We start from the raw sequence: 71152 nt of genomic DNA on the forward strand, positions 1-71152 counted from the left end.
TCCCAGGCTATCCCAGCAGGGAAGCTTTGATTGGGGTCTGAGGTGACTTGAGGGGGAGGATACTGTTTGGCAGTGTGTTGGGGTGAGCTCCTTTTCTTGGGTACTATCCACATGGAATATCTATCTGTTTGTAAAAACTTGTGGGGGTGCTGCAGACGTGTCAATCCCAGGATATTGGAGAGACAAGGTGGGGGAGGTAATATCTGTTATTGGACCAGCTTCTGCTGGTGACAGAAACAAACTTTCAAGCAGCATAGAGCTCTTCTTCAGGTCAAGTTTGTAAAGATTGTGAGGCAGCTAGAGCAGTGGTTCTCAAACTTTTGTACTGGTGACCGCTTTCACATCGCAAGTCTCTGAGTGTGACCCCCCCCATAAATTAAACACTTCTATATTTATAGATATCTATCTAACACCATTATAAATGCTGGAGGCAAAGTGGGGTTTGGGGTAGAGGCTGACAGCCTGTGACCCCCCCCATGTAATAACCTCCTGACCCCCTGAGGGGTCCCAACGCCCAGTTTGAGAACCTGAGCTAGACTTTAAGAGAAGCACTCTGAAACTCCCAGCCTTTATGTATAAGGGAACAAGGGGAGTAAAGTGCTATCTCAATTCAACAGGATTTGAACATCCCTTAGGCCCCTGTGACAATCCCAGTCTAAGTAAATAAAGCCAGGGCCTTCTAAGAGTAGCAGCTCCTGTTCTCACACATTCCAGAGGCTCTGATTCCAAGGACTGCTTTTGCTTCTAGAACCACCTGTCACAATTACTTCACGTTTGTGAGCACACGCACCCTGATAGCATGTCTTTCCAAGACCTCTGCCTCAGCTCCAGCTGGTATAGAACTGTGCTGGGTCTTGCACTGATGAAGGTCCAGGGAGAGGAGTCAGCTATTCACAGCTTACGCTGCACTCTTGCTATTCCAGTAGTACCATAATGGAGCCCCTTGTCAGATTAGTCAGTCCATCCCCTGCTAGTGCAGGGCCATTCCCTACAGAGCATTTTCTAGTGCTTGATCTAGGTTAGCTTTACAAGTCCCAAGCAAGAGGGCTTTCCTTTGGAAACTATTCCACAGCCTCATTGACACACTCAATGCCCAGGATTTTTTCCCCCCTATTGGTCTCAATTCTCCTTTTCTTAATATTCTCCTATTGTTTGTAGTCTAGCCACCACCCCAAATAAGAATTTAAATAATTGGAATTAACAACCATCAAGTAATTATAGGCTATTGTCATGCCCTCCCCTTAGTCATTGCTCAGGTGAACTAGTTATATTTATGTCTATTATTCTTTCCACCTGAGTCACTCCCTCCAGTCCCCAATTAGCATTGGTACATTTCTCTGAACTCCCTTCAATTTAGAGAGACAGGATGGGTGAGGTACTGTCTTTTATTGGGCCAACTTCTGATGGTGAGAGAGACACGCTTTTGAGCCACACAGAGCTCTCCTTCGGGGCAGGAAAGGTACTCCCAGCATCACAGCAAAGTGCAAGATGGAACAGATAGTTTAGCATACGTAGTTAGCACACCTCATAAGGGACCATTTAAGATAGTGGCCCGTTAATACCTCTGCAGTCATAGGACAAAAAGGGGGGTTAGTAGATTACAGATTATTGTAATAAGATATAAATCCACTGTGTTTGTTCAGTCCATGATTTTTAGTGTCTAGCAGAGTTATAAATTTACACTCCTGGGCTCATCTTTTGAAAGTGTTGTGCAGGTTTCCTTCGAGGATGAGGACTGCTGGTGAGATAGAGATGGTTTTGTGGAAAGTGTTTACCCACAAGTGATAGGATGGTTTTGTATTATCATTTTTCTGCATGAGTTCATTTGAAAGTTCAGTAATTTTCATCACCCACATTTGTTCTTGGGGCATTTGATGCACTGGCTGAGGTACACCACGTGTTGTGATAGGCATGCGTAGAATCCATGGATCTTGAAAAGTGTGGTGTGGTGGGTGTTGGTCATTGTAGCAGTGGCAGGTATTGCATGTATTGTTCTGGTGCTGCTTTGAGTTGGTGTCTTGGTTTGTGAGGAGCTTGCTTCTGATTATGAGCTTCAAAAGGTTGGAGGGGTGTTTTGAAGGCTAGACGTGGGGGTTATGGGGCTGTAGTTTCAGAATGGGGTCTCCATCGAGTATGGGTTGTAGTTGTTTGATACCCTGTGTGGGTTCCAGTATAGGGTAGTATCTGACAACTAGGGGTGTTTGGTCAGAGGGGATTTTATTTCTGTATTGAAGCAGGTTCTCTCAGGGTATTTGGGTGGCCCATTCTATGATGCAATCTACTTCTCTGGCAGAATGTCCTTGTTTGAAGGTAGTTTTTATTAAGGTATATATCCCGGACTTTCTCCTCAAAGCCTGTTCTGTGGTATGTAAGAGCCTGGCTGTAGATAACTGATTTCTTGTGTTGGGGGTGGTTATGGGATCCATAAAGGTAGATGTAGTGGTCTGTGGGTTTCTAATATATGGTTGTCTGTAGGGTTCCATTGTTGAAGCTGATTTGTGTTGTCCAAGAAGCTGATGCTAGTGTGGGAGTTGTTGAGAGTATAGTAGACAGTGATCATTGTGTGATGCTGGAGAACATGGTGAGAGAGTTTTGCCTTCCAGAGAATGGAGGCTACTGTATCTTAGATTTATCTGTAGCATCAATAAGTGCAGTATCTAAGCGCTGCTGTCCCTGGAATTTTTAGGCCTTAAACTCTGTTTAACAATGAGACACTTTTGGGGAAAGCTGGGGCAAATTCAAAGATCTCTGAGATCTTCCTCTGACTGATCACTGAATAATATAGTATGTTCCTGATGGCTTTCTGCCTTTCTAGTCTGTAGTAAATTAATTAGTTATTAGTATTTACATAGTATTTTTTAATCAATAAAGCACTTTACAGATATGAACTCAGCCTGGCAAAATTACTCCTGTCTGCTTGCCTATGGTCAAATACTTTTAAAACACAAGTAAAATAAAATTTCTGGCCTCTACCACACACTTCCTCAGTGGCCTTAGGCAAGTCACTTAATCTTGTTGTGCCTCAGTTCCCATGTCTAAAATAAGATTTCCTTTGCCTCAAGGGCACAGACTGCATTTACTATGCATTTATACAGCACTGAGCCCAGTAATAACAATTCCATGCGCTTCTCTACCATGAATCTCAAAGTGCTTTACAAACAAGGGTGGTATCATTCTCATTTCTCAGATGGGGAAACTGAGGCACAGGGAGCAGTGAAGTGATTTGTCAAGTCACCCAGCAGGGCAGCAATAGAGCCAGGAATAGAACCAAAGCCCCTATAGGGCTTGTCCAGCTCTATCTATTAGGCAGCACTGCCTTAGCAGGGCTCTGTTCTTGGATGGGGCCTTTAGGAGCTACTTTAATACAAATAATAATTAGGGTTCATTATCCTCAATGAGCATGGCAAAGAATAGATGAGTAGCTATTTTGCCTGCCCTGGCAAATTTTGCAAAGGGGCATTAACTAATCCAAGTCATCTGCTTGTTCAATAATCCTAGCATGTAAGACCTATTTTCTTGTGGTTGTTACTCTTGCTTTCTGTCTGACACTCAGAAGTCTCATAGACTCATAGACTCTAGGACTGGAAGGGACCTCGAGAGGTCATCGAGTCCAGTCCCCTGCCCTCATGGCAAGACCAAATACCGTCTAGACCATCCCTAATAGACATTTATCTAACCTACTCTTAAATATCTCCAGAGATGGAGATTCCACAACTTCCGTAGGCAGTTTATTCCAGTGTTTAACTACCCTGACAGTTAGGAACTTTTTCCTAATGTCCAACCTAAATCTCCCTTGCTGCAGTTTAAGCCCATTGCTTCTAGTTCTATCATTGGAGGCTAAGGTGAACAAGTTTTCTCCCTCCTCCTGATGACACCCTTTTAGATACCTGAAAACTGCTATCATGTCCCCTCTCAGTCTTCTCTTTTCCAAACTAAACAAACCCAATTCCTTCAGCCTTCCTTCATAGGTCATGTTCTCAAGACCTTTAATCATTCTTGTTGCTCTTCTCTGGACCCTCTCCAATTTCTCCACATCTTTCTTGAAATGTGGTGCCCAGAACTGGACACAATACTCCAGTTGAGGACTAACCAGCGCAGAGTAAAGCGGAAGAATGACTTCTCGTGTCTTGTTTACAACACACCTGTTAATGCATCCCAGAATCACGTTTGCTTTTTTTGCAACAGTATCACACTGTTGACTCATATTAAGCTTGTGGTCCACTATGACCCCTAGATCTCTTTCTGCCATACTCCTTCCTAGACAGTCTCTTCCCATTCTGTATGTGTGAAACTGATTGTTCCTTCCTAAGTGGAGCACTTTGCATTTATCTTTATTAAACTTCATCCTGTTTACCTCAGACCATTTCTCCAATTTGTCCAGATCATTTTGAATTTTGACCATGTCCTCCAAAGCAGTTGCAATCCCTCCCAGTTTGGTATCGTCTGCAAACTTAATAAGCGTACTTTCTATGCCAACATCTAAATCGTTGATGAAGATATTGAACAGAGCCAGTCCCAAAACAGACCCCTGCGGAACCCCACTTGTTATACCTTTCCAGCAGGATTGGGAGCCATTAATAACTACTCTCTGAGTACAGTTATCCAGCCAGTTATGCACCCACCTTATAGTAGCCCCATCTAAATTGTACTTTCCTAGTTTATCTATAAGAATATCATGCGAGACCGTATCAAATGCCTTACTAAAGTCTAGGTATATCACATCCACCGCTTCTCCCTTATCCACAAGGCTCGTTATCCTATCAAAGAATGTTATCAGATTAGTTTGACACGATTTGTTCTTTACAAATCCATGCTGGCTATTCCCTATCACCTTACCACCTTCCAAGTGTTTGCAGATGATTTCTTTAATTATCTGCTCCATTATCTTCCCTGGCACAGAAGTTAAACTAACTGGTCTGTAGTTTCCTGGGTTGTTTTTATTTCCCTTTTTATAGATGGGCACTATATTTGCCCCCTTCCAGTCTTCTGGAATCTCCCCCGTCTCCCATGATTTCCCAAAGATAATAGCTAGAGGCTCAGATACCTCCTCTATTAACTCCTTGAGTATTCTAGGATGCATTTCATCAGGCCCTGGTGACTTGCAGGCATCTAACTTTTCTAAGTGATTTTTTACTTGCTCTTTTTTTATTTTATCTTCTAAACCTACCCTCTTCCCGTAAGCATTCACTATACTAGACATTCCTTCAGATTTCTCAGTGAAGACCGAAACAAAGAAGTCATTAAGCATCTCTGCCATTTCCAAGTCTCCCATTACTGTTTCCCCCTCCTCACTGAGCAGTGGGCCTAGCCTGTCCTTGGTCTTCCAAGTCCACAATGTCTGAGTCAGTGTGAAGCGGTGGAAAGAGTTGTAAGCATGGCTGAGAGCTCTGTTTGTTCAGAATAGTACCAGGTTCAGTCATCACTGGGATTCAGTCTGTTACCATCCAGTTTTTAGTTCTTGGCTATTTTGACTTTACGCATTACACCCATACGGTGTACAGTAAGCTACAGTAAGGCCCGTATCTAGAAGAGACCTAGACCGCTGTGTTATCTGGGGTAACTCAACCAATTACCACCATTGTTCTACAGCTAACTTGCATTCAACAGTTTCATTGGTTGAGTGAGGGAGACCGCACAGATGGTGGATTATTTGGCCCAACAGCCACATCTGTGTGCCTAACTGCCATCAGCACAAATCTCCCAGCACACCCCACAACACCACAACAAGCGCACACAATAACTCCAGACACACATACAACCTGTCACTGCAGCACGCATGCCTGATTCGCCACCCGCACAAGTCCACACAACTCTCCCAACTCAACACAAATCAACACAACCCCTCACCACAACACAACCAGCATACGCAATAACCCCAACCTGAAGTCTAGAATGTCTGCTGAGTCAGTGTGAAGCAAACTGCTACAAACATAGTTGAGAGCTCTTTTTGTTCTGAATGTCACTAGGTCCAGTTAGTGCTGGGATTCCTGGTCTGTTACTATTCAGCTTTTAAGAGCTCAGCTATTTTTGGCTTTTTTACACACACAACTTTACAAATTATCCTGTGCAATAGCACAGGCTTTCAACTACTACTGCATGTCAACATAATAAAATTAATCTTTTGGTGTATTGTGATCTGACACTGTGCAGGCACTTAAGAATGAGTAACTTCACTCGTGTGAGGAGCTCCATTGTAGTTTTTACACTGAAGATGCAAAACCATGAATTCTGCTACTTTGAGGCAGTGCAGTAATTTACAGCTTGTTCTGGTGTAAAACAGAGTTGTAAAGAGCAATAGTCCTCAACCAGGAGTCTGGGGCCCCCTTGGGGGCTGCGAGCAGATTTCAGGGGGTCCATCAAGCAGGGGCAGAATTTAGGGTGACCGGACAGCAAATGTGAAAAATCGAGATGGGGTGGGAGGTAATAGGACTGTTGCCGGCACAGGGTGCCCGAGGCAAGCAACAGCGGGGTTCGTTGCCCAGAGTGCGTAGCGCCAATAAACACACCAGGGTGGAGAAGCAAACAACCAAGTTTATTTGAGCTCAAATAAGGTGCAAGGGAGAAATAACAGTCTCAAATCCTGCACACCTAAAACAAGCAGTTTCTTCCTTTTATATCCCAGTTGTTTACTACAAAACTTTTTCTTGCTGACTAGTCGATCTCTCACTCCCCCCTCCTTTCCCATCCAGCTGCAGTATCTTTTCTCATACAGTCTTTTGTCTTCCCCCTTCCTCCCCCCTCTCTGCTGCTGAGACATGTATACTGTATTCAAAAACAACCTTGAGCACACTTCAGCGTGTTACAGCAGAAAACTGACTGTTACAACCAAAAACTAACTGCTAACACTACATTTTTTGCAGCTATTAGTACATTAGGTTACACTAGGTTACACAAAGTGTTTAACATGGAGGAACAATGGTTCATTGAGGCCTGAGCAGGGCTTCATTGGCACTCGTGATCGTCCACCCTCCCGACCTACCTAGATTTATGCCTAGTGACACCAACAGGACTGTTAAGGTTTTTTCCCCACTTTGAACTTTAGAGTACAAGAAGTGGGGACCTGCATGAACACTTCTAAGCTTAGGTCTGGTACGCTGCCACCAGTCAGAATTTAGTGTCTGGCACACTTCCTGTTCCCCCAAAACCTTCCCTGGGGAACCCAGACCCAAACCCCTTGGGTCTTAAAACAAGGAGACATTAACCATCCCCCTCCCTTTCCCCCCAGACTTTCCCCTCCCTGGGTTGCCTTGAGAGGCTTCACACCGATCCAAACTCCTTGGATCTTAAAACAAGGAGGAATTAACCATTCCCCCCTCCTTTCCCCCCACCAATCCCTGGTGAGTTCAGACTCAATCTCTTGAATTTTAAAACAAGGAAAAATCAATCAGGTTCTTAAAAAGAAAGCTTTTAATTAAAGAAAGAAAAGGTAAAAACTATCTCTGTAAAATCAAGATGGAAAATGCTTTACAGGGTATTCAGATTCATATAGACCAGAGGGACCTGTCCGCCAGCCTTAGATTCAAAGTTACAGCAAACAGAGGTAAAAATCCTTCCAGCCAAAAGACACATTTACAAGTTGAGGAAACAAACGTAAGACTAATCCGCCTTGCCTGGCTATTACTTACAATTTTGAAACATGAAAGTCTGATTCAGAAAGATTGGGAAAGCCTGGGTGTAAGTCTGGTCCCTCTTAGCCCCAAGAGCGAACAACGAACAAAACAAAAAGCACAAACAAAGACTTCCCTCCACCAAGATTTGAAAGTATCTTGTCCCCCTATTGATCCTCTGGTCAGGTGTCAGCCAGATTCACTCAGCTTCTTAACCCTTTACAGGTAAAAGAGACATTAACCCTTAACCATCTGTTTATGACAAGGACCTATAAAAGAAAAAGACCCCAAAGTCAGGACTGTCCCTATAAAATCGGGGCATCGGGTCACCCTACCAGCATTACTCACTGGAGCTTAGGGCAGAAACCCATCACTTGGGGCTGAAGCCGAAGCCTGAGTAGTGTAGCTTCATGGGGGGTGCCTGTGGCATGGGGCAAGTGCCCTGCTTGTTACCCCTTAACACTGGACCTGGCTTTTATATGCAGACTTACAGCTGTTGTGACACAGGTGGGCCATAGAGTTTTAATAGGCTGATGGGATGGGGGTGACTCAGAAAGAAAAAGGTTGAGAACTCCTGGTCAAGAGGGTGGGGAAGGCAGGTGGTGACAGATTTGTTTTTAAATGTTTCTTCCAAAAGCTTGTTTATATTTTATGTGGTGCTCTTTGGGTGGGGAAGAAATTTCTGATTTGCCTCTTTTCAGATCTTCTGCCACTTGTGAAGGTGAACAAAATAGTATTTTATTTAGCTGTTCTTCCCCCTGAACTGCTGATAACTTGGGAGCTGTGCGTCAGTCAGAAAATCCATCTGTTTTGTGAACTCTGACCACAGAACAGCAAACTCCAAAAATGCATGCAGCACAGGAGACAAGCTGTCTGGATTATGCTGACTAACCCTTTCAAAGGCCTCAAATCATGTGCTTGGCTCCTCATTTTGCTGAGTCACTGTAGTGTGTGTTTGCCTCTCCAGATTGCTGTGTCAAGTTTCAGTCCAGGGGCTTTTTTTGTTAAGTCATGGCAGGTCAGAGGCCCATGCGAGGCTGTGTATTAATCAAGCAGTTTCCTGTTCTCCGGCCTGAGATTGCAGCTGCTGCAGTTGGCTCCACTCCAGTTTTGGAAACAATCAGACCTCAGAATTGTCTGGAAATACGTCTAAGCCTTAAATCCAGGGAACCCCTAATTACTGCTTCGGGGGAAGGGCAGATGAGCGAAAGATACTCGGAGCTGGAAGAAAATGGGAGCTTTGGTAAAGTGGAACTTGATTTCTAATTCCTGCTGGTTCCCTTAATCTGAGAAAGATACACAACACACCAGACAGATTTACCGGTTTGTGTATGAGGTTTTCAAATGCTGCTGTTCATGCTTAGGCCCCAGTCTTACAAACACTTATGCACATCTTTCACTTAAGACACCTGAGTGTCTTGTTGATTCAAACGGACAACACAGTTAAATGCTAAGGCTTTGCGCTGTGGGATTGGGTAATTATCTTGTTTTTTTGTGGGTTGACTATGTGAGTTTCTGTGTTCTCTCTCTCTCTTCTGTGCCCACCCCCAGCCAGGTGTACCTGTGAAGGTATAGCAGACTGGAGGGCATGTACAGCCAAAAACTACTAATACACAACCCAGGTAGTTGATCAGCGCAGTGCGCATGCTGCACGGTTTATCAGTAATGTGCACTCCCACTCCAGTATGTGCTCCAAAGAGCCTGTCAGTGCTGTACATGCCCTAAGGACTTTAACCGTACTATGTGCTCCCATCAAACTCTCTCCAGCATCTGTTGATACTTTGTACTCCCATTGTGTGCTCTACCAGTATCCTAGAGCTCATTGCATAAAAGCATATGTCCTGGGGAGTTTTTCTGTTTATCCACTCTCGTCACAGCCCCTGGCACAGGTACATGTTCTGTCTGTGCTCAGCAGATCTGCCAGTACTCTGAGCTCTTGGAACATTAGGAACAATTAACTGTACTGTGAACTTCTGTCAGGCTTGGAGCATTAGCCTGGGAATTCACCTGAAGCTTGTCGTTCTGTCACCTCTGGAATGTTTCTTTTAGAATTTCATCTGTGCTATGTTTTCCATGTGATCTTGAAGCAAGTTGTTCTAGAAATTCATCTATAGTATGTGTTGTCATCTTGTTTGGAGCATTTGTCTATGGAGTTTCTGTACTGTGTGAATCCATTACGTGTGTGTGTGTGTGTGTGTGTGTGTGTGTGTGTGTGTGTGTGTGTGTGTAATATAAACAAAATAAACTTAAGATTCATCCATACTGTGTGCGCACCCATCACCTTAGAGGTGTGCATCATAGGAATTCAGCTGTACTGTGTGCACATGCCTGTCACCGCACAGCCCTCATGCTGTGATTTCAGACTTTACATTTGATCTACGCTTGTCGGACTGTTAAATGACTGCCTACAGCTGCACCATACCTGTACTGATTGTAGGTTTGGCCATCCTGCCCCTGGTAAACATCAATGAATCCACAGTGAATAAAATTCTCACCCTGGTAATTGCCAGCTAAGGTGTGGGGTTCGTATAACCCTGGTCTCCAGATGAGTCACATTTCTGGTTTGCTGGGGAATATTTTAGGCTCCATAAAGCTCCTGTCACCTCCATTAAATCTTTTTAACTGAATATTAACTCCTTTCTTTCTGTTACACTACAGGCTACCACCAGGCTGCATTCTGCTGTGTCACAGTGTGGCAAACACAGCTAATTCCCTGTTTATATGGCAGTGGTAACTTTTCCTGAGAAATGTGTTCTCTCCCGAGTCCAGCCTCTGGCATTATTCACTGCTGCCGCAGCAGGGACAGCACATCTCACAGAGAAGTGAAACTTTTTTTAGAATGTGTGATTTCATGTGCTGTAGCTGGCAATATAACTTCTACTTGCAGAATCTGCTGTCAATTCTATACATGGCCAAATGCTCCTTAATTTCTCCTTCCCCATCTCATTTACTGGTCAGTAATTCTTTATCAACTGCTAAACCATCTAACTTCTTGGTGTAATTTGCTCATCCGCTAGGATTCATAGATTTTTATGCTGAAAAACAATCATTGTGAGCATCTAGTCTGACTTTCTACCAGTCTGTAGAATTTTACCAAGTGATCCCTGTATCAACAACAATAACTCGCAATTGAACAAAAGCATATCTCTTAGAAAGAGACTCTATCCTGATTAAAGATTTCAAATGATGGAGAATTCACTATTTCTCTTGCTACATAGCTCTGATGGTTAATTATCCTTGGTATTAAAAAATACAAACAGGAAATGAGGTGCACATTTTTATCTTTTAAAGCTTCAGTGTCCGGGCATTGGAATTGCTTCCTCCTGTGATTCTGACCTTTTTGGATGTTTAACTCAGAATAGGAAGAGAGGCGCCATTCTCAAATCTGTGCCAACACACTGGCACACGCAGTCCCCTGTCCCTTCCATAACATGTCACATTGGCAGCGTGGCAGAAGTGACAGAATCTCTCCCAACAGCAGTGGAGGAGATCAGTGATGCCCAAGTCCTGCCACGGAAAAGACTTAATTTTCAGATAGTTCCCCAAATATCCTGATTGTTCCATCCCCGTTGTACATCATCTTTAGATATCCATAGGCATGCAACCAAACCTCCCCCTCTGCTAGAGTTATAGGTCTGATTTCTTGCATCCTCCATCTCTTATCAGAACTCTTTGAAGGGTCATGTGGAACTTTCAGGTCTCTGAGGACAATGAGAGAGAAATGGTCACTTTAAGGACACCACCTTTCCACCCTCCATTAGGTGGATTTCTGAAGAAGGATCCCATATGTGCTGACCCACATATTAGCGGTCACCCTTCAGGACCTCTATGTCACAAGCATATTTTAGGCCTCATGATGTCAAGTCATGACATGAGGATGCCACATGATTTCACACCTCAGATGTGAGACAGTTATTTTATCCTGCAGGATAAATGCAGAAGAATAGCAGTACCCCAAATGCAATGACACGTGAGGTGTGGGGGAGGAAGGGAACTAGAGACAATGCAGAAATGTTCTCGAGTGTTCCCACTGCTTTAAGAGAAAAAGGGAAGGCAGGAACACCAGTTGAGTCAGCAGTAGAAGTGCTGTGTAATCATTCCTGAACGCTCAGCCTCCTAACTCCAAATATCTGTCTGAGGCGAAAACAACAAATCCTGCCAGCCAGATTCTATAGCACAGTATTGGCGTGGTCCCCAGTCAGTGTTATAAGGCCTGGCCAGAGGTCTGGGGTGAGAGGCTCACACCAGTGCCCTCATCAGGACCTTGGTCCCATTTTTAACTGTACCCTGCCCTGTTTTCTGGTTGAAGGAGAATGTTCTGTTTGCTAAAATTAAAGCCAATCAATGCATTTTCCATCCAGCTCCACCCTAGCAGGCTGAGCTTCTAACCCATCTAAAGCCTGAAGAGAACTCCATTTTGGCCCTGTGAGTTCCTAATTGTTCACCTGTTACGACAGCAGAGGGGCAGCTACCAGCAACTACTGCCGGAAACCAGTCTCTGGACAATCCAGTTGCTCTTTTGCCCCAGACCCAGGTTAGATTAACCGCACTTGAAGGTCTCTGCAGACCTCCACCAGAGTTTCCCATAGCCCAGGCATAGTTCACCATCCTTCAGGTCCAGGAATGTGCACAATAAGCGGCAGTGCACAGAGCTCCTCTGGCCCCAGGGCCGTGCTGGCGAGAGCAAGTGAGCTGCTCCGGCTCTGGGGCTACATCAGGGCAACAGAACATGGCCCCTTCAAAAGCAGTCACATTTTTATTCCTGCCTATACCTTTGTTCGGGTCCTTAGCATGTACCTTCTCTATGCCATGTACCAAGCAGTTACACGGTGGGAACATACTACCCTTGAAGCTGCCAACCATCATTTCCAGTCCCTCCTCCTTGAAGTCTGAGCTCCATGTTATCTGAAAGAGAGTACATGTACAGATGGACTCTGAGGGCTTGTCTACACAGGGAGTTATTCTGAATAGCTAGTCCTGATTTATTCCAGACTATGAGCATTCACACAGGGAATCAGAGTGCCTTATTCTGAATTAGTTAATCCACTTCCAAAAATGGATTAAATTAATTTGGAAAAAGTCACCCTTATTCTGGAATCAGTCTCCACGCAGGGAGTTAATCAGGACTAGACATTGCAACTTTAAATTCACACCCTGCTTTAATCTGAATTTCCTAGTGTGACCCCCTAAGCATTAGTGAATCCTCCCAAGCATCCACACTGGAGCATCTTAGTTCTCAGTGCTACCAGCTGGGCAGAAAAAGGGTTAATGAGCCTGGGCAAGCTGCCCAGCCTAAGGAGAAATCTTTCAACATCCTGTTGTTGAGCTTCATTGTTTAGACTGGGCAGGACACTCCTCCCTCCCAGGAGGGAGGGCGGGCAGTGAGAAAAGTGTGTATGTTGCAACATTTACACCAGGGTCAGCTGTTTGGCTGTTCACGTGATCTGAGCCTAGTATAAAGCAGGATGCAGAAGAAGGGCTGCTTAACTCCGAAGCTTCCCAGAGCCCTGAGAGAAGAGAGGACAAAGCAGGGAAGGTGAGAGGAAGACAACAAAAGAGCAAAAAAGAGAAGGAAGGAAAGAAAAGAGAAATGGAAGGTTCCAAGACACACAGCTCTGAAAGGTGAGAGCGAGGCTACAATTCAAGGGAAATTACCACAGAAAGGCATGGCATTTCTCCCACACACACACACTCTTTGGGTTGGGATTCTGGTTGCTGCTCTCCACCTCTACTTTACTGGGAATGGGAGGATCCTTTTCCCTTCCTCCTCCTTTGTATCTCTTCCCCCCTCTCCCTGCAGAATTTGGGATGCTGATGCTCCTTCTCTTTCCCACTCCCACCCTCACCACCCTGGGATGCTTTCTCTCCACCCCACTTGTTGGGAAAGAGCTAGTTTTCATTTTGGAGGGGGTGGTAGATGCTTCTGACACTGATGTCTTTTCCCCTCTGCTTTCCCAGCATGCCTGGAGACCTATCAGAAGCCCTGAAGGAAGCCACCAAAGAGGTGCATGAGCAGGCAGAGAGCACAGAGTTTATGAAGAATTTCCAGAGGGGGCAGGTGTCACTCCAGGAGTTTAAGGTATGTGCTGCTGGGGTGGAAGGGGAAAACTGGGCTCTAGGGAATGTCCTGTGTCTAATTCAGAGCAGCCAAGTCAGGGCTCCTGAACGGGAAAATCTTTGGGTCATGACAACAGAGCATCATTGTGTCACTCGCTCATGCCAGCATCTAGCCCCAAGTAACTTCAGGGCTCTCTCAATGTCTTGCAAACTTCTGTTGCAGAATGTGGTGCAGAGCTGTGAATTTCTGGGTGGGGAGTGAAGCCACACTTAGTGGGGGTGTGCCTAGCTTTGCTGAAGCTGCATTAAAGGGCTGAAGAAATTGACTTATGAGGGAAAGATTAAAGCAATTCAGTGCCCGTGTGTTTGTTTATAGTCAAATGATGATTGATGGAAATTTAACTGTGTGTACAAGCATATGAAGGGTTTAAAATCACCGAGGGGGAAGAATTATTTAGAATGATCTAAGTAGGTATGCATGGAAGTAGGTATGCATGGAAGTAACAGGGAAAGAGACAAGGAAAATTCAGTTTGGATATTGGAAGTCATTTCCTAAAAGTGAGGTCTGCCAGGCTGTGGAATAGTCTCTGGTCCTGAAGCTTCCTAGTTGTTTCCTCTGTAATATTAGAATTATAATTTTGGTTTAGCACTGGACCTGAGGATACAACTATGCAGTTCATGGATCTGAGCAAACAGTGTCTCTCTCAAATACGCAGGAGCTAATCATGTTCTAGTTGAATGGATAAATGCTAATTACCTTGTGGAGCCCTTTTTGCTCCACTCCAGCAGGACCAGTTGCATGTCACTCTGTGACTTCTATGATTATACACCTAGATATTGTAACTCTGGAGAGATAATGAGGTTCCCGACAGTTGAATCACGTAATAAACAAAGCCATAAGGAAAAACAGGAGAGCCCAGTGAGCTAGAAATTCCTGAGGGCCTTGAGGATGTGACACATGGATTGTCATGCCACAGCTGTTAATTTGATCTAGTATGAGTCAATCATCCACCAATTTCTGAAACTAACTGCAGTGCTCAACTCCTGCAAATGGGGATGTGGCATTAGATAAGCTAGGAAAGTACAATTTAGATGGGGCTACTATAAGGTGGGTGCATAACTGGCTGGATAACCGTACTCAGAGAGTAGTTGTTAATGGCTCCCAATCCTGCTGGAAAGGTATAACAAGTGGGGTTCCGCAGGGGTCTGTTTTGGGACCGGTTCTGTTCAATATCTTCATCAACGATTTAGATGTTGGCATAGAAAGTACGCTTATTAAGTTTGCGGACGATACCAAACTGGGAGGGATTGCAACTGCGCTGGAGGACAGGGTCAAAATTCAAAATGATCTGGACAAATTGGAGAAATGGTCTGAGGTAAACAGGATGAAGTTCAATAAAGATAAATGCAAAGTGCTCCACTTAGGAAGGAACAATCAGTTTCACACATACAGAATGGGAAGAGACTGTCTAGGAAGGAGTATGGCAGAAAGAGATCTAGGGGTCATAGTGGACCACAAGCTTAATATGAGTGAACAGTGTGATACTGTTGCAAAAAAAGCAAACGTGATTCTGGGATGCATTAACAGGTGTGTTGTAAACAAGACACGAGAAGTCATTCTTCCGCTTTACTCTGCGCTGGTTAGGCCTCAACTGGAGTATTGTGTCCAGTTCTGGGCACCGCATTTCAAGAAAGATGTGGAGAAATTGGAGAGGGTCCAGAGAAGAGCAACAAGAATGATTAAAGGTCTTGAGAACATGACCTATGAAGGAAGGCTGAAGGAATTGGGTTTGTTTAGTTTGGAAAAGAGAAGACTGAGAGGGGACCTGATAGCAGTTTTCAGGTATCTAAAAGGTGTCATCAGGAGGAAGGAGAAAACTTGTTCACCTTGGCCTCCAATGGTAGAACAAGAAGCAATGGACTTAAACTGCAGCAAGGGAGATTTAGGTTGGACATTAGGAAAAAGTTCCTAACTGTCAGGGTAGTTAAACACTGGAATAGATTGCCTAGGGAAGTTGTGGAATCTCCATCGCTGGAGATATTTAAAAGTAGGTTAGATAAATGTCTATCAGGGATAGTCTAGACAGTATTTGGTCCTGCCATGAGGGCAGGGGACTGGACTCGATGACCTCTCGAGGTCCCTTCCAGTCCTAGAGTCTATGAGTCTGAGTCTATTAGCTAGGCAATGAATTTCAAAGGGGGGTAGCAGTAACACGCCCCTTCCCTCGCAAGTCATTTCTGAGACCAAGGGACTCAGGCTAGTTTATGAGAGGATCGTGATCTGTTGTCAGGGAGATTCAGAAGTGACTATGGGTTCCAAAAGGTAATGCTGACTGGCTGAGACTTTCAAAATCAACTGGAGGATTTAGCCATACAACTTCCACTAAAGCCTCTAGTTAGCTTTGAAAATTTCAACTATTCTAGTCAAGTTTTCTTAACTTGTCACGCAATTTTCCTCTATTTTGTAACCAAGCTTCCTTAGGTTGTTACCAGACCTCTCCAGGAATTTGGCTAATGGGGTCTATGTTTAAAATCCTTTTTATTTCTGTTGCTAACTTCCCTGTAATACAGATGACAGGTTTCAAAACATCTTGAGCAATTAGTAACTGTTAGACAAATTGCATTTAGTATAAGATATAAGAATAAAACTAACTGTATAGATGTACATTTTTAAATAATAAAATTTCAGTTAAACTAAAAAAAAAAAAATACAGATGACTATGTAGAAATAGCTGCTGACTGTAGTGGCAAATGTAGGAATGATTACTTTTTATTGCAGTCAGCCCTGTAGAAAAAACACAGAATGTGAACTGGTTGCTTTTTTGGTTTTTGTATCCACAACAGAATTTTTAACCAAGCCTGAGCCATCTGTATCACATTGCCTTCAGATTCTGTCCGCAGTTATCCCTGAGCACCCTGATTGTAAAGACAATGGGATTGAACATATGTTAACAAAGGCAGCATTTGAGCAGCAGAATCTTCTGGTGATCATGCACAAGAAGGAAAGAGCCCAGTTTAACTGTCAAACCCCAGTTTGAAGGGCTGGCAGTTAGAAAAAGCATCTTGTAAGAGGAGAAAATGTGCTATGGCAATAGAGAACCAACAAACACACGACCTCCCAATGATCTTTTCACGAAGTCCCTTTTCAGGGCTTGTCAGCTCTTACATTTTATAGCACTATAATTTGCTGGCTCAGGGGTGGGAAAAATCACCCCCTGAATGTAGCAAGTTTGAGCGCTTTAAAGTGCTAGTGTGGACAGGCTCCAAGCACTTGGAGCTATTCCCCTTGTGGAGGTGGATTACCAGGAGCGCTGGGAGAGCTCTCTCCCAGTACTCGTGCATGACCACACACACTTCAAAATGCTGCTGCAGGGGCACTCCTGCTGCAGTGATTTTAAAGTTTCTAGTGTAGATGTAGCCTGACTGTGCTTCCTGTCCTCTTTTATGCCAGCAGAGCCCTTGGCTGCCACGGTTGGTGGGTGTTTTCAGAGACATTCAGCTAGTAATCCTCAAAAAGAGATTTCTATCTAGTCTCCTTGAGGCAGCCAAAGTGAAAGGAAAGTGGCCACCCTACTTACTGATCTTGAAGGGACAGGGGCTGCAGTGCCAACATCTGTGGTGTCTGAGTAGAGGACTGCCCACTGGATGAACAGATCATAAAGTAAAAGGTTCTGTTGCAGTCTGTCAAGGCCTGGGAAAGGGGTAGGATCCCCAATCTCTTGAGACAGTCAGAACTGAACAGTGCACTGGAGAATGTGCCTTTTTAGGAATCATTCCTGTATGGGGAGTGGTGTATGTGTGTGGGAATAGACTAGATGTGACCTAATGGGATTCTTCACACTCTAACTTCTGTGATCCCGAGTCTTGGTGAAGGTGAAATTGGGGATATGGTACAACACATACAGTGTATATATGCAGATATGTTGTATTAACGTGAAGTGCACATGAAGCTGGAAGGCGAGACCCTGTTGCTGACTTATTCCTTCCCTTTTACTGCAGATGGTTATGGCTTCTCTGTACTACATCTACTCTGCTCTGGAGGAGGAGATTGAGCGTAACAAGGATCACCCGGCCTATATCCCTGTTTACTTCCCAGCTGAACTGCACCGTAGGACTTCCCTGCAAGAAGACTTGGAGTATTTCTATGGCCCATTGTGGAGGGAAGAGATCTCGTGTCCCGAGTCCACTCAGAAATACGTGAATAGGCTCCACTACGTGGGCCAGCATGAACCAGAGCTCCTGGTGGCCCATGCCTACACTCGGTACCTGGGAGACCTATCTGGCGGGCAGGTGTTGAAGAAGATTGCCCAGAAAGCTCTCCACCTACCCAGTACTGGAGAAGGACTGGAGTTCTTCACCTTTGAAGGGGTGTCCAATGCCACAAAGTTCAAGCAGCTGTACCGCTCCCGGATGAACTCCATCGAGATGGACCCAGCCACCAAGAAGAGAGTCGTGGAGGAAGCCAAGCAGGCATTCTTGCTGAATATACAGGTGAGTAACTAGCCTGCATTCCCCACTGCCTCTCCCACCTAAGGTACATCTGCTATCTCAACATAGGCAAGGTGGCGTTTGTACTGATGAGCTGAAGGAAAGCTGTGGGCTGTCAGGAGTAGTGAGAGCTGTACTGAACTTTTCCTATGTGAAAGTTGCTTTTACGAGCCTCCCAATAGACTGGATACTAGAAAACTTCTTTTGCCTTTGGGCAATGGATCCTCTCCAGGATTTGAATGTAGGTTATTCCTTTGCTGCTCTTGTTTGAACACAAGGGTTTATTTTGGGAGCAGAAATCAGTCCACATATCCCTTTATCCTAGTATCTCCACATATCCCCTCCTTCCCCTACAACTCTCTTCTATACGAACACACACACACACACAACCTGCTTTCCCTCTGATCTGGAAGATGAGCATTGGGGCACAGCTCCCTATTGAACTGCTCTGGGAAAGCATTTCACACACTTCAAACTATTAAACAAGCAAGGAGTATAGAGGAGTTCAAGAGAGACCCTTAGGTAGACTCCTTTCTGGAGAAGGAAAGACGCACAGGATTAGTGGTTGGGCAGATATCTATCTTTAGTTCCCAAAATCTCTTATGGAGTAAGAAGGGGCTCAGGGAGGAGAGAAGACTGCATTCCAGGTAATGCAGTAATTGTGTGTGTTTCGTGTTCTCAAGGTGTTTGAGGAACTGCAGAAATTGGTGTCCCAGTTGCATGAGAACAGTCACCATGCACAACAGAAGCCAGAGCTTCGCACAAGAGGCACCAGCGGAGCACATGAGCATGGTAAGAACCTTCCTAAAGCCAATTTTTAGCGTTTCCGTTGGTTGGTTGGTTTTTTTTTTTTTAATTCCCTTTGCCTTTCCTTCCTGAGTGGTGAGAGAGAGGAGTTGGCTCCAGCTGTCCTTTGAGTGTCTCTACTTCCACTCCATTAGTGTTGGCTAGTGTAGCAGAAGTGTGCATGAAAAACTCCTGCAGAGAGCTTCAAAGGAGGCTGGAAACCTGTGGGATCTTCTGAGCGCTGCAGAAATAAAAATATGCTGTTTTTATACAGCGCTTTTCACTAGTAGGTCTCAAAGTGCTATCATCATCCCCCTTTCACACATGGGGAAACTGACTGTTAGGAAGGTTTACAATTAATGGGCCTGATTCTCCTGTTCCTCTCACTGGCTTTATACCAGTATAACTCCATTGGCTTCACTGGAGATATACCAGTGTAAGCAATAAGAGAATTCGGCCCAACTGAGATTACTTGCATGAGTGAAGGCTGCAGGATTGGGTGCAGTGTAGCACGGTAATGATTGATGCTACAGTCCTGACTGAGGAGGCACTTGCATTATAAGCCCCTTGACATGAAGACCTACCCAAACTCCTGTCTCTTTGGACTGAAACTTTCTGTGCTTGTTGTCAGTGAATATTTCTGAAAAGCAAGAAAATTCTTTTTCTCCTGAGTGTTGGGATAGTGTAACTATGTGGTCCCCGCTGCATTTCCGTACTACGAAATATAGCAAAGTCAGAACTACTTGTATCACCCTAGGGCTTGAGATCTTGCAGCTGCAGTGTCCGAGGGCAGCTACTTTCCCAATCAGAATTCTAGTCTAACTTTAGAGCTGAAATGGCTCCATCTACTGACAAGATGCTGCCATTGCAGGAATGACCTGGTGAGGTTCAAAGATCTCTCCAGCCATTGCAAACCATGGTGTTATGGTGGGGTTAGAGTAACTATTCCATAGCAAAGGTTGCTTCCAGACTTCTTCTGGAGAAAGTGACTTATCTGAGAGTTCTCCTTGTAACCTAAGAATTTTGAAACAAGCAAGCAACATTTTCATATGGTATTCAGTTGGGCCACCTTCATTTCAGCATAAGGAACATTACTCTCAATTTCATTCTTTTGTGTGTAGGTCTCTCTACACATTCAAGGAGGGGTAATTTTCACAGAAATGGCATGAAACATTTTTAATGCATCTTTTGTCATTATGGAATTTTATCATCCTCTTCGCGATTGAGCGTGGCACTCTCCAAAAGCGCTCAGTGTTGGCCTTTTAAAAGTCCCACCCTAAAGTGGCTGGGTTTTTTAAAAATGTTTTTAAGAGCTTACCTGCATTCTGCAACTGCCCAGAGTTGGAGGGGCCTATGTGGGAGTATTGAACTGGGAGGGTAGGGAGGTGCTGGCAGCCAGGAAGAGAGGGAGGCTCCATTACTTTCATGCAGGCTCTTTTGACAGCTGGCAGAGCTGCTAAGATCTGACAGAGGAGCCCTGCTTCAGCAAACCTTGTATAGTCCTATATATAGTTTGCCCTCATGCAGACCCCAGAGGGAAGAGTGGACTAGGGCAGGATACGGAGGGAGCAAGGGCTGGTTTGAGTCAGAGCCAAAATTGGGCCATGAAGTAGGGCTGGAACCAGGGAATGAAGACTGGCTGGGGAAAACAAGGCTGGAGACTGTCTGAAAGGCTTCGGCCCTGGGCTTTCCAGGATGCAAGGCCAGGGAGGAGATGAAATAATCTTAGGTGCTCCAGGAAAATCTTTTCACCAAAAAGCTTTAACCAACACCCGGCTTTCGCTACACAGTGCACTGAGCTGCTCCTAGGAGGTAGCGGGAGCCTGGTATTGTGGTAAACTTGAGATTTACCAAAAGCAAAAGGAACCAAAACACATTGTTACCGCAGTAGGAGGCTACCCTGCGCATCTGGCCTGGAGGAAACAGATTGAGTGCACTTGTAGGGCAGTGAGTTATTAGACTGTACCACACACCTGGGTGCGATGTGAGGATTTACACCACAAACTCTACCCCTCTGAACTGATTGAAGGTACTTGACTACTGACCTTGTGTCTCACTAGTCCACCCACGTGTGGTTACATCTGGTATATCCCTCCACCATTATCCTGTGTGATTGCTCGCTTTGGTCACAATTTAGTGTGCCAGGGATAACATCAGTGCATCTTTGGACACTGATATAAAACTAACAGAAGCAAACCCTTTCTAGCCTGATTCCTGCTCTTACAAATTTGATTTCTGTTGATTTAGGACCAGTTCCTGTGAAAGAAGGTGAAAAGACATTGATGAAGCACACAGACATGTTGCCTAGCACTCCACTGGTACGGTGGATTCTTGCTCTCAGCTTCCTAGTGACAACAGTTGCTGTGGGCTTGTTTGCGATGTGAACAGAAGAGACTCTAGGCCTTGCCCTCCTGCTGCTCCCTCATCAAACTAATACACCTAATGCCATCCATCCTGCCCTCTACCTGGACACTCTGATCTTGGCTGTGCCACTAACACTTTTCCAGTGGATTCATAGGACTCTGCAGGCTTCGTGTGAATTCTCAGCACAGATCAGAGAGAGCATTTCTGAACTCACAGACTGAACTTGGCCAAAAAGCTGAGGCAGAATCAGAAAGGTCATGAAAGGCATTGCTGGGACCTGGCACCGCTTCAGACAGTTGCTGCAAAGAGCCCCAGATGTAAAGCACAGGTCTGGTAGCTTCCCTGCTGCCTGGGGAAAAAAGCCTTACTGGTGCTTTGTTCACTCAGTGTTCTGTACAGCTGACTGATGCAGCAACCATTGCTTCTGGGGAGTTATGAGGCTCCCCTCAGATTGTAGACTGTTTTATTTGACACTATTAGCCTGTTTTTCTAGCATATTTTCCCACTGATGACTCTGATCAATTATGTTTTGAGACAGCAGAATGCAGTTGTGGAAAATAGTGTTGTCCTTGTGTCCTGTCTGTATAATTTATACACTAACAATAAACCTCAATGTAAGATGACTGCGTATTTCCTGGGGTTAGTGCCTTATCTGGTCTAGGGGAAGAAGGAGGTGCCTTTTGCTGGTTCTGTTAATGCTTTGGGAGGGGCTGGTTGCATGCTCAGAAAACTGACACAATGAGGCACAGAATGGGGAGTTAGCACATCAGGGCTCTATTCCCAGCTTTGACACCAATTCAATGTGTGACCTTGGGAAAGTCTCTTAACCTGTCTATGCCATGTAGATATAACTACACTTACCCATATGCATAAAGCACTTTGAGACTGATGGATGAAAAGCTCTGTGTAAGAGTGAGGTACTGTTAATTTTATAAATGTCTCTGACATTGTTGGTGAGCCAAAGTCCCTTCACATTTCCTAGGCCTGAGCCTCAGCTGTTGTCAATTGAGCTGCACCAACTGATTTCAGTGGACCAGTGCTGACTTTCACCATTCATGAGGGCCTGGTCCATCATGAATCCATTCAGTGCCTGGCTGAGAACTTCACCGTGGATTAGAAAAGCAGGTATATTTTAAAACTAAAGTTAAATTCCTGATGATAATACCAGACTGGCTTTTAATTATACAGAGCAGAGCTAAAAGACTGCAAGCATATAACCGCACAACCCAGCATAGCTAACAACCAAGGCAACACCAATTATTAGTCACCAGATCTGACTTTTTCAGTGAGGTGATAAAGACAGCACCATAACCAGTATTGCTACAGCAACCATAATGCAAAGGATTCTCTTTCCCCTTCCACTGACTGAAATCTGGCTAGCAGCTATTATAGTTGCAGGCTATATCACTTCACGTTGTCATCTTATTATAAACAAGCACTTGCAGAAGATGCTGTCTTTCAGGTGTGACATAAAACAGAGCTGTTGACAACCTTTGGTCATCCCTTTTCCACTGCAGGTCCCTGCCCTCTTCCTACCTGCCAGTCCCTACTGTCCACCTGCTGCTGCCTGCTCTGGTTCCCTTTCTGATCACATGGCAGTGTACTCCTAGGTGACCTGTCTGCTAATTGCCAGATCCTGGTCAAATAGCAGTCAGAAGGCAGGTTTTGTGGGGAATAAAAATTGGAGAGGGCCTCCTGAGAAAGAGGGACCCACTTCAAACTAAAGTTTCAATCTACAAAACCCTCTTGAATACATTTACCAAATTCCAGTATTTATTCATTCACACTGGTTGCATGTTCCACTGATCAGGTTCCTGTAAGTATAAAATAATTATAATTGCACCATTAATTCAAAAATGTTAAACAGAACATATGCACAAGCTTCAGACAACATACTCCACCCCAATATCTCTCCCATTTCCAACTCATCCCTCCATCCAAGGACAAGCATGGGGAAACAGGTAAGTCTTTGATTTTGCCCATGAAGTCACTAAATTGGAGTTCAGCTAGACATGGAGAAGGCTGTGCCATAAGCCCTTTCTATTAGTGTCAGGAGAAGGCTTGTGTTTCAAATGATCACAACCACTGTGGTATTGCACCAAGAGAGGTCATCCTTCAGGTAGCTTGAACCCAAATCATTTAAGGTGTTGATTTTGACCTTTTAGAGGCCTAAACTTTATCCATGAAGATCAGATGAGCAATTTACATTCTGCCTCCACCCCCAATTCCTCTGCAGTTCCACTGGGTATTCCACCCATTCTGTCCTGTGCTGTTAAATTGCCTCCTTCCACCCAAGCAACATCTCCACTTCAGTGATGGGCAAATTCATTTGAAAACCAGTTTGCAGTGAACGTCTAAAGAAAAACATCTATCTTGATGTCAATCATAATTTAGTTGTGTATATTACTTGTCACTTACACAAGTGATGGGATAAAAGACATTTAAGAGAGTGTTGTCCTAAGCCAGAGCTGAATGCAAATTGTACAGTAGTCAAATAGTTTAATTAATTATGGAACTTAACACTTTACATTGAATAAGTGCTGTACAAACTGTAACTAACTAAAGCTCACAATAGCCTTGCTAAATAGGGCTGTATTAGCCTTTTTATAGACATAAGGCAGCAGGGTTGCCAACCCTCCAGAATTGCCTTGGAGTCTCCAGGCATTAAAGATAAATCTTTAATTAAAGATTATGTTATGTAATGAAACTCCCAGGAATATGTCCAACCAAAACTGGCAACCCTAATAAAGCCTGATCCAAAATTCAGTGAAGTAAATGGAAAGACTGCTACTGATTTAATGGGGTTTGGATTAGGTCCATAGAGGGGATAAGTGACTTGATTAAAGTTGCACGATAAGTCAATATCAGAGCCACTTCTAGGGTTGCCAACTTTTGAATCGCACAAAACCAACTGCCCTTGCCCTGCTCCCTGCCCCACCCCGCTCACTCCATTACCCTTCCCTCCATTGCTCGCTCTGCCCCATCCTCAGTCGTTCATTTTCACTGGACTGGAGCAGGAGGTTGGGGTGTGGTTTCCAGCTATGGGTGCAGCCAAAAATGTGGGGTTCAGGGTGTGGGAGGGGGCTCCAGGATGGGGGAGGGGGCTGGGGTGATGGAGGGGGTGAGGGCTCTGTCAGAGGGTGCATGCTCTGGGATGGGACCAGAGATATAGGGCTTAGGGTATGGGAAGGGGCTCTGGGCTGGGGCTGGGGTGAGGGCTCTGACTGGGGGGTGCATGCTCTGGGGTGTAGCCAGAGATGAGGGGCTTGGGGTGCAGGAGGGGACTCGGGGCTGGGACCAAGGAGTTTGGAGTGCAGAGGCAGGGGATTGAGGTGCAGAAGAGGGTTCGAGGTGTGGGCTCCAGGCAGCGGTTACCTCAGGCGGCTCCTGGGAAGTGGCTGGCATGTCCCTCCAGCTCCTAGGCAGAGGCACGGCTGGGCAGCTCTGAGTGGTGCCCCTGCCCAGAGGCACCGTTCCCGCAGCTTCCATTGGCTGCAGTTCCCAGCCAATAGAAGCTGTGGAGTTGGTGCTTGGGGCAGGGGCAGCATGTGGCGTGCACAGGGCTGCCGCTAATCCTAGGAGACAGAGGCACATACCAGCCACTTCCTGGGAGCTGCATGGAGCGGGGTAGGGAGCCTACAGCCTCACGCCAACTGGACTTTTTCCTGCTGACTAGACCCGCCAGAGTCCCTTTTCCACCAGATGTTCTAGTCAAAAACTGGACATCTGGCAACCCTAGCCACTTTGAAGTCAGAAGTTCCTGGTTTCCAGGCTAATATTTAATCCATTAGACCATGCTACTTCTAAGTGTTTATGCAACTCTTAACTTGTCTAATATAATCAAGTTGGCTAAAGTCGTGACAGATATTAGAGAAAATAAACTATTAGTATATCTTGGGTGTTGACCTTCAGGGCACACACTGAGGTCGATCTATATAGTCAAAGTTCTGGGGGGAGAGATTCACAATAATGAAGACTGATTGGGGAGAAGAGGGTATTGGTTGGATCTGATTTATTGCAGCTGGTTATTTTTTGTTTTGGCAGTGAGGTGTGGAGGTGATCTGTTTTGTATGACTATTCTAATTTTTGGCAAAGAGAGCTAGGGCTCTGGATAGGCACTTTTAAAATATATTCTAATTTGAAATACACAGGTGCTGTAACATTATGGGGAAGAGTTCCACAGAAATACCTATTAATTACTTACGCAGAGTGTATGTGTTGGCGTTCCACTTTCTTTTCTAACTTTTTAAAAGTGAATTAAATTCTGGTAAAAGGCCTCAGACCGATAGCCTTAGAGACCACTGTAAATCGACAGAAGAGATTACAGCACAGACACCAGACCTACATTTACCTTATAATCACACACAAAGCCAACTGATCTGGAAGGAGCACTAGAACAGTCAATATAGACACAGACTAAGAAGTACAGCAAGTGCCTAACAACCAAGCAAATATTTTGCATGTGTATGAAAAAAGAAAACACAGGAAAACTTACTGTAGAGGGTCATCTCCCATCCATGTATTATTCATGGTACAAGAACTTGTGCACACTGTACAATTTAGGGTTGCTAATCTTGATTGGATGTATTCCGTGAGGTTTCATCACATGATATGTTCTTTAATTAAAGATGAGTCTTTAATTCCTGGAGACTCCAGAACAATCCTGAGGGTTGGCAACCCTACTACTGCTCTCTTCATGAGTGCTTGTAAACTTGTTATATAACCAGATGCTTTTCAATAGCAGCCTTCTTGGAAGTATCTTCTGCTCCCTGGAGACCCTTAAGGTGATCTGCTGCCAGGAGCCTTAGCAGAGCCCAACAGTCAAAGGCTATACTGCTCTGGGGCCAGAACACACTTTTATTTTTTAAACTGAATGCAAAAAAAGAAAAACTACTTTAAAAGCTAGTGCTATTGTAATGCTGACAGACCCTGGTCATCGGCAGGTGGGACTGAACAGGGACCTCTGGAGCTTAAAGAATGAGCCTCTACTGTATGAGCTAAAGCCAACTGCCTCTTAGCTAAGGCTGTAGAGCAGACTCATTTTCTCTCTTTCTCTCTAAGTGGTCTCAGCGCCACTAGATGGGACAGCCCACCACACCCAGAAGGTGTGTGGGTTACACTATGTTACAGCAGCACTGGTGCCTGGCAGGATGGGTTCTCTTGGTGCAGTATGGACCAGGGGATGGTTAACAAGGAGCCAGCCTGCTGGAGTGCTGGAACAATTTTTATAGTGGGGATGCTGATGATGGAACCATGTATTTGGTGTATGTTATTATTACTTCAAGCTAGGGGTTGCAGCAGCACCTCTAGTTCCAGTACCACGACTAGCCTGGGTCACTATAGTTCTGGCAGCTGGCAGGAACGGACAGGCCACATCAGAGCAGTATGAACCAGGAAATAGGTTCTGAGAGGCCAGTTAGTGTTACTACAGCACTCGGCAGTATCGGTGCTATAAAGACCAAGGGATAGTTATTGGGGGCCAGCTTGTGTTACTGTGGCACTGGGGCCCAACGCAACAGGCCATATCAGTGCACTATAGACCAGGGAACAGTTATCAAGAAGACAATTTATGTTACTGCAGCACTGGGGTCCAGCAGAATGACCCATATTGGATCAGTATGGACTAAGCCCTAGGGGATAGTTATCTAGGGGCCAGATTGTATTACTGTGGCACTGGATCCCAGCAGGACAGGCTATATTGGAGTAGTATGAACCAGAGGCAATTTACTGAGCGGCCAGTCTGTGTTATTATGGCACTGGGGCCCAACAGGACAGGCCATATCAGTGTATGGACTAGGGGACAGTTATCCGAGGCAGTCTTGTGTTACTATGGCCCTGGGGCCCAGCAGGACAGGCTGTATCGGTGTATGGACCAAGGGACAGTTATACATGGGCAGTCTGTGTTACTGTGGTCCTGGGGCCCAGCAGGACAGGCTGTATCGGTGTATGGACCAAGGGACAGTTATACATAGGCAGTCTGTGTTACTGTGGTCCTGGGGCCCAGCAGCACAGGCCGTATTGGTGTATGGCCCAGGTGACAGTTATCTGGCGCAATCTGTGTTACTAGGGCACTGGGGCCCAGCAGAACAGGCCATCTCGGCACAGTATGGACCAGGTGACAGTGATGGAGGGCCCAGGTTACTGCAGCTGATTGGCACTGACTGCACCCTGCAGCTGCCCTTTGACTCCCAGGCCCCCTGGAGCGATGGGCGCCTACCCTGCGCCCCGGACCCCAGAGGGCTGATAGCTCCGCCCACCCATCACTGGTCGCAAAGACAGAGCCACGAGCAGCCGTAGGAGCGCCCGCCTCGCTCCCCCGCGTCCGGCCCAGAATGGCTCGGCCCAGCCGCCATCTTACTCCCTCCCCTTCATTTGTCACTTCCCTCCAATCGGGTTTTCGCGCCAAACTGCGCCTGACCACGGGAGGGCGGGGAGGGGGCGGGGGCGGGGCTTCAGCTCCTCCGCCAATCCTCTTCCGTCTCCATGGCGACTTCCCGCTCGTTTCCGGATCAGGCTGGACAAGACGGAACTTCGCTGGGCCAATCACCGGCGTCAAGCTCCAGATTGGCCAATAAGGGCGCGCGTCTCCTACCTCGGTGGAACGTTTCTTAGTACCCCGCCCACGGTATTCCCAGTTTTGCCGCGAAAACCGGCTGGTCCGCGCGTGTCTGGTACTGGGGCGATACGAGGTGAGTGAGCCAGGGGGTAGCGAGTTATCAGGGGATCTGGCAGGCGGCAGAGGTGGGGGCGGATGGGGGAGTGGGGGGTTGGATGGGGGATCCCCGGGGGTCGGATGGGAAGTGGGGCGGTAGATAGGGGTTATTGCACGGGCGTGTCAGACGGGAGCGCTCTCTGCGGAGAGAGCTGGGCTAATCGTATCCCCTTCTCCGCGGCTTGCCCAGGGCGGTGGAGCAGTCTTCGCCATGTCCGGCTTTGACGATCCCGGCATTTACTACAGCGACAGCTTTGGGGGCGACCCGGTGGCAGATGAGGGCCAGGTCCGGAAATCCCAGCTGCAGAGGCGGTTCAAGGAGTTCCTGAGGCAGTACCGGGTGGGCACGGACCGGTCTGGCTTCACCTTCAAATACAGGTGCTGCTGAGACAGAGAAGGAATCCCTCCAGCCAGCTCTGTCTTCGGCTATCTACCGTCTCTTCTCTCTTTGAAGGGGCAGCTGTTAACTTTCCTTCTAGTGTGTGTCCAATCTAAATAATCGTTAGGGCTTACATAGCACTTTCACCTTTAGCTTCCGAACAGCGTTCACTGGATGGTCAGTGTCATCATCGCTGTTTGTGCAGGTGGGGAAACTGAGGCACCGAGCGGTGTGGTGATTTCCCTGGGACCACACAGCATGCCAGTGACAGAGCAGAGCTTGAAACCTGGTTCTCTAGACTCCCTGTCCAGTGTCCCATTCACTGGATTATGCTGCCCTCTATGGCCTGCACTGCAAAGTGGCTCTACTCGGAATTTCAAGTCCCCAGTTTCATGTTTTAGGGTGTTTAAATCTGGGGTTTAGTTTGGGTTTCTCTTTAGTGTAAGTCAATAACGGGTTTTCATCCCATGTGTTTTGAGGTCTGTGAGAAATCACTCGGTGGATTAAATGTATTTCTACTTCATGTATTTTTAAACTGCAAGGTCCGTGTTCCTTTGTTTATAAAATAAGTGCTGAATGATCCGCAGGATGCAGGGAAATAAAGAATGGGCACAGATCACCCAAGAGACTGAGAAATAACCAACCATCCATCTTTTATTTCCCTGCATCTTGATTTTGAAGGTGAACATCAACAATTCTTATTACATCATGCATTTTAAAATCCATAATTTGAGTGCGACAGACTTTAGCATTTGTGCTTGAAGTACATATGTGCACATTGGCACTAAGTGTTACACATACCATCTGGGCCAGGTCTGGTTTCATTTGAACACAATTTTAGAAAGTGGATTTGAATGCCCTGTGAAAAATCTGCCCAGTAGTCTGTCTCCATTTCGTTTGTATCCCTTATGGCACTCTTGTCACTTTCCTGGATCACCTTCCTTGCCAAGAAACCTACAAAATCTATCCATTCTGCTTCCAACTGAACCAGAGGCTCACTTTGAACAATTTATAGGGTGGTGGCTGGGTCCCTTCTGTGGCTTTTCCTTGCCCCTAGGCTTGCTGACTACATGCATTTGCTAAGATTTGCCTGATGCTTTCTGCCTCAAGTCTTACTCTTGTCACCTCGCAGGGATGAGCTTAAACGGCATTACAACCTCAGCCAGTACTGGATCGAGGTGGAGATGGAGGACCTGGCCAGCTTTGATGAGGACCTGGCAGATTACCTGTACAAGCAGCCTGCAGAGCACCTGCAACTGGTAAGGATGGGGGATACCATGGAAAGGAGGACATGGAGGACTACTGTAAGAGCAGTCTTAGAACTGGCATACTGCCAGCGAATCATAGACAGTCAGGTAACCACAATAGCCCCAGGGATTCTTCTTGGTGTGAATGGCAACTTGAGCTGTGTTATTCCCTCCCCAGCTGGAGGAGGCGGCAAAGGAAGTAGCAGATGAGGTCACCCGTCCTCGCCCAGCAGGGGAGGAGACACTTCAAGAAATCCAGGTCATGCTGAGGTCGGATGCCAATGCAGCCAATATCCGGAGTCTGAAGGTGAGCTGAATCCACTCATGATATGGAGCAGTGGGAACAGGAATTGTCCACTGGTGGATTTGACTGTGACGAGCGCTACTAGAACCTGATGACTTGCTCCAGGCTTAGCTGTGGTGAGAGGGGTTGGGTTGGATAAATGGTTTGGGTTTTGACCCCCTCTGCTGTTTATAAGAATAACACTGTACCAGATGACATGTATTTGACTTACTACACTTGATGGGACTCATTAGTCTTAGGGCTGCTTTACACAGTTGCTGTAATGCTTGAACATTGGTTTGAGCCAGTACAGTGAAAGCAGTACATTCCCTTAGTGTAGCTACATTAATGCCAGTATAAACATGCTTATGCTGCTATAGCTTATTCCCATAAATTTAGGAAAATAAGCTATACCAATGCAAGGCACCTTTATGCAGATATATCCATATCCATGCTAGAGGGTGTAGCAGTGTAACTACTTCAGTAAAATATCCCCCTCCCCCCAATTGAAGTAGTTAAATTGATACCAAAACTGTGTGTATACCAGGTCTTTATAGCTCTGGTACCTGTTTTGGGGGCAAAGTGTCAGTGGATGGGTATTCTGATCTGTCCATTAGATGGTGAGAATTATTTCTGCGTCTCTGAGAGTCTTTCTGGGGAACACTGCTTTCTTCACCACAAACTTCTCCCTGATCAATACAATGCAAAATGCAGCTGGAAGAAACATGACTTATTAAAAAAGCACAGCCCCTTCCCTCTGTTCTGTGGCTGTGTAGTGCCACTTGCTTTGTCTGTGTGGGGGGAATGGTTGCTTCCCTGAGATGCACCCCACAGCTTTGAGCCCTACTGAGTTACAGGAGAAGGGCTTGGAAAGTGAGCAGGCCCGGGCGGGGGTTCAGCAGAGCACTGTTAAGTATGTGCTATGAGCGTCATCTTAAGTCCAGCTATTTCATATTTAATTTGCATATGAAACCAAGGAGAATAACTGACCTGGTAGGCTTTTGTATGGATCCAAACTACTGACCTAAAATATTCTGTGGGGAGGGGGGTGTGTGTGTGTGTGTGGAGGGGAGAGATGGTCGTGTTAATTCCACACCCACCTTCTTGATTCCCTGTATGGGCAGCTTTCCCCATGTTTCCCACAAAGCATCATACTCATGATTCTGGCTGCTTTGTGTGTGAACGCTGCTGTGTCGTGTCTCTCTCTTCTCCTCCCCCCCCGCCCCCCGCCCCCCACAGTTCTCTGCCATGTTGGGGTTTCCCTTCTCCCTGTGTGAGATGTTTTCTTACCACCTCCACCTCTCCTTCCTCAGTCTGACCAGATGTCCCATCTGGTGAAGATCCCCGGGATCATAATTGCTGCTACTGCTGTGAGAGCCAAAGCCACCAAGATTGCCATCCAGTGCCGCAGCTGCCGTAACACCATCAGCAACATCACCGTGCGCCCCGGCCTGGAGGGTTATGCCCTGCCCAGGAAGTGTAATACGTAAGCAGTGGGAGTCCTTTCAGGGATCCTGGGTAGGATGGGGAGACCCAGGGAGACTGAGTAGAAATTTGAAGTCCCCCTGGCAGTGGATGCTGCATGAGTAGGTCTCACCTGGTCCTGGGATCTAGGGGACTGCCAACCAGCCCTTTGCTGGATGGAGAGTCCTCTGTACTCATAAATAAGTCAGTGGTGACTAAGTTAGTTGAGCTGTGAATTAAAGGCCTTGCCAGGTCTGCATGTGTTGGGGGTTAGGGTGCATCTGACAAAGTGGGTATTCACCCACGAAAGCTCATGCTCCAATACCTCTGTTAGTCTATAAGGTGCCACAGGACTCTATCACTTTTTACAGATCCAGACTAACACGGCTACCCCTCTGATAAAAGTCCTTAAGTACTTCCTGAGTACCAGTGGGCTGCTCACCTGGTCTGAGCTTTAAAAATAGATGGTCCTTGTCTCCAAAAGCTTCCAGTCAAAAACGAAGTATTAGTAAAAAGGCAGTCTGATTGCTCAGTCACCAGACAAGGCATGCCGTTTGGGGCCATGTGTGTGTAAAGATAAATGAAATGCCCTGCTAGGTCATCTGATCCCATTTAATTAATTACCCTCCCCTGTCCCCAGTGAGTGAATTGTTCCTTACAATGAGTCAGATTGTGAGGCACTTTCTCGCACTGAGGCTATGGCTACACTACAGTTTGTCGGCAGAACATATAAATCACCCCCTGAGCGACGTAAGTTACACGGACATAAGCGCCAGTGTGGACAGCACTATATTGGCAGGAGAGCTTCTCTCACTGACATAGCTTCTGCCACTAGTGGAGGTGGTTTTATTATGCCGACGGAAGAGCTCTCTCCTGCTGGCATAGAGCAGCTTCACCAGATGCGCTGCAGTGCTGTATGTGTAGACATGCCCTGAGTAATACCTTACTCCACAGTATCCCCATTGAATTCAGTAGGGCTATTTATGGTGTAATGTAGCATTCAGCATGAATAAGGATATCCTGAAATGGCTCTATGCACTTAGGATGGGCTTCCCCAAGCTGCTCTTCCAAGGGATTTGGATGCCCAATTTCCATTAGACATGCACAGGAGTCGTGTGTGCCAATCTCTAGGCAGACATGCCAAACCTGTGAAAAAAAATGCAGAAATTGGGCTTGTTTTTGGCTTAATTGGCTTGTGAGTTGCTTGTTTAGCTTTTGGCTTGTAGCTTGTTGCATCTTTTTTTTGATTGGCTCCCAGCAGGCAGGGACAAGGGAGAGAGAGAGTCAGGGGTGCACGGTGGGCCCACCACAGTCCCAGCATGCAGTCTGGGGGGATCTAGTCACCTAGAGTGTTGAGGTTCTTAGGGATTGGCTTGGCTTAACCTTGTTTTGAAATGGGCTGAGCTTGATTTTTGGTTTATTGTGAAAGTCAAGGTGCTTATTTACCACATGAAAGTTGGCAGCTGTGTCTCTAGGTGCCTTTGGAAATCTCAGCTTTTGTTGAAAATGACTTCAGCGTCCCTTGGGGAACCATAGACCACGCTAATAAATATCAGTATCAGGATGTTGTTCAGCCTACACTTTCCCTTTTATAGTGTATCCCACTAACCCGAACTAAACCTTCTGGTACAACTGTAAATAGCTCTTTGCTTCCTTTGTGTTATAGCCTCATAGGCTTTTGTCCCCATTTAGTTGTTACTTACCAAGCTAAGCATATTTAAACCTCTAAAATCTTGCCCCATCAGTTCATCTCTTTCCTGTTAGTTTATTTTTTTTCTGAGCTTTCTATTCTGCCTCCCTTTGTCTGTCTAGCTCTCTGGGGCAGGGACTGGCTCTTACAGTGTCTCTAAACAACACCCAGCCCAGTGGAGCCCTGATCTCAGTTGGGGCCTGTAGCATTTCTCTTGTGCAAATAGCCTTCTCCAGTGTGTCACTATCTTATCAGAATTCAGCATCACAGTCTAAAGTAAGATGGCTTTTTACTTACCAAATCTGCCCACTTTGGGAGCTTCCATGGGGAGACTCTTCTGGGCTTAAAGGCAGGGGATCCCAGCATGCCTTGCTGCCTGCTTCACTTACAGATCACTGGGCAATGCTAAATAAAGGCAAAATTCAGCCTGTGTATTTACAGGGCACTATTCTCCATCACATCACTGGATGCAAATAGAGCTTCCGGTGGTCTCTCCTGAGTCCTAATGCCACTGACTAGCTTTGTAATGATCTGTTTCTTTAACATTCCTCCTTTGCTCAGGGAACAGGCCGGCCGCCCAAAGTGCCCCCTGGATCCATACTTCATCATGCCGGACAAGTGCAAGTGTGTGGACTTCCAGACCCTGAAGCTCCAGGAGTCTCCAGATGCTGTGCCACATGGGGAGATGCCCCGGCACATGCAGCTGTACTGCGACAGGTAATGCCAGTTTCCCTTGCTTCCTGTCCTGAGGGTTGTTTCAAGGAGAGTCAATGGCAGATCCAGCCATTTGCTGGATGAGGTGATCATCTGGGTTTGGACGTATGTTGGGGGTGTGCTTGTCTCCCCAGCTTTTTGCTGGGGGAGAGGATTGGTGGGAAATGGATATAAACAAGGTTTTGGAATCTTAGTTGATTCATATTTACATACCTACCTCGCAACAATTCCATGGGGCTTAATGGTTTGCAAAGTGCTTTGACATCCTTGGATCGTGTGTGCAAAGTTGCTCAGTTTGCCTCTCCTTTCATGATGATAACTGGAGCAGAAGAGGCTTTTCTTCTTTTGTTGGGCTTGAGGTGAAGATGGTGACTTTTGGTGTGAGGTTCCGTTGTCTTGAGCAGCAACTTCCATGGTTCTCCACTGCTAGGAATCTAAACACCTTGTCTAAGTTCGGATGGGGAAGAGATGAAGAGGGTTTTCCCATCTTCAGTAGCCTCCCATCCCATGCAGAGCTAACACTCCTCTTCCCTTCCTCCTCTCAGGTATCTGTGTGACAAAGTCGTCCCTGGAAACAGAGTTACTATCATGGGCATCTATTCCATCAAGAAATCTGGCCAGACCAAGAGCAAAGGCCGGGACAACGTGGGAGTGGGAATCCGAAGCTCTTATATCCGTGTGGTGGGGATCCAGGTGGACACAGATGGCTCAGGCAGGACCTTACTCTGGTTTCCTCTCTGGCTGAGGTTATAACATGGAGTTAGACAATCCTCCATTCTGAACAGCGTTTACCTGTGACCTCCAGCTAGTGATGCCATGGACAAGAACTGCTTTTCCGTACAAAACTGCAGCACACTTCTGCAAATTCCAGTCATGTAGCAAAGGTCAGACAGGATGTAGCATTAGTCTCAGGTTCCCTGTGTATATGCACTTCTGCTTTCTTACACAGCTCTGTGCTGCTTGTGCTTGGTTAAATTTTAACAGGGAATCTCATCAGCTTTAAAAATCCAGCTCATATTTCAAAAGCACGCTCATTTTTTGTTCTGCTCTCGATTCTCCACCCACCCCCAAAACATCAGGCATAGCTTCCTCCTCCAGATCCTCATTTTCCTCCTCCTAGCATCAAGCAGGCCTCTTGAGCCTGCTCCCTACATCAGGCAGTGATCCACGTCACTCTCCTCTTTGTCTGTTGCATCTTTCCAAGGTTGGTTGCCATCAGCTGAACCAAATGTAAGTCTTGCCTCTGCATTGCAGAACAAAATTAATGCTTTAAGGTCCTTTACTCAAGGCTGCACTCTCAGGTTTCAATAGCAAACTCTGGTCCATGCTGTGTATCGTTAACTCCGCCACAGTTTCCTTGCGAACTCGTAACGGTGTTGGTAAAGTAGTGCCCAGACCCGAAGCTGTGCCAGACAGGTAGATTCTGGAGAAAACTCTGGTGGCCAGCCAGGCTTGATCTAGGTTCATCTCTGATGATGACAGGTGCTCATTCACAGTTTACTTCCCTCCACCCTTTCTAGGCCGCAGCTTTGCCGGCTCTGTGACTCCACAGGAAGAGGAGGAATTTCGTCGTCTCACTTCCATGCCCAACATCTACGAGACTGTCGCCAAGAGCATCGCGCCCTCTATCTATGGCAGCACTGACATCAAGAAAGCCATTGCCTGTCTGCTGTTCGGAGGCTCCCGCAAAAGGTCAGGGAAACGAATCCGACTGGGCACAGTGGGAAGGGAGCAGGGGCAGAGATGCAACACAAGGCATAAAACCCTTCTGGGATCCTTTTGTGTTTCATAGAAGCAGAAAGTTTTTCATGTCAGTGATGTTTTTGCTTGTGCATTGTCTAATCAGAATGCCCTTCACCTCCCCCTGCTGCCTTTCTCTGCAGACTTCCGGATGGATTAACCCGCAGAGGGGACATTAACCTGCTGATGCTGGGAGACCCTGGCACAGCCAAGTCCCAGCTCTTGAAGTTTGTAGAGAAGTGTTCACCCATTGGGGTAAGTGTCCTAGGTAACCCAGGTTACTTCTTTACCATAAGGCGGAGACTTTGTATCAAGGCGAGTCGGTTTCTTTTTGCTTCATGTGTCATTGAGACTCGGAGCCAGTAGATGATTCTATTGATGGTTCATGGGGCAGAACAGAAGCCAGAGTGTGCTCTGCAGGGCTGATGAGCTCGTGGGCCTATTGATCACAGTAAACAGCAGAGAAATGTGCATAAGGTGTGGGCAAATATGGGTCAGAACCAGAGAGCCCTTCTCACAGGGTCACTTTCTGAACGCAGCCATAGTTTATTGGAATATTTAACTGGGCATATTTTCCCAGCCTGTTGTCCAAGCTGGCTGAGCTGCATATAACAAACTGAACTAACAGGGAGGTTGGAAGGTCAGATGAAATAATTTTGATTGACTGCATCTGTCAGACACCGAGGTCCAAGCTGAGACTGTGGAATTTTATTTGCATCCATGCTTTCCTGCTTTCTTCATCGACACTTGTATCTGGGCACTTTTCTTCCTCTTCAGTGGGCTGCAGAATTGTTTCACTCAAGTGACCAAATAAACTACTTTCTGTATTTAATAGCTGCATCATCTGCCTAGGAGCCCTCTAATTCTTTTAGCCCAAAACCTGGCTAAGTAAAGGCCCCTTACTCTGTGCTTTGAAGGCTGCCTCTCCAGGGCTCAGAATCTCATCTCGCAGCTGCTGTTCTGGCCTGTGGCTATTATGAGGCCGAGGTCACAACCCTGCGCTTGGTTTATTTCATTCCCTGGCTGAGTGAGGCAGATTCAGGATGGCCATGGTGCCTGACCTGCTGTCCTTTTTGTGGCCATTCCCTCAGGTGTACACGTCGGGGAAAGGCAGCAGTGCAGCTGGCTTGACAGCCTCGGTGATCCGAGACCCTGCTACGCGGAGCTTCTTCATGGAGGGAGGAGCCATGGTCCTGGCGGATGGGGGAGTGGTCTGCATTGATGAATTTGACAAGGTACAAACATAGCATGGAGAGGAAGAGGCTGTGCAATGTTTTCTGAGGGTGGTGTGAAGGGAGGGGCCTTGGACGGAACTGCTGCCTGGAGAGAACTATATGTGCTGCTACAGGAAGGGAAGGGCATTCCCTTGGAGGGCAATGTTTTGTGCTGCAGTGTGGAAGGGCAGGGGTTGTTTGCAGTGAATGGAGACCTGTGCCCTATAGGGAAGGGCAGGAAAAGGAGCTGGCATCAAGAGGCAATTGCAAGAGAACTCTCAATTTGTGTGCATTAAAAATATGTGAAACTTGAGTGTGCTGGAGGAGGAAACAGTGCTGGCTGCATGAGGCTGTCCAGTGAGCCAAGGCCTCAGAAAGGGCTATTCAGCTGAAATTAAATGGATATGAACTATTTTATTTTTCCCTCTCCACCTACTAATAAGATGCGGGAAGATGACCGAGTGGCCATCCATGAGGCTATGGAACAGCAGACCATCTCCATCGCCAAGGTGAGCTGCCAGCAAACAGCACTGGCCTCCAGCCTGCATCTAGCCCTCTGTGAAACTGCAGAGCTGCTGCTGAGACTGGGGGAATGTAGGGGGAGAAGGGGGTAGGGAAGACTGTATGGAAAGGCCTCTGAATCCAGCTCAGGGCTTCTTGCAGAGCAGAGTGACCAGCTCTCATGGACCCAGGGGCCCTTGCCAGAATGTGGCTGAGCCTCAAGCATTGCCATGGGTTCCCTGCTAATCACTGGTTTGACAGATTGTATGTTCTTTAGAGTTTGGAGCTACCGACTGCTCTGGTCTGGGAGCAGCAGGCCCAGTTCTGGGCGAAGTCTCTGTCCGAGAGAGCATAAAGAAAATCCTTCTTCAGCTCAGCATGAGTGGAACCAAACTCCCTGTCTTCCCTCCCAGCCACCCTTCCTGCTGGCAACTCTGCCATGCCCCTTGCCACTCAGGCTCATGCCTCAGTGTAACTTCTGACTCCTCTCTCTTTCTCCTGCTGCCCTAAACTTGTGGATTCTGCTCTCGCCAAATCAAACCACTTGTCCCTCTCCATTTCCATCGTTAAACTTGGGATGGGATGACTCCCTTGAGCACATCTGGGGTGCGCCCCACGGCCTTGTCACCTCTCTATAGCGCACCGCTCATAATGTTGGCGTTCTGTATTAAACGTGGCTTCCACTGATGGGTGACTTGAGTTTAGGGAGGTCGTCCTCAAATGAGGTTTATGTGCCTGTGCAGTCCCAACCCCCTGTGCTTATCCTGCCAGCCTCCACCAGTGGGGACGCTTCCCTGGCCAACTGGATGCCACTTATGAAGCCTTATTTAAATGCTGGTGTGTGTGAGGTTTCCTCAGGGCTTTGAGAACCAGAGGCAGAGGAAATGTTTAAATAGCTTTCCCCACCCCTTGCCTCCCGGGATGCTTCTGTGTGATCCTGACGTTGTACCCTGCATTAGGAGCTGTATTAAGAGCCAACAACATGGTTATTGTGTTGTGGGGCTTGACCTCCACTCTATTTCCCATGCAGGCTGGTATCACAACCACTCTGAACTCCCGCTGCTCTGTCCTGGCTGCTGCCAACTCTGTCTTCGGGCGCTGGGATGAAACCAAAGGCGAGGAGAACATAGACTTCATGCCCACAATCCTGTCTCGGTTTGACATGATCTTCATTGTCAAGGATGAGCACAATGAGGAGCGAGATGTGGTGAGGGCAGGCAGCACGCTAGGTGTTGTGACTTGCCTGGGGTGGGTAGGACACATGCAGGAGGATTAGCTGGGAGCAGTGTTGGGGCAGAGGATTTGTGGAAGGAAGCAGTGGAGGATAGTGTCTACCCAGCTCACCTCCCACGTGTGTCCAATGCCAAGTGGATTATTTGTTTTTGAAGTACCTTGCAATGGATCTGCTACCTGTTGCCTTTCTTTAGCAGGGCTGAATACAGCACAGCCGCTTTGGGTCTAGGGAAGGGAAAAGAAATTTGTCAGGGACTGAAAGACAGAATTAAAGGTGTCTCCTGTGGTCCCAAACTCTGTGCACTTAGGTGCTGTCAGGTCAGAGCTTTAGAACAAAGTGCAAGGCCTGTCTGTTCTTCTGGCTTGCCCCAGATGAGAAGGGTGGAGTTGGCTTGTTCTCTTTTGCCCTGGCACCTTCTGTCTGTAGCATTTGAAGGGCGGAAGGAATTCTGTTATCCACCTCTTCTCTGCACTGTTTCTAGACGCTGGCCAAACACGTGATGTCATTACACGTGAGCGCCCTGACACAAACCCAGGCAGTGGAGGGCGAGATTGAACTGAACAAGCTGAAGAAGCTGATCTCCTACTGTCGAACGTAAGTCTGCAGCGCCTCTTGGGTGATATGACGACTAGGCCGGGCAGCAGAACCACATGCAGGCTGCAAAGTTTGCTGGGAACGTCCTGCATAGTGCCATGCTGATGTGTTCTCTGCCGCTCTCAAACTCCTGCTGGGACTTTTTTGGTTATGCTCAGCAATTCTGGACCTGCCGCTGGATTGGTCACCTCCTTGAAGTGACTTCACTTAGGCAGGCCCAGTGTCAGACCTTTATTTCCTTAGTGGGGCATATCATAACCTAGTCCCAGATTTGGACCTTAGCGTCCAAAATATGGGGGTTAGCATGAAAACCTCCAAGCTTAGTTACCAGCTTGGACCTGGTAAAGCTGCCACCACCCAAAAAATTAGAGTGTTTTGGGGCACTCTGGTCCCCACAAAAACCTTCCCTGGGGACCCCAAGACCCAAATCCCTTGAGTCTCAAAACAAAGGGAAATAAACCTTTTCCCTTCCCCCCTCCAGGTGTTCTTGGAGAGATACACAGAAGCAACCTCCATGAATCTAAGCAGAGGGATTCCACCCTCCCCCGTTTCCAGCCGGGAAACACAAGCACTTCCCTCTTCACCCAGAGGGAATGCAAAGTCAGGCTAATAAATCTAACACACACAGATTTCCCCCTGACTTCTTCCTCCCACCAATTCCCTGGTGAGCTGCAGACTCAATTCCCTAGAGTTCCCCACTAAAGAAAAACTCCAACAGATCTTAAAAGAAAGCTTTATATAAAAAGAAAGAAAAATACATAAAAATGGTCTCTCTGTATTAAGGTGACAAATACAAGGTCAATTGCTTAAAAGAATATTGAATAAACAGCCTTATTCAAAAAGAATACAATTCAAAGCACTCCAGCAACTATAGACATGTAAATACAAAAAAAAAAACATATAAATCACTAGCTGATCCTTTGTACTTACAACTGGGAAACAGAAGATTAGAAAGCAAGAAATAGAAATCCCCTCATAGCCGAGAGAGCATACAGGCAGAAGACCAAGAACAAAGGACTCACACACAAACTTCCCTCCACCCAGAGTTGAAAAAATCCTGTTTCCTGATTGGTCCTCTGGTCAGGTGCTTCAGGTTATTTTTTTTTTTTCAGGTGAAAGAGACATTAACCCTTAGCTATCTGTTTATGACAGGGGGCATCAGCACTCCTCTACAGTCAGCCCTCAGTGTCTTGGGTTATTTCCACCCCTGGTTCCAAGGAGGGCAGGGTCACCTCCGAGGTTCTGTTTGAGATACCAGCTGGTATAAGTTCTCACCAAGGCCTGGATTTTCACAAAATCTGGCCTGGATTGTGGTGGCAGAGGAAGAGGCTGCACCATTTCACTGCATAGGTAGGGGGTGGCACTGTGTCTTTTTTCCCAAGTACCATCTGGTTCATGACACTTCCCGTTCCCTTCTGACAGGAAGTGTGGCCCGCGCCTTTCGGCAGAGGCTGCAGAGAAGCTGAAGAACCGCTATGTCCTGATGCGCAGCGGGGCCCGCCAGCATGAGCGAGAGTGTGACCGCCGGTCCAGTATTCCCATCACCGTCCGGTGAGAGCACGCATCCTCCCGGGTGCGGGGAGGGACACAAAGGGAATGGGAACCCTACATGCTTGTGGTAATACTACAAAGGGAATACGGCCAGTGCTGCCCAAGCCCCCTGAGAATGGAATAGGCTCCGGGTGACCCCAGGCCTGCATTGAGTTGGACCCTGTTAAAGCCACCAAAGCTGAGTATGTGCTCTAAGGCTCTTCTGTGGCTGCTCCTCTCCTCATCTCCCCCTCTGCCCACCTAGCTGTCCTTATCATTACTGCCTTCTGCTGCCGTAGGGATCATGAGGCTCCAGTGCAGGCTTTTACACACGTGGGGTAGCATCACACAGACCTGCAACTTCCATTGTTGAGAGCTTCACTGGAGGCAGAACCACCTAAGGGAAGGTGGCTAGGGCAGAGTAATGACCTGCAGATTCCAGTGTGTCTCCAGGCTGCACCTGGGTCTTGCATATGGTGGGAGTGGAAAAGGAGAGGACTGCTCCTTCTGGCCAGAGTTTTGCCCCCCGCATTTCCCTTCTCTCCCATTTTTAATGGACAACGGTGGCCTGAGCTAGCAGAGTGTCTGCATAGTGGTAACTGTGCACAACTATCCAGTGCTTGGGGAGGGCCCTGCCTTGGGTTAGGTGTTTCCCTGGAGTGGGAGTCATTGGGGAAAGAAGTAAGACTCATACATGAGGCCAGAAGGGACCACTGTGATGATCTAGTCTCCCCTCCTCTAATGCAGGCCAGAGAACTTTCCCCAAAATAACTCCTAGAGCAGATCTTTTAGACAAACAGCCAGTCTTGATTTAAAAATTGCCAGTATGGAGAATCCACCAAAACCCCTTAGTAAATTATCTCATGGGCCAGTTGCTCTCACTTAAAAATATACACCCTATTTCCAGTCTGTGTCCAAGTGCCCCACCCCCATTAGATAGGATGAGTGTTCTGCTTTGCGCAGCTGGGGTTGTCTGGGATGTGATGACCCTTCCCCAGCTGGTAAAGGACTGTTTTACTCAGGGCTTCTGGATGTAGGCAGCAGGCAGTTTGTGGAATGGAGGAATTTCCTGACTGAGGCAGGCAACGGTTCTGGGGGAGTGGAGGCCCATGGTGACTTTGTTAGAAAGAGCTTCCTTGTGGTTCCCAGGCAGCTGGAGGCCATTGTGCGGATTGCAGAGTCCCTCAGCAAGATGAAGCTGCAGCCTTTTGCCACAGAGGGAGATGTCGAGGAGGCCTTGCGGCTTTTCCAAGTGTCCACACTCGACGCAGCCATGTCAGGCAGCTTGTCAGGTAAGGCCCTGAGCAATGTGTGTTACCCCTTCCCCCTGGAAACCTCTTGCAGTGTAAATCATCTCCTTTGAGCCCACTCCCCTCTTATCTGAGTGTTCAGAATTAACCCCATCCCTCTAGGGGGGGTGCACTACACAGCAACCTAACCTGGTGCTGCTGTGATGGTGACTCCCCCGGGCAGGGTAATGCGCAGGGCTACATGTGCCCCTCATTCATTCTGTGGCATGTCGTCATGTCCCTGTAGTCCAGGCAGAGGGTTAGTGTAGTGCCTAATGCTCCCATCTGAAGGTGGGGGGAGCGTGGACTCACCCCAAACCCCAGAGGAGGTGCTGAGTCTGTGTGTTTCCTGGTTCAGAACAGCGAGCCCAGGAGCTATTGGGGTGTGAGGGCTGGATCCCCAGCTACCCCATATTTCCATGGGGAGCAATGGGAAATAGCCCCTTGACTCTACTGTTCCTTTCGGAAACCAAGGCTTACCCAGGGGATTTGCAGAGCAGTGTGTTTGTCAGAAGTTGAGATGAGGATTCAGCCTGGATGTTGCTATTCGATTACCTTTTTGCTTGCCAAGGGTTGTCCACAGTCTCTTGATTTTGTGTGTGGATGGGGCAGATTGGAGCTTGTGCAGTATGAGCGAGGTCTTTGGAGGCGCAGGGATCTCTAATCCAGTGTCTCCTCTCTAGGAGTGGAGGGCTTCACGACACAGGAGGACCAGGAGATGCTGTCCCGCATTGAAAAACAGCTCAAGCGCCGCTTTGCCATTGGTTCCCAGGTTTCAGAGCACAGCATCATCCAGGACTTCACGAAACAGGTGAGCCTAGCAGATGCAGACCGTGCCCGGTGGGGCAGTCTGAAGAGCTGGGAAACAGAGAACCTACAAGATAGCTGTCGCTATGAGGACTCTTTCCTAAAATGTGGCCAGGTTCCTTCTGCTGCTTGTGTACCATCCCAGTCAGCTGAGTGCCAGGGAGTGGGGTGAAACTAGAGAGGTGGGTGACTGTCTAGGGAATGCTGTAGGGGTTCTGCATTCTGTGCAGCTGTGTTGACCCTGGGACCCCACAGTGCCCGACTGCAGTTCCAGCTTCTTCCACTGTTTCCACATATATTGGAACAGTCAGAATTCCAATCAGCGACGCAGAGAAGAGTTCTTCCTGTATTAAAAGGCCCTTCCCTATGTAAACATCTGTCAGTCTGGAATGACATCAGTGTTCTTACTCACTGGGCTATGGTGCACCTTCCTGGGTGGGCTGCAGCACCAACCGCTTAAGGCTGTACTATGAAAGGCTAATAAGGAATTGTCATTCTCCTGCACCTCTTTCTTCCAGAAATATCCCGAGCACGCCATCTACAAGGTGCTGCAGCTCATGATGCGGCGTGGTGAGATCCAACACCGCATGCAGCGGAAAGTCCTCTATCGCATCAAGTAATCTGGCTTCCTCACCCTCCTGCTGGTGGCCAAAACCATCCCAGGGGAACTGGGGCTAGCTGCTGTGGATGAGAATGCTCCTGAGTTCCAGCAAGGTTTTAATGAAGAAGGCCCTGTAATGCTTACCTCTCCTGTTCAGGGAAGATGCCTCCAGCTAGGCAGCTAAATAGGAGGGCACCTCAGGTTTTAACTAAATTGATGACAGGAAGGTCTGTTCCTCTTGTATTGCAGCTGCTCCAGGGAACATCATGATGACATTTTAATAAAACATTACAAAGTTTTTAGTTGCATTAAAACTTCAAATAAAAGATAATGTTGGTACCAATGGCTCTTGTGGTGTTCTGAAGAGAGCAGCGGGCCGAGTTTCATGGTTATGCAGGATTCTCCATTGCCTTGTGATTTGTTCTGCTTTGCTCGTGACTATGCTGGGGCTTCCATTTGCGTTCCCTGGTAGCTGAGCCATTAGACCCATTTCCTCCCTCAAAATGGGCCTTCAGCCCCTGTTGATTGAGGTTACACATATGCATGTAAGTGCAAGGAGTGGCTTTCCACAAGAGTTGATCTTTCCCATGAAACATAAACCTCATTAGTGCAAAGACATATTATGCAACCTGCAGCATTGGGCCGAGATGTACTGACAGCACATGAGTAACTGACTAACCCTAGGATGCTGTTGTTTCTCTATATGAAGCAAAGAAGGAAATCTGTTACTTCAGATGAAGAGCAAGCACTTCTTGTTAAGCCCTTCTTTCAGTGGCTAAATGTGTGTAGCTGTCCTGTGAGGATTAGCTGGGATACAGAGGCAACCACCTCCTATTGTTACACGTGTTTGGGCAGTCCTGATTCCACACACACATCACAATGGGTTTATCCTGCAGATAGGCTCTTTCAGGATAGTTCTGTCCCAAGGCAGTGTGGTGATGCAGCATTATCACAAATGGAGTGATATGTCTCCTAGCACTCACTGGCTCCTAGGGGCAGCATAAATAGGGGTGAGAATCTTGAGTGCAGGACTTAAAGTCCTTGAGGAAGAGTTATACTTATAGCATTTTCAGAATAGAGACACCTTAGTCGGTGCAAGCAAGAAGGAAGCAACTTTCACACACACACACTCCCCCAAAAATCCCAAGGGGTAGAATATGGAAGGATTTCTGTGGTAATACATACCCATGGCCAGCAGAGGCCACTAAAGACCCAAGAACACCTTACTGTAATGCTACAACTCTAGGACAGCTCTGGGCCATAATTGAAATGGAGAGGTGGGGCATTCTGTTTATGAAAAAAAGTAATCATCTTCAGTTGGAGAGTTGCTAGTCCTAACCTCTTGGTATGTGATTGGTCACATGGGACCTTTTGGCTGGGGAAAGTTTCCCTACTTATTCCTTTTTTTGGTAGTGAAATTCCAGCATAGTTGTATTTATTACACTTCCTGGGAGACTGCGAAGATAGAGAAAGGCCTGAGCTATTGCCTTTGGATCTGGATTCTACCCCCAGTAGGGAGAGTTTGGATCCAGGATTTTGGTTCAACTACGGTCTAATGTTCTGATCCAGATCCAAACTTCCCTAGCATGCAGGGTTGTTCTGGGTGTGTGTCTAGCTCAGTTTCCTCCTCTCAGTCTCTTTATAGGCCATGTCAGCAGGACCTTCCCATCCAGGCAATCTCAGCTCACACAATCACCCCGTGCTATCTTCACGGCACTCGCCATCCCACCAATGAGGCGAGACTGGAAACAAGCACTGGGAATGGAGCCTGTCTCTCCCTTAACAATAACATAAAGCACTGCCTATTGAACAAGAGTGTCAGGAGCTTTATGTTGCCATAAGGGAGAGAAACTTTAAAAGCTCCCAAACTTTTTTCACAGATAACACATTAACAGGTTGTCATTGCATGGCCCATTTCCTTTCCACTATGCAGTCACCCAGCCTACCTCCTCTCCTGTGTGCAATTGTAATATCTCTGTGGCCATGACAGCTTTCTCCCACACAGAAAAAGATTTTTAACTGCCTTAGACGGTGGTCCATTTTGAAACATATACATCACCCTGTCTGCTGTGGTCTTTGTTTCATTTCCCCTCACATCTGTTCTGCGCCTCTCAGCTGGAGAGGAAAGCTGGCTGCAGGTGAACATCAAGTGTGCCACTGACCACAGTTTTAATAATGGTCACTGTCCAGAGCTGTCACCCAGGTATTTCTTTGGTTAACCTTGAAAGTGGTTTCCCTGCTTTGCCAGCCAAAGGCCTATGAAGCCCTGAGACCATGCTGAGAGGGATTTGAGTCTGATGGGGTTCAAGCTGTGGCCTCTGACCTGGTGTAGTTGCCAACTGGGTAAGTCATCCAAAGGCAAAGCATAATTACAGGAGAGTTCTTGTATATTTTGTGGCATGAACCTGCCTCACTGCCTGGCCAACTCTACTGTCATGTCTAGCCAGTAGAGGGATGATAACTAACAGCTGGTGATGAAGATGTGAGGCGTGTCTCCTGAAACACAGACTTCCACCTGTGCCTGGTTCTGCCAGAGGGGGTTGGAGAATGTGCCCCATTCACTCAGCTGGTGGAACTGCTATCTTTGTGCCTCACCAAGCTCCCTAGTAGGAAGGTCTGGGGCCACAAAGGGCAAACATGTCTGGCTACATCACAGGCTCACCCTAGTGCAGGGGTTCTCAAAATGGGAGTTGGGACCCCTTGGGGGATTGTGAGGTTATTGCATGGGGGTTCATGAGCTATCAGCCTCCACCCCAAACCCTGCTTTGCCTCCAGCATTTATAATGGTGTTAAATATATTAAAAAGTGTTTTTAATTTATAAGATGGGTCACACTCAGAGGTTTGCTCTGTGAAAGAGGGCACCAGTACAAAAGTTTGAGAGCCACTGCCCTAGTGTCTAGCCTCCAGCTGGCTGGAACAGCTGTTCCCCTGGGGTGAGGCAAGAAAGGTCAAAAGGCAGAGTGGAGGCTGAGGAGTAGCACCCAGGCACCCAAGCGCTGGAACAAAGGGCGGGGAGGAGGGGGGCTGAGAAAGCAGTCCAAATAGGGGTTGACTCCACACCAGGCATGGCATTCTCTGCTCTCTCGCTGACATTTCCCAAATGGCAGCCTCCTTCCCTGGTGCTCTGGAGGCGAAAGGGGCCGGATTAATTGGCTTGACATTCACAAAGGATGTGTGTGTGTGTAATTGATACAATTAAGAGCCTACTGGCCTCCTTGTCTGAGTCTGCAAGAGGCAAAGGCAGGGTCAGATTGACCAAACCCTTCTTGAGAGCCAGCAACAGCAGATGTGGTCACGTCCTAGTTAATGGGAGTGAACTAACTGCAAAGCTGCTGCTGCAGCTAAGACCAAGCGCTGCGTATCTTCAGAGTGGGCCATGTCAGTGGTAAGGGCATATCTGCACCACAGTGGGCTCTGTTGGCATGCAGGCTAAAGTGCTGCCACTCAGGGTTGAGATGTTGAACCTGGAGCTCCCAGACAGCACTTCAGCATGCCCTTAGCTTAGAAGTAAGGAGTGGAGTTGTGCACCTGGGTTTCCCATAAGGCAGTGCTATATGCTAACCACATCCATTTAACCCACTGGAGGCCAACAAGTAACACTCCAAGCCAGCAAGAGGCAGGCATGGGGTGCACCCTGGAGCCCAACCATGTTGTAAGCAGCACGTTCTGCTCACAGAGAGTGACAGGACCCAGGTGTTCAGCAGCATAGTAGGGCTCCTCTGGCTGCTGGTGCCGTTGCCATGATGACTGGCAGCAGTTTTTGCAGCTGTGTTGGCTCTTTTTGCTTTGCTTTCCAAGGGGCTCAGGTTGGATTTGACAACTGGATCCAGCAGGAACATGACTGGATGTGAGGGTGGGAAGAAGAATACAGGAAGGAGACGGGTTTGGGACCTCTGGTGAGGAGAGGACATGGGGCAGTGCAGCTGGGGCAAAGGCTCTGCTAGGTTTAGCTGGCCAGCACAGCAATGCTATCCACACCTAAATGAATCCCTGATGGAGGCAGCCAGGCACATGCTGGCTGTGACACCATAGGCCACGTGCTCCTCAGGGGGCTGTCCAGGGGAAGCAGGCTGCTGGCCACAGAAGCAGCTGCAGGCAGGCCTTATGCTGAGTCATGCATGCTCCTTGCCCGACTCCCATTTCCCAAAGGTGCCCTGCCATGGAGTCAAGACCAGCTTGAGTTTTCTTATTTGTTTTTGTTCAAGGGCTCTGACAGCCAAGTGCTGGTGGTGACATGTTACCAAAAGGGAAAGTAAGAGAGGCTGCAGGGTGCTCATTGCAAGCCATTGGACCCCTGGCATGGAGCTGACAGCATGTAGAAACCACAGCACTGTTCTCAAGGGCTCCCATCGTTCTAGGGGCTGCTTGGAGCAAGCAGGGGTTAAAGCTAGGGACAGTACAGAGCACCTTCCTTAGAAGCATGAGACCTTCTACAATGGCATGTAGCTGATCTGCGACTTGCTAGCAGCAAATCTCCAATGGCTGGTGGTGGGACAATAGATGGGGACAGCTCTGAGCTATTATAGAGAATTCTGTCCCAGGTATTTGGCTGGTGGGTCTTACCCACATGCTCAGGGTCTAACTGTTTGCCACATTTGGGGTAATGAAGGAATTTTCCCTCAGGTCAGATTGGCAGAGACCTTGGGGGTTTTTCACCTTCCTCTGCAGCATGTGGCATGGGTCACTTGCAGGTTTAAACTAGCATAAAGGGTGGTTTCTCTGTAACTTGAAGTCTTTAAACCATGATTTGAGGACTCCAGTAACTCAGCCAGAGGTTAGGGGTCCATTACAGGAGTGGGTGGGGGAGGTTCTGTGGCCTGCAATGTGCAGGAGGTCAGACTAGACAATCATAACAGTCTCTTCTGGCCTATGAGTCTATAAACAGAGCTATATCTCCTCTCCCTTTCCCCAATTTGGGGGAGTGCTGTTCCCCCTGGGGCCCTACTCCTCTCTGGTTGATAAATGAGTGCTCCCCAGGCAGGGGAATTGGAAGTGTGAGCAAGAGGAGATGGTGCCTGGCTGGGAGGTTCCTGGGAATCCTCACTTCCTTCCAGGGTGAGCACCAAATAGCACCTGAAGTTGGGAGAAAGGGAGGTGTCCCAGCCAGGAGTCCACCTATCTGCCTCATCCAAAGTCAGTGGCTTCAGTGAACTTTGGTTCAAGCCCAAGGAAGAGCTGTCCCTGTGCTCACTGAAGGGAGAGGGAAAGGAAACTTACTTATACCAGCTCCTTTCCCATCTACAGCAAGGTGATGGTGGGGAGAGAAACATTTCCCCACCCCCAAACAACACTGTTAAGGAGTTCTGGGTGAAAGGGTATGTAGGTGGAGTCCAGCTCCCACCTGCTGCACTTTCGTGACAAAAACTCTACTTTAATAACACCTGAAGCCTTAGAATGTCTGGAAATGAATGGATCCCAACAGCTCCTCGCTGCAATATAATACTCATGCCCTCCCTTCCCACTTGACTCACCCCGCCCACACACCCTTCCTTTGCCACTTGGTTTGTGCTGTAATTGCAAAGTGCCACTGGATTTCTCCTGTTGACTTTATATATTGTTTACTGAATGTGCAGTTCAGATTGTGAAAGGGACACAGTCCCAAGGCACAGCAAGCTAGGGCAGCCTGCGATGGGTGCTCTCATTGCGTGATACGTTGGAGGAGCAGAAGAGTATTCCTGTGACTGGGATGGAATGATTGATGTCTTTGGGGGTTATGAAATGTGTTGATTACAGGGTGCTGGGTTATGTAAGTGTGACTAGTATTCTCTAGCTCCTATTGGATGAAGTTTTGTTGTAATCAGGAGTGCTGGGGTGTACATTACTGTTATTCTTCTTGCAAATGAAATTCTATAGTTAGTCATTTGGTTTTTTTGAGCATTGCACTTTTTTTGGTAAATTTTTGGGGGCAAAATTAAGACTGGGTAGGATGAGATTTATTACAGTAATGCTGGCTAGAGACTAGCCTAGCACTTGGGAGATCTGGCTCCCTACTCCACCAGAGATTTCCTGGGGGACCTTGGGCAGGTCACATAGCCTCTCTGTGCCTCAGTTCCCCATCTGTAAAATGGGGTTAATAATACTTCCCAACCTCGCATGGATATTAACATTTGTGAGCAGCTCAGCTACTAGGGTAATGGGGACCAGATAAGTAGCTATATAGGAAGATGATCCCTACCCTAAAAAGTTTTTAAAATCTAAGGTCAATTCAAAAGTGCTTATGATTTTGGGTGCCTCCATTTTTAGATACAAACCTTGACATTGTAAAGAGGCTTGATTTTCAGAGCGTGTGGGTGACTCATAGCTGGGACACTTCTCTTTCATCAGCCCTGGAGTTCCAGGTTGCTGTGATTTGTAGCATGGCAACAGTTCTGGAGTTCTTAGATGGCCCTGGAAGGCTGCTATAGGGCTATATTGCTGCACACCTAGATGAAAATGCTTGGGTCCTCTAGGATCATTCCGCTGGAGGAGTAGGACTGCCAAAGCCAGGCAGTGCAAGCAGGCTCTTGAGAACTATTGTGTGGCCTTGGATTGCCCCCTTTACAAGTTTGTGCTCAGACAGGAGCACCAAATTTTGCCATAGTGAGGGCTGTGGTACCAACTTGCTGAGGATTGACTTGATTTGTTTAAAATGAAGCAGGTGCCCATATATATAGGTTGGATTTTAGGAAAAATTTCCAACTGTCAGAGTGGTTAAGCACTGGAATAAATTACATAGGGAGGTTGTGGAATCTCCGTCATTGGAGATTTTTAAGAGCAGGTTAGACAAACACCTGTCAGGAATGGTCTAGAATACTTAGTCCTGCCATGAGTGCAGAGGACTGGACTAGATGACCTCTCGAGGTCCGTTCTAGTTCTATGATTCTATATTTCATACAGAGTAGTGCTCCCCAGATACCACAGGTGCCAGCATGCAGAGTTGTGCCAAACTGTTTGGATCACCATGGGGCCCTGAATGCAAAGACCAGTCATCTCTAAGAGCCACAGTTCAGGCTGTCGTGGTTAGGGAACACTCGCTGGCCTGGACTCGCCTCACGCTTACCCTTCAATCAGGAGTCTCTCCACTGAAACATGCCAGTGGAGTTACACTGCTGTAAAAGCTGCATAGCTGAGAAGAGACTCACAGTGGCTGAGTCATGGCTGTATCACTAAGCTGTGTCCCATCACCAGGCCCTTCACGAGATGTGGTGATGTGAGCACTGCAGGTGATTTAAGTGTCATTTAATTAAAACAAATAAATAAACTGTGGAATCCTGAGAGCTCCATGAGACAAACAATGGAAAAGGGGAAATGCTGATTCTGATGCTTCCAGAAGCAGCGTGATCCAGTGGGTCAGTCACTGGACAAGGACTTGGGGGAGATGGGTTCTGTTCCCAGCTCTGCTGCTTGGTGACCTGGAGCTAGTTATTTCACGTTGATCTGCCTCTGTTTCCCCTCCTGCTGTTTGTCTTCTTCACAGCAGGGACTGTCTCTTGCTCACTGTGTCTTGCACAGTGCCTGGCACAGGGAGGCTCTGATCTAAGTGGCGGGTCTAGGTGCTATGGTAATATAAACAATAAATAACAGCGGCACATGTCTGCGACAGCTCCATCTCAGTGTAACTAGCCATGGGAGATCGGGTGATCTCATCACAGCAAGACTCCGGGAAGTGAGAAACTTTTATTCATTCCTCTAAAGTGCCAGCAACGAGAAATTAGAAGAAAGATCTGTGGGGACTGCAAACTGTGGGGATTTAAGAGTAAAAAGTAATTCTGGCGTGTGGCCAGAAATACAGCCTGACCCTCAGTGGCATTATGCTGTGGCTTTAATAGAAGGAGCTGTTCATATTAGGCCTTTGGTTAAACATGGGGCAGTTGCAGAGTTGCAGATATATCCTTGGTGCCAGGGCCGACTAACTGAAAGCCAAGAACAGAAACCAGCTCTGGTGTTGAAAACTGAGTTGGTTACTAACTCCCACAACTGCCTCCCTGTGATCCCCTAATTCCGGGTCTATTTCCCTCACAGTTCCAGATCTTTTTCAACTCCACAAACACACACACCCTCTCCCTCCCTTCTTGTCTGGGTCTCCTCCTCCCCCTAGTGCTCCTATCAGCTCTCATTGTGTTCCCATCCTTTGTGATCTTATTCCAGCTCTCTCCCAACAAACTCCATTATTCGCTCTTTACCTGTTTCTCCCTCCCCTCCTCCTCCACACCCATATTTACCTTGTGCCAGGTTCCTATTAATTTGCCTTGTGTTAGGTCCCCTCCCACACACCTTTCTGAGTTGGGTTGTCAGCCTCTGGCTGCCTTGTAGGGTTCCCAGCATAGCCCATAGCTATGTTCAGACTTGCTGGGTTTGCTCAGGGGCAGGACAATGAAATGGAATGCTCTGTATTGATTTTCACAGCTGGTTATTAGGAAGTCTCTCATGGGTCAAGGGACACATGACTGAAGCTGCCCTGTCCAGCCTTGTGCTCTCTCCCTTGGCCCACTCCCCCTCCAGCTCCAGCTCAGCGTGGCCACCCCTCACTGCTCCCTACTTCTGACTTTTGTCTCTGCTTCTTTTCCCTCATTCTTTCCCTTTGCCTCACCTGGTTTCTTTCCTTCATTACCTGCCCCAGTGGTAGAAATGCGGAACCTCCCCCACCATCCAATTTTATGTAGGCCTCCCATCTATTATGTCCTGGAAACTCCATCCACCTACACAAATCCACCCTGTCTTCCTGACGAGGACTGTGGAACTACCAAAGCAGGAACAGTCACCACCTCCCCCAGGCCCCTTCGGGACAGACAGAGCCTGTTGTGAGCGGATCCTATCGCTGGGTCCCACATGTTTCCAAGCCAACTGGGCCTGGGCAACATCCAGTCATTCTTTCTAGCTCTGGGACTATAGGACACACTCCCAGGCTCAGACCTTCCTTAGGATATTGTGCACCACTGTCCATCTGCCCTAACCCTGAAACTGGTGTCTGAGACATCTTAAGTCCCCCAGTCACATGTATATAATCTTCTAGAGCTTCACCAAGGCTGTGGTCACTTTGGGCTTCTAGTTTAAACCCCTTCAGGGAAAAAGTGGCAGGAAAGTGAGGAACACAGGCTTAGCAAAGGAATTTCTTAACCACAGATACTTTACTCTTAAAACACTTGAGAGTTACAGATCTTTGAAAACAGCATAAGTCCTGGGATGCCCCCTCTCCGCTGGTCTGAGCTGACCCTTTCCATGAGTCCAAGGTTAGTTAGTGTTTCAGGCTGGCAAGAGGCCCTGCTGCCCTCTTGTTCCTACAAGCCCTTCAATTCTGCCTTCATGGTCAGGCTCCCTTGCTCAGAGCAGCACCTCACTCATAAATCGAGTCTCTGTCTCATTGCCATGTGCTCAGATGGAAAACTCCAGCTGCTTTCCTCCCTTGTGGGTCCTCTGTGTAGCAAACCTGAGAGCTCCAGATTTCTGTCTTGGTGGCTTGAGAGTCCAGCAAGGGGTCATGCACCATTCTTGGGCAGGGTTGCTGTCTGGGATGCTATTCAATAGGCTTGCCTTGGGCAAATTAAGATGCGTTCAACATGTAATACAAAACGGAGCTCATCATCTGATACGGACATACCCTACTTTATCACAGAGACCAGAAGCCACCCTTTCACACAAGATTCAAGGTGTGCTAGCATATAGCTGTATGAGTTTGAACTGGTTATATGTGGATGTCTCGCTAGAGGGAACATGCTCATGCTGATGGTTATTTACTTTGATACCAGTCCATCCTATGGTAATCCTAAACTGTCAAGATTCAAGGAGGCACATTAGCCCTACTCTGTTTCTTGAGGATCTTCTAATACCTGTGACGCACATTTGCTCTGTGAAAAAATGGGGCTATGCAGAGCTCGTGATGTACGTTAGTTCATGCGTGCCCAGCACCTGTGGGCCGATAGATCCTGTATATATCAGCTCCCTGTTTTGTGAGTGTGCTCCCCAGCCTCTGCTGGATGGAATCTATCAGCTTTGACAATGTGCCTGGAAAGCACTTAGTACTGTGCTATCTTTACCATAAATGAAGGATCATAACAGTGATGTTCAGCATATCATTAAGGCTGAAAAGTTAAACACCGCAAGTCAGGCTATTAAACATTTATGCTTCTTAGATCAACCAGGGCTGGTTCATCTCGTGGACTTGCAACACCTACTTGTATAAGTGGTTACATTTGTGCCTGACCCACCATAGATACAATTATTTTGATTATTAATAATAATTTGTATTACAGTAGCACCTCAAAGCCCTGACTGAATTTGGGGCCCATGGGGGTAGGCATTGGACACAGCAAGGGACAGTGCCAGTCCTGGAGAGCTCACAATCCAAATAGACAAGACAGAAAAAGGGTGGGTGGGGAAACTGAGGCACAAAAAGAGGGCACAAATTGCCTAAGGTTACCCAGCAGGCAGGGCTGAAATCAGCCATTACTAGATCCTAGGCATGATGAGTGGGGATTGGGGGTGGGAGGTGATCAGGCCACATTTGAGTGTGTGGCGTTGCAGCCTGGCACACAGGGTCGCAATACCACTTAGGTTTGGCCTGGAGGGGCAGCCAGGCTAAATATCAATGAGTAGCGTTGTGACCTGGTGCATAGGGTCACAGCACTGCTTGGGTTGGTCAATCCTCAAATTTGGGGCCTAGGCACATGCCTAATTTGTGTCTGCATTCATCTGGCCCTGCCAACAGATCAGAGGCATATCTAGGAATAGAGCTCAGGTCTCTTGATTCCCAGGCCAGTGTCCTGTGTGGCAGTGTTAACATTGCTATGGGAACAATAATGTTGGATTTTCCTGACTTCTGTGCATTTTATTTCTAGAGTCAGACAATTAAATCATGGTTCCACGGCAACGCTACCGCAGCCACCCTGCCCCCGTGGCAACATACTGTACTGCATTTGGGTACAAACAAGAGCATACACCGCAACATAAATGTTACATGCATGCAGAGTGCCGCTGCCACAAGCTGGGGTCGCACTGCAGCTTATCCACAGCTTCCATGGCCATCAAGTCTCATTGAGTGATTCTTGCATCCAGCCCAACAATCTGAATGTGTGTGTGTGTGTGTGTGTGTGTGTGTGTGTGTGTGTGTGTGTGTGTGTGTGTGTGTAAATTCATCATCATAATAATACTGCAATCCCACCCTTGCAAAAGTGCCCAGGGTGCTGAACAACACTCATAAAAACAATTTCTCCTTCTTTAATAAAAGAACACCCCCAACAAAATTACAGACGAGGCAGGTAAACAAAACCAGTCAGAACAAAACAACTAAACAGCAACCGTGGCAATCATTTAACAACACCTCTGGGGGGAAAAAAAGTCAGGCCAGTCCCATACAGAGCTTTATAGACCAATAAAGCTCATTTATACTGAGTCCACCATTGAACAGGCAGTCAATATAAAGAAAGCAGCGTGGGCTGAATATGATCATAATAGCTGCAACACATTAGCAACCAAGCTGCTGCATTCTGAAGGAGCTGCAAGCGGCTGATCAGCACACAGGGAATTCCAATAATCGAGCCTGTAGGTCACAAGGGGAGGCAATGCCCTCACCGTGTGGTCACAAGGTAAACAAGGGTGCAACCTGTGCAAATTCTCAACCTTCATGCTGCACTAGTTTTTCTTTTACATTTAATTGCCCCGTTTTGGTTTTCAACGGGGTGGAGGGAAAAACAAAACAAAAGAAAAAAGTTATCTTTGGGCTGAGAATGAACGTGAGAAATTGCACCCAAAGGGGTAAATTTTTCCTGACAAGCACCATGAAATTGGGGGTTTGGATGAAAGTATACCCTTAGCCAGGACTCTTATCCAGCACCACTAGCATGACGTTAACGGGCATGGTACCCAGAATGAGACAGGGCAGACATGTCCCAGGCTTCTATGTGAGCTGGGTATCTTTGAACCATAAGCCTATCGGAAAGGCAATTGCAGGGCAACAGCTCTTCCTCTTGTCATGTTACTTGGCTCTCTTCCTGCAGTGACTTCAGGGGTGCTGGAAAAACTTGTATCAGTGGTGGGCAACCTGTGGCCTGTGGGCTGCACGCGGTCCATCAGGGTAATCCACTGGTAGGCCATGAGACAGTGTTTACATTGACTGTCAGCAGGTACGGCCACCCACAGCTCCCAGTGGCCGCGGTTCACCATTCCCGGCCAATGGAAGCTGCAAAAAGCAGTGGTCTGCACGTGCCTGTGGCCTGCGCCATTTCCCGCAGCTCCCATTGGCCAAGAATGGCAAACCATGGTCACTGGGAGCTGTGGGTGGCTGTGCCTGCGGATGGTCAGTTTAAACACTGTCTCATGGCTAGAGGATTACCCTGATGGGCTGTGTGCAGCTCGCGGGCCGCAGGTTGCCCACCACTGATTTGTATAGTCGGGATGCTGAGAGCCATTGAACCAAACTGTAAACCCTGGATATGATGGAAACCACTTCAAACCAGGGGGAACCCCTAGTTCCAGCACCTATGTGACTTCACCTCGGTTTTGAAGCCTTGCTGGCAAAACCAGGCAACCTGCTCTCTGGGCTCTGGATATTTGTCACCCTGCACTGGAGAAAGGGTGATTCAAGCCAAGAAACAGACCCAGGGACAGGAACTTGGCCACTGAGTCCCTCATCTATGAAAAAAAGGGAAAATCTATTTGTCTGGGACTTGTGCTGCTTGTCTAAATCCAGGACACACTACTTAAAGAATTGACCCTTTCACCTCCTTGCTCCTCAGAGGATAAAACTGTTTCCTGTTTATTCTGGGGACAGCTGTGCATTCAGAGGGGAGAGCTGGTGTACTGTGACTTCCCGGGCTGCTGTTTAGAGTTGTTTTTCAGGGATTATTTGTCTGTTCATTTGGGTTTTCAGTAGCTATTGAAATGTATCCCTTTAGGAACCTGGAACTCTCAGCCAGCTCTTGGATGCCTGGGTCCAAGGAACACTCACTATCCCCTCAGCCTGACCTGTTAGATAAGGGACCTCTTCAAAGGAAAGGCAGACTCTTTGGGCCAGATGGAGCTAGATCCTTGTGCAGGAATGCAGCTGCATCTAAGGAGCCTCCCTACCCTTGTGTACCCTGTGCAAGGGCCTTTCACAGTGGCATTCCCTGCTCTCCAGGGGGCTCCTTGGGGCTGTGGGCTTGCACTGCACCAAGGTGAGCCAGTGCCTAACAGGCATGATAAAGGCCTTTTGCAGTAATGCTGGTGCATTGCGTAAAGGAGAGGGAAAGTCTGGAGCACTGAGGGAAGCTCCCTGCAGTGAGTCCCTGGGGAAAAGTGAGCCAAGGAATGGGAGGGTGGGGAAATAATCAGAGAAGTATCATCAAGTCAGGGGCCCAGTTCATTACTGCACCACATCCCTTTTATGGTGTCTCTACTGGAGTTAATGGGTCAGAAATAGAGTGGAGCCAGCCCTTGGGTAATTCCTGATATAGGGGGCTAGTGTACAACCACCCTAGCTGGCCCTATGGCACTCCCACATGGGATGCTTTAGCATGTTGAGTAGGAGAGGATGGGGCTGAGACCAAGTGCTGCTTCACTCCAGGTATTCCCCATGGCTGCAGTCACCCCTTGGTCCTGTGGCAGCAGAGTGCAATTGGAGACAGCCTTCAGATTTCTGTATCCCGCACTAGAGGCCAAAATTGCTCTCAGCTGATTCAGATTAGGGGAGGTGCAAAGGTGACTTAAAACCATCTTTGCCCCCGCCACCCACCTGCAGGCTCACCTCTCAGCCTTTGCATAAGAACAGCCATAATGGGTCAGACAAAAGTCCATCTAGCCCGGTATCCTGTCTTCTGACAGTGGCCAATGCCAGGTGCCCCAAAGAGAATGAACAGAACAGGTAACCATCAAGTGATCCATCCCGTCACCCATTCTCAGCTTCTAGTAGACAGAGGCTAGGGCCACCATCCCTGCCCATCCTGGCTAATAGCCATTGATAGACCTATCCTCCATGAACTTATCTAGTTCTTTTTTGAACCCTGTTATAGTCTTGGCCTTCACAACCTCCTCTGGCAAGGAGTTCCACAGATTGACTGAGCATTTCGTGGGGGGGGAAAGTCTTTTTGTTTGTTTTAAACCTGCTGCCTACTTAATTTCATTTGATGACCCCTAGTTCTTATGTTATGAGAAGGTATAAATAACACTTTTTTATTTACTTTCTCCACATCAATCATGATTGTATAGACCTCTATTAAACCCCACCCCCGTAGTCATCTCTTTTCCAAGTTGAAAAGTCCCAGTCTTATTAATCTCTCCTCTTATGGAAGCTGTTCCATGCCCCTAATCATTTCTGTTGCCCTTTTCTAAACCTTTTCCAATTCCAATATATCTTTTTTGAGATGGGGCCAGGGCAACCACATTTTCACATAGTATTCTAGATGTGGGTGTACCATGGATTTATATAGAGGCAATATGATATTTTCTGTCTTATTATCTATCCCTTTCCTAATGATTGCCAACAGTCTGTTAGCTTTTTTGACTGCCACTACACATTGAGTAGATGTTTTCAGAGAACTATCTACAATGACTCCAAGAGCTTTCTTGAATAGTAATAGCTAATTTAGACCCCATCATTTTACATGTATAGCTGGGATTATGTTTTCCAATGTGCATTACTTTGCATTTATCAGCACTGAATTTTATCTGCCATTTTGATGCCCAGTCACCCAGTTTTGTGAGATCTCATTGTAACTCTTTGCAGTCTGCTTTGGACTTAACTATCTTGGATAGTTTTGCATCATCTGCAAATTTTGCCACCTCACTGTTTATCCCCTTTTCCAGATCATTTATAAATATGTTGAACAGTATTGGTCCCAGTACAGACCACTGGGGCACACTGCTATTTAACTCTCTCCATTCTAAAAACTGACCATTTATTCTTACCCTTTGTTTCCTATCTTTTAACCAGTTACTGATTCATGAGAAGGCCTTTCCTCTTATCCCATGACAGCTTACTTTGCTTAAGAGCTTTTGGTGAGGGCTTGTCAAAGGCTTTCTGAAAATGTAAGTACACTGTATCCACTGGATCCCCCTTGTCTACATGCTTGTTGACCTCCTCAAGGAATTCTAGTAGATTGGTGAGGCATGATTTCCCTTTACAAAAACCATGTTGACTCTTCCCCAACAAATCGTGTTCATCTATATGGCTGATAATCTTGTTCTTTACTATTGTTTCAACAGTTTGCCTGGTATTGAAGTTAGGTTTACTGGCCTGTAATTGCCAGGATCGCCTCTGGAGCCTTTTTTGAAAATTGGTGTCACATTAGCTATTCTCCAGTCATCTGTTACAGAAGCTGATTTAAATGATAGGTTACATACCACAGTTAGTAGTTCTGCAATTTCACATTTAAGTTCCTTCAGAAATCTCGGGTGAATATCATTTGGTCCTGGTGACTTATTACTGTTTAGTTTATCAATTTGTTCCCAAACATCCTCTAATGACACCTCAATCCAGAACAGTTCCTCAGCTTTGTCTCCTAAAAAGAATGGCTCAGGTTTGAGAATCTCCCTCACATCCTCGGCTATGAAGACCATTGCAAAGAATTCATTTAGTTTCACCTCGATGGCTTTATCATCCTTGAATGCTCCTTTCACAACTTGATCATCCAGTGGCCCTACTGGTTGTTTAGCAGACTTCCTGCTTCTGATGTACTTAAAAATATTTTTGTTGTTACTTTTTGAGTCTTTGGCTAGCTGTTCTTCACATTCTTTTTTTGGCCTTTTTAATTATATTTTTACACTTCACTTGCCAGAGTTTATGCTCCTTTCTATTTTCCTCACTAGGATTTAACTTCCACTTTTTAAAGGATGCTTTTTTGCCTCTCACTGCTTCTTTTACAAAGAGTCCAACTCTGGTGTGGGAATCAACTGGGCTTCAGGGATGTATTTATTCCTCCCCAGCTCTTTCTGATCACCTCATTTCCCAGGAATAAACAAGAGAGGTAGGTTTGAAAGACACTGCTGTTTGGCTGCAAAGAATCAAAAGTAATTTCACGCAGCCCTGCCACCTCAGATGTCACTGTGCCTCACTTCTCACAAGGGACCTCTCACAAACACTTCCTCTCCCTGATCTTGCCTAAAAGGACTGTGTTCTTTGGGTTTGTTGCTGTTTCTAGCCAAATGCCACACTGACCCCGATTCAGAAGCAATGGTGGCCAATAACCCAGGCAGCGGACTGGTACATGACACTGCTTGCGCAGTTGACTATGAATTGCTGTGATGGAATAAAAATCAAAGCCTGATCCCCCTAGTGACCCACACGTGGCCACTAGAGTCATTAGCAGACCGGAACTGGGGCATCAACATGCAGGGCCGGCGCTTCTATTTAGGTGACCTAGGCAGTCGCCTAGGGCACCAGGATTTGGGAGAGTGGCATTTTGCGGCCTTCAGCGGCAATTCGGTGGTGGGGGGTCCTTCTGCACTCCATGTCTTCGGCGGCAATTCAGCGATGGAGGGTCCTTCCGCGCTCCAGGTCTTCAGTGGCAATTCGGTGAAGGAGGGTCCTTCTGGGCTTCGGGACCAGCTGCTGAAGTGCCCCGAAGACCGGGAGCACGGAAGGACCCCCCCGCCGCTGAATTGCTGCCGACCGGGAGCACGGAAGGACTCCCGTCTAGGGCACCAAAAACCCTGGCGCCGCTCCTGCCAAGATGTAGCATGTGAAAAAGGAAATGTGTCTGGCTATCCAAATGAATCAATTGCAACATGCAAACAAGCAGGAGCCAGCTCTGGTTTGCAGTCTATTAATCAACCTTATTTTCCAATAGCTTCTGCTATGCTCAGCATCCTCCCAGCTGTGTGAGATTAGGGACTCACAGGGATCTCTTACCACATACAGGCTGAGTGGTTTGTAGTGTCTGGAATGTCCCTGCCAAGCATCAGCTGCTCATGCCTGGTTTTGGAAGAGGATGGTTGATGCATTAGCTGAGAGAATGATTTTCTGTACTCAGTCATGCCTCACGTATGCCAGATCCTACTGTACTTCATGTTATCCCACCCATGTTATCAGCCCTTTCAGTAGGACAGATACGGATAGCTGGTTTTGTGGGCTTCATTGTCTAAAGATGAAAGTTTGGGTGCACATTACTCTTTATATGAATAATCAGTATTTATTTATCAGAATTAGAACAGCCGGGGTGTTGCACATCAAAACGGAGCTCCACTGACATCCAAAGAAATAGGGAGGTAGGCTAAGACTGACATAGCGAGGGATGCTGCAGATCAAGGCTGAGGTTCATTGGTAGAGACTGAGGGGCATGGACAAGGCTGGAATAACAGCAGGGCAGCAGTGAAGAGCTTTTGCAGAGCTGGGTGGGGAAAGCTTGTGCAGGGTCTGTCTATACTATTTATGGGTCTTATCAGAGCAAGGCAACACTTTTCATGCAAAATTTTGAAAAATGCAGATTCAGGTTGATTGCCACAATTCATGAATTCAGGTCAATTTGGGTGAATTTTTGTTGGAAAGAAAAGAAGAAAAAATGTGGAAATGTTGCAACCATGTATTAGGATCCTTGCAGGAAAGGGTCGCTAGAAGGATTAAGTATTATTTTTCTATTATTATATTTATTATTCTTTATAATATGTTAGATTTTTCCCATGTTCTAACCTTGGTGCCACCCATTGGGATCCTGCTATGTCCTTTGTCACATTGTACCACCTGCCACTGCAGCACTGTTTCCTCTTATAGTTCCTTCATCCCACCCTTCCTTTATTTTATATATATTAGCATTCCTGGTGCTTCATCCCACTGTATTATGAGCTCCTGCAGAGAACAGACCTCATCTTGCCACATATGCACGCCGTCAAGCACTTCCATGCAAAATGAAATGTTGTTACCTCGGCAACAAAAGTTTTGAGGTCAGGAAAGAGTTCCAAACAAACCAATTGTGATGGAAAATGATACCCGGAATGAATGTGCCACGTTGCTATGGCAGCCAGAATACTTAAGTGCAACTTGGTGTGTTGAAAATTTAAAAAGATTAAGCAAGTCCAACAAACTTTATAGATTTGCCAGGTAGCTGCATAATGCCAACCACATGACATTTATCTGTCACACATGGCTTGTGACTGAGCATAACACTTCCTAAACATTGCAGGCCTCTCTTGTTAATCTGGCATACGACTAAATGAGATTGCAGTTTTTGTTAGACGCTCTCCGGTAGTATTGCTCTGAGTTTTGGCTGTTGCACATGTAAACAGAGTCAGGATGAGCTCTACCCTGACATCTGGTGGAAAGAATGTCAGAGAGTGTATTTGCATAGGCACGCCTACAGGATGTAAGCAGAGTCAGGATGAGCTCTATCCTGACATCTGGTGGAAAGAATTTCAGAGAGTGTATTTGCATAGGCACGCCTACCCCATCCCAGGCTGCCGAGCTGTGGGACTGCTTTGTGACAGAAATGACTCAACCTCAGTTGGGTGGTACTTGCTAGACAAGGGGCATGGGTTCCAAAACCTAGTGAAGAGAGAGAGGCTGGGGACAGGTGTCTGTGCCTGGTGGGGCAGTCTCCTTGTGGAGTCAGAAGCACCAGTTCCACCCCCTCCTCTCTCCACTGTGGAATGTCAGAGATGATTTTTTTATTCCCTTAAGAATCTAAATACAGGTGACTGAGCTGAACTCACTTTGGGCTAATGGTGCGCTAGCACTGGGGCTCCCCTACTAAGAGCTGAGACCACTAAGAGCTGAAATTACTGAGCTGAGAGCACTGAGTACTGTGCTAACTAGTGGGGGAGCCTGAAGCTATACTGCGGAACAGAGCAGCTGGCGGAGTGGAGCAGTTTGTGGGGATAGCTGGAGCGGATCATGGGACAGCTGGTGGAGCGGAGCGACTGGCAGAGCGGAGTAGCTGTGGGACAAGTGGAGCAGCCCACAGAGTGAGCGGAGCTGAGCAGTTTGCAGGGAGAACTGGAGCAGCTCATGGAGCAGAGCAGCTGGTGGAGAAGAGCAGTTTGTGAGGACGGCTGGAGGAGCAGAGTGGAGTGGCTGGTAAAGCGGAGCAGTTTGTGGAGAAGGCGGAAGCAGAACCCACGGAGAGGCAGGGCAGTTGGCCCCGGACCACATAAGGTGCCCCTTTCTACCCAGGCTGGGGGGAGGGACCTCTACAGATAAACTCTCAAACTCTGGGGTGGCATTGACCAGAGACTTTTGGGTTGTTGGACTTTGGGGTGATTGGACTTAAAACCCTAAGGGGAAAAAGGACATTGCCAAACATACTTGGAGGTGGGTTTTTGTTTATGGTTTGTGTTATAACCCTGTTTGTGGTGTTTCTCCAATGGGATGCCCCACTGATTCCTTCCTTTATTAAAATGATTTTGATACACTAAGAGTCCGTGCTTGCGAGAGGGGAAGTATTGCCTCCTAGAGGCACCCAGGGGGGTGTGGTATGTGAGTGTCCCAAGTCACTGGGTGGGGGCTCGAGCTGGTTATGCATTGTGTTACTGAAACGGAACCAAACAAACCAATTGTGATGGAAAATGATACCCGGAATGAATGTGCCACGTTGCTATGGCAGCCAGAATACTTAAGTGCAACTTGGTGTGTTGAAAATATAAAAAGATTAAGCAAGTCCAACAAACTTTATAGATTTGCCAGGTAGCTGCATAATGCCAACCACATGACATTTATCTGTCACACATGGCTTGTGACTGAGCATAACACTTCCTAAACATTGCAGGCCTCTCTTGTTAATCTGGCATATGACTAAATGAGATTGCAGTTTTTGTTAGATGCTCTCCGGTAGTATTGCTCTGGGTTTTGGCTGTTGCACATCTGTCCCCTGTCTTTGAGGTTCTTTGAGTTCCTTACTTGTCTTGGGTTTTGTTGGTGGTTTTTCTTTCTGTTACCCACTGTGCTTTCCTCCCAGAGGATCAGGGGGGTTTAAAACACCTGGCAATTTGTTCAAAAGACCTAGATTTTTCATCTGCTCACTAGTAATTTATACTTTAATTTTTGAACATTGGGAATGTGAGTGGTTTTAAGAATGTGGCCCTGCTTCACTCAGCTCATCATCCTGATCCAGAGATGCTTTTCCCCCACTACCTATAAACATACTCTTAAATCATCTGGAAAGAAGAAGTGGGATAATCAGCCTGCACTGGACTCCTCTGTCCCCTGGAATGGACTGTGGGTGCAGCCCCTGGGAAGGAGGGGAGAAACTTGAATTGGATTCCTGTGACCAGCAGGAACGGATTCTGGAAGAAGATTCTGAACTGGAGCTGTGTGCCCTGGAATGAACTCTGAATGCCAACTCTGAGAAAACTTGGCTCTAAACGGGCTTTCTGCATCCACCTGGAGTTGATTTCTTTGCAACCAATGGGGAGGGGAGACCTGTCACTGGATTACTGTGCCCTATTGTTACTCTTTATATGAATGATCAGTATTTATTTACTTTGTGCTTCTGATCATGCCCACAACATGCTAGGAACTTTCAAACACAAAAGGAGACATCATATTCTAAAAATGCAAAGCCAATTTTAAATAAGGGCTGCAACATCCAAAAACATTGGCCAGGAGATGATTAACCATATCGTGATAAGATGAAGTTTTAATGGGACAGTGTGTGTGGGGGGGTTGTTGGTATTTAATGTTATATGATTTTAGTGTTATATTCATGGCATACAGATAGAGAAGTTAGATAAAAAGCATAAAAACTACTCTTTCAGGAAGGTTGCAAAGTAACACTACTTTATTTCTTAAAACCCAGAACTTTTATCACCGAAGAACCAAAACCAGAGAGAGGCAAAGCCAGCTGCTCCCTAAGGCACAGAGTCACAACTAGCCCCATGTTGCTCAAGGTCGTCTCTTAGCACCTTGGCTCTACTAGATCCAGATTGCTCACTTCCCTACAGAGACCCCCTAGCCTGCAAGGGTGAGGGCAAAACACATTGCATTTAAAGTTATAGATTATGATTTTAATACAGCTTTCCGTGCACCACACTTAGGCCCAGATCCTGCAACTAATTTCACAGGGGTGGACTGTCACAGACTGCAGGGCACAGGATCTGCTCACGCAGATCTCATTGCATAGTAAATAGATTAGATTATCCTACAGCCATTCCACTGTAGTCACTATAGAGGTAAGTCTGCACAAGGGATTCGAAATAGGAGAGACTTTGTGGAATGAACTCTCGGGGGAAACCCCAGAAGGAAGAGGGATGTGAATTTCTGTGGCTTCTTGGCATGGATTGAGACCAGGTCCAGGGCAGTACTTAGGATTTATGATGCTCTAGGCGGGATTATTAAACTGGTGCCCCTGTGCCTGTCTTGCTCTTAGCAACATAAACATAAGCTTACAGTACTGGAAAACTTGCCACATGCATGTTATTAAAACCAGTTTAACTTAATTAAGCACACTAATGCTGATGAACTAGCACTAAAAAGTAGCACTATAGAAAAAATTCTGATTTGACAGAATGATGCAAATAATATTTTTTTTTAATTTGTCAACATTTTATTGGAAATTTATATGAAGAGGTATTGAAACAAGGATTAGTTTTTAATCAAAAGCAATCTTCCTGGCTTTTTTGGCTGCAAAATCAGTAAGAATGTCATCGTATGACAAAGACAAAGTGATGTCTTGTTCGATTGCAAGAATAGCAAGACCAGTCAAGTGTTCCTGACTCCTTGTAGAGCGGAGATAGTTTTTAATGAGCTTTAGTTTTGAGAAACTCCATTCTCCTGATGCTACTGCCTCTATTGTCAGTAGAATATGAGTGGCAATATACACATTAGGATATATGTCAACAAGTTTTCTGGTATGAATAAACTGTACAATGTCCATCATTGATTTTGCATGTGGCAACAACTCAATTCTTCATACAATTCAAGTCCATTTTAATCAAAACAATCACCGTGCTTCAGGAGGCTCTCTAGGTCAGGGGACCCCAACACAGTGCCCGCAGGCGCCATGGCGCCCACAGGAGCCTCTCAATGCACCTGCACACTGGCCGGAGGACGAGCATCTGCCGAAATGCCACCGACACCTCTGGATGACACTGCTCGCTGCCAACAAGCAGCGTCATCCAAAGGCATCACCGCCGAAATGCTGCTGAATTTTGATGGCATTTTGGCAGATGCTCGTCCACCACCATGGTCCTTCATCTGGCACCTGCCAGACGAAAAAGGTTGGGGACCACTGCTCTAGGTTCTTGCACTTTGTCATTAGTTACTCTTGTTTTCCTATTTCGTTAAATTTAGTCCTGCTCAGCCCACTGCCAGCTGAGTGAATGGAACCCCAGGCCAACAGCGGGTTGAGTGGCTCAGCTGGGGTCTCAGCCATCAGCCTGCTCAGCCCGCTGCCAGCCTGGGGTTCCTTGGGTGTCCCCAGGCCAGCAGTGGGGGCTGAATGGGGCTGGCAGCCGAGACCCCAGGTAGCAATGGGGCAGCAGCCGGAACCCCAGAGTAGTGGCGGGCTGAGCCACTCAGCCCACCGCTGCATGCCATCAAAAATCAGCTCGCGTGCCACCTTTGGCACATGTGCTGTAGGTTGCCAACCCCTGTTCTGTACACTAGTAAGGAGATGAGCATATTACAGTTCTTGGAGGGCTCTATTTAGCAGTAACAGAGCTATAGGAAAGTCAGTCAACATTTTTTGTTTCTCTGATGAAAACTGGCCCACTCCCTTCCCCATACCAAACTTGTCACAAATAATTGTCAACAACTTAATTTTCTGTTTTTGGCTAAGATATTGATTTAAAAAACATTGAAATTGAATTCAGGATTGTTAGCAAGCATTTTTGGCAAACAAATTTGCTCAATGACAATCAAAATGGCAACACAGTACTGCTTTCATGCTTGGTTCACCCACCTCACCCCGCCTGCTGGTCCAACAGCGGCAATAAAGGAGGAGATAGGTGGAAAACTGCAGGATCCCAAAATCCACCTATTGGAGTGCAGAGTGGCAACAGCAGCAGCAAACCCTCAGGTCCGATCACACACCAATGGGCACCGCCAGCCCAATGGGCCATGGTGAAGTTAGCACAGCATCTGATCTCAAGGACAGGGCACCCCTGGAGCCACAGCAGCTCATCCTGCCCTGTGCAGCTCCCCCTGGATGAGATGGATCACTGTCATTCCGGGGGAGAGACGCATTCCCCAGCTAGGGTGACCAGATCCAGATGTCCTGATTTTGTAGGGCCAGTCCCGATATATGGGGCTTTGTCTTATATAGGCACCAAATACCCCCACCAAGGGTGCCCAGACAGCAAATGTGAAAAATCAGGACGGGATGTGGAGGGGAATAGGAGCCTATATCAGAAAAAGACCCCAAAATTATAAAAGTGGGACATCTACTCATCCTACCCCAACCCCCTGTCCTGATTTTTCGCACATGCTATCTGGCTATCCCCGGCCCAGCCATGTGTGACCATTCCAATCCTGGCTGCCTGCGAGGAAGTGAGTTACTTTCACTGTCATTCCTCAGCAGGTAGGCAGTCAGCCTCCCCGCTCTCTCCCAGCACCTCACCCAACCCAGCCCTTACAGTCCTCATGCCGGGGGAAAGAGTCACACTCACAGGTGAGTTCCTTCCCCCACCCCTTCCCAGAGACTTCCCAGCAGCCAATCCCCTCCCTCAGACTGTGCTGCATTCGGCTCTCTCTAGGACCCAGCAGCCCTGCTCTTACATGCTCCACTACTTCCCGCCTGCCTGGGCTCCCAGCAGAGTGGTGCCCCCAGATCTAGTGGTGCCCTAGGCGGCTTCCTGTTCTGCCTATGGCTAAGGACAGCCCTGACCAGGTAGCTAGGATCAGGTCCGTACACACTGCAGTGACTACTGGCTCCAAAATCTTCCAGCCCAGCTTTAAAATTCACAGGGGTATATTTTTCTCTGATCAAAGCTTCCCTAGCTGCTCCCATTCTGTCTCGGTCGAGCTAAGCGCACACCTCTCCCTGAAACGTTCCTCTCTAATTAGAGAATTAAGGAGACCATTTATGTCGAGCGGTTTGGAGTGGACGTCACCATTTAAATTGTTAATTTAATTACTTTCCCTTGCAATGATTTCTAGTCTCTTTTTTTCCCCCTTGACAGTTTTATTATGGAAATATATCTTTTCCTCTGGGCTCTCTTTTCTGCCTCCATGCGGCACTTACAATAGCACTTCTTCAGGTTATATCTCAAGTAGGGCAACAGAGGAATTGGCTTATACAGAACATCTGAGGAGACAGATGGAGTAAAAGAAAATGTTAAATATTTCATAAAGATACATTGTGTCCTGCTCCCCTCCCCTCAGCTCTCCCCTCCCCCCGCCAGCCTTCTCTTTTGTTTTTACTGCCTTTGATTCTGTGACAGAGCAATGAGAGGGTACAGATTCTCCTGTCTCATATGCTGGCACTGCAAGCTTCGTCATAGCAGAGGTCTATCAGCACTAGCCTTGGATGCTGCAGTCAGCTGAGCTGCCTCATGGTGGTGTCCTGCCAGTCCCCACTCCAGACTCTGGTGCTGCGAGCTTCTGAAGCAGCAGTGTCTTGTCAATACCAGCCCTGGACTCAAGAATGTGAGCTTCTTCAAAGTAGTGTTGTGTCACTGGCTGTCGGGCCTCTTGTAATCTGAGCTTCCTTTCTACTCTGCTTATTATTTATGGCTTACAGAGCACCATGGCTATGTACAGTGCTTACAACACAGATAAAGATGGCTTCCCTTACCCAAAGAGCTTACCGTTCTGACTGGGGCCTCTGGGTGCTACCCCTATAATAACAATAAACAATCCTAAATTAAGGTGAGACCAAAAGTAGGAGATGGTAGTCCAGAGATAGGTAGGAGAAGAGAGAGGACAATGGGATAATGTGGTCACAACCATCAGGGCTAGGTACATATGTAAACCCCAGAAGTTCAGGGAAATAGAACTCCCTCTATAGGAAAAAAGAGGAAAACCCTGTTAGGCCAATGTCATTTCCATAACACATATTGTTACTTACCCATAATTCCACATACTGTGTTTTGCTGATTTGGCTGGAATGCCCCTGTTCGGCCTCCATATAAATTGATTGTTAAGGTAATCGTACTCCTGAAAGGGAACAGGAAATGTGCAGTGGGCCCTTGTTTGGGAACAGGGTTCAATTCATCCGGAGATGGCAGAAGGTTTTGCTATAGAAATCAGAGGCTCTACTGCAGGTCCTCAATCCCAGGGGCCTGTACTGCTCTGGGTTCTGCATTTGAAGATTTTGATTCCTGTGTGGAGTGGTTCTGCAGGACTGGACCAAGCTGTTCAGAAAGGGGTGCAGAGCTGGCTTTGCTGCAGAGCCTGCCTGGACCATGGTGGCTTTGTGTTGGTTCTGCCTCAGCATGTGGGCCTGAACTAGATGACTATGATTCTCTGCAGGAAGGCCCAACAGGACCGGTGGCAGCAATGCACAGGTGAGGACACAGAGTTTCAACAGGCATCATTGTAGAGATTATTGCATCTAAGACCCTACCAGACCCACCACAATAGAGCTGATGTTGTAGAGCTGGACTAGGTGGTATGGCATAATGATCTGGCCTTCTCTGGTCTGGAGCAGCTGTTGAAAGAGAGCCAATCCCCTGATAGCCCTTGCTACTCCTGCATCTAATTGGACCTGTGACTGAGGTTTTAGAGAGGTGGGGCTTGCTATGTGGCTAAAAGTTCTGGACCCAACAAGCCAGGTAATGAATACATTAGAACTGTGGGGCTAACCAAACTCCTCATGCACCGATTGGGTGTACATACATACATACGTAGGGTTTCTTTGTTTGGATTTCTTCCTTCTCCCCTACAGATAAAAGGTACTTGTGGTTCCATGTTCCCAAGCACTCCTGAGTGCTAGCAGGTGGGGAAGAGCCACCTGCAATGACGACCAGGGAAGCTGAATTTTAATTTCCCAAAGCCAGAAGCAGACAGGGCATGGCTCTAGGTGGGGCTTGAGACATCCTTCAATTTATTTTAGAAAAGCACCACTGCCCCGACTGTACCCTGCCCTAGTTGAGTCCATTGGTACCTGGCAGAAGGGCTCCACACACCTCCCTTTTAAATGAAAATTAGGTTTTGCAGAAGTGAAATCTGTCACGGGGGCCAGATCATTATGTGAAACAGGTTGGATCCAACCCACAGCCTGCGTGATTGACACCCCAGTCTGAGATTCTGGTGAGCTGAAACTGGAAGGGTTTAAGTATAGAATCTATGTAGGAGGAGATAAAGAGAGAGAGGAGTTGAAGATGACACCAGGGCTGGAGCCGATGGGACAGGGAGGATGGCGTCATAGTTGACAGTTCCAGACAACGGTGGAGGCGAAGATTCAGAAGGAATGATGAGTTCAGTTTTTGCTTAAGCTGCTTGTCTTCACTTTCAAGACCCTTCACAGTCTATCCTCACTCTCTATATCATCTCTCATTCACTACTGAAATGTCAATTTCCACTTCTCATCAGTCCTTGATACCAGCCTCCACTGCCTACTCATATTGTCAAACAAGTACCTTCGTGCTTTCTGCCATGCTGCTCCCCTCCCCCAAACACACACACAGGAGTAGCTCCCTGCAGACATTCACAGAGCTGCCTCATTATTCTCCATCAAACCCCTCCTCCAAACTCTCCTTTGCCTACAAACAAACTTGACAGCAGTTAGGCTGCTGGTGTGCTGAGACCACAGCTTGTAGTTCTGGCCAATACTGTCTCACTGTACTCCCCCATCTGTCTGTATCCATCTGTTGTCTCTTCTCCTATACTTGAATTGTCAGTTCTTTGAGGCAGGGACTATCTTTTTGTTCTGTGTTTGTACAGCACCTGGCACAATGGGGTCCTCCTAGCCACGGTGGCAATAATAATAATTAATAATTATATAACAAATAATTGATAGATTGCAGTGGGTTATCTAGGAGGAGATATGAGAGATGCAGCTGGAAATGCAAACTGAAGGTGAAGGGGAGGAGTCAGGGTTGGAGAGACAAATGTGAGAGAAACATTGTGAGGGATGGTAATTAAAGCCATGAGAATGGATGAGGTTGCCCAGTGACCGAGTATTTGTGTTGAGGAGCAGGAGGGTGGGCAGAGTACAGACCCTTATGGGACAGTGTCAGGGTTTAACCCCTATCACACCTGCAAGGTAAGGGATAAAACCCCTATTAGTCATGCTCCACACCTAGAGAATGCAGGGGGCTGATTAACTAATTGCCTTCTGGCAAGAGGAGGCAGATCTAGGCCTTTAAGTAGACTGAAGGCACTCTGTTGAGAAGGGAAGACCCTCCCTGTCCCTGGGAAAGACTTGGAGTAGGCAGGCTTAAGGAAGATCACAGGACAGGATTAGGCCCTGTGGTGGGCCCTAGAAAAAGAGAGCATGATTTAGGGAGAGACAGTGGACAAGGCAGGTCTCTTCTATGGAGGGACACTTACAGGGAGCAAAGGAGGCTCCTGGGTGAGGGATCCCTGAGATTGGGTTTATAAGCAGAGATTTCAGTAGTCCAAGAGGGCAGAAGAATTATTTGGTTTAATTTACACTTGCTTATGATATGCCAGAAGGGGTCTGAACTTGGATGACTTGGCCAGAGAGCTGAGTTACAGAAGATCTGGGTCAGAGGCAGACAGCCTGTAGAATGTTCTGGAACCGAAGATAGCGGCAACATCCTGCACTGACGCAAAGGGGTGCTCCAAGGGTGAGTGAGTCCCACCAAAGGAGCCCAGACATAGCGAGAGGGCAGAGCAAGAAGATCCACAAGAGGAGACAGTGAGGGAGTGGTAGGAGAGAGCAGAAGGAAACTGGGAAAGCCCAGTCTCTACAGCCAAGGAAGTGGCAGTTTTCTCGACTAGAGCAGCTCACCCAAGTAGAGTGAGAAGGATGAGAATAGTGAAGAGGCCTTGAGGTGGTCACTGGTACCCATGGTGAGGGTGGATTCAGTGGAATGGAGGGGATGGAAGCCAAGTTGTAGAGGCTCT

At 47.1% G+C, this 71152-nt stretch overlaps 2 protein-coding genes across 2 annotated transcripts; both read left to right on the plus strand.

Moving 5' to 3' along the window:
* The first annotated feature begins 13039 nt into the window (after positions 1–13039).
* HMOX1 (heme oxygenase 1) lies at positions 13040–21920 on the plus strand. Its single transcript, XM_030545288.1, has 5 exons — positions 13040–13229; positions 13566–13686; positions 17664–18155; positions 18836–18944; positions 21186–21920. Exons 1-5 carry the CDS (start codon positions 13198–13200, stop codon positions 21320–21322), a joined length of 891 nt encoding a protein of 296 aa, XP_030401148.1. The 5' UTR covers positions 13040–13197; the 3' UTR covers positions 21323–21920.
* Positions 21921–27849: 5929 nt separating this feature from the next.
* MCM5 (minichromosome maintenance complex component 5) lies at positions 27850–43599 on the plus strand. The gene is made up of 17 exons (XM_030545298.1): positions 27850–27991; positions 28205–28392; positions 29526–29652; positions 29819–29947; positions 31237–31409; positions 33639–33794; positions 34337–34503; positions 35312–35483; positions 35675–35786; positions 36623–36766; positions 37189–37254; positions 38277–38453; positions 38962–39074; positions 40497–40625; positions 41754–41896; positions 42577–42704; positions 43219–43599. Exons 2-17 carry the CDS (start codon positions 28226–28228, stop codon positions 43318–43320), a joined length of 2205 nt encoding a protein of 734 aa, XP_030401158.1. The 5' UTR covers positions 27850–27991; positions 28205–28225; the 3' UTR covers positions 43321–43599.
* Positions 43600–71152: the final 27553 nt, after the last annotated feature.

This window comes from Gopherus evgoodei, chromosome 1, assembly GCF_007399415.2.
Source record: "Gopherus evgoodei ecotype Sinaloan lineage chromosome 1, rGopEvg1_v1.p, whole genome shotgun sequence".
Lineage (NCBI taxonomy): Eukaryota > Metazoa > Chordata > Testudines > Testudinidae > Gopherus > Gopherus evgoodei.

Coding starts and splice junctions, on each gene's coding strand:
- HMOX1 (XM_030545288.1), top strand. CDS start 13,198: ATGGAAGGTTCCAAGACACACAGCTCTGAAAG. Junction 13,230..13,565: donor AAGACACACAGCTCTGAAAG/GTGAGAGCGAGG, acceptor CTGCTTTCCCAG/CATGCCTGGAGACCTATCAG. Junction 18,945..21,185: donor CAGCGGAGCACATGAGCATG/GTAAGAACCTTC, acceptor CTGTTGATTTAG/GACCAGTTCCTGTGAAAGAA.
- MCM5 (XM_030545298.1), top strand. CDS start 28,226: ATGTCCGGCTTTGACGATCCCGGCATTTACTACAGCGACAGCTTTGGG. Junction 38,454..38,961: donor ACAATGAGGAGCGAGATGTG/GTGAGGGCAGGC, acceptor CACTGTTTCTAG/ACGCTGGCCAAACACGTGAT. Junction 41,897..42,576: donor CATGTCAGGCAGCTTGTCAG/GTAAGGCCCTGA, acceptor TCTCCTCTCTAG/GAGTGGAGGGCTTCACGACA.